This window comes from Myripristis murdjan, chromosome 9 (assembly GCF_902150065.1).
Source record: "Myripristis murdjan chromosome 9, fMyrMur1.1, whole genome shotgun sequence".
Classification (NCBI taxonomy): Eukaryota; Metazoa; Chordata; class Actinopteri; order Holocentriformes; family Holocentridae; genus Myripristis; species Myripristis murdjan.
Genome location: NC_043988.1, coordinates 1,887,035 through 1,959,123, shown reverse-complemented (window position 1 = coordinate 1,959,123; position 72,089 = coordinate 1,887,035). Strand labels below are relative to the sequence as shown.

Below are 72,089 nucleotides of genomic sequence, written 5' to 3'. Positions count from 1 at the left end.
TCGCCACAGTATACATAACAAGTGGAACTTTTGTTCTGAAATAAGATATCAAACATTAGAAAAACATGGCAATTGTAGTAGGATTAATGATACCAATGAAACCACATAATTTATGTCCCTATGATTATCTACTTTGTATTAATATACAAAGTGGATCTTTGATGCCAGTAGTCCTTAGCCTTTCAGCTCACAGCTCCCAAAACAAATAGAGTTTGATATCAATAGAAATTTTAATTTGGTAAGGTTAGAGGAAGGTTAGGTTTAGGCATCCGTCACCCCGCCTGCTATCTAGTGTGGACTTCAGACTAAGGGATTACAAACATTTTTGTGATATGTTATAAACAAACGTAATCCTGTTTAAATTGTTCATATTTCTATTTTTTTTATAATCCTTGTTTATAGTGCTTATATTGCTTACTGCTGTTTATCATCTGTGTATACTGTATATTTCTTCTAAATTTGCACATTGACCTACCTCTATGCACATTTTATACACCCATGCACACGTTTTTTTTTTTTTTTTTTTTTTTTTTTTTTTTGCACATTGCTTTTTGCACACTGGGTTGTACTTAGATCTTATTCTGTTGTACTCAGATCTTATTCTTTATTTTTTATTTTTTATTTATTTAATCTGTAATCTGTGGACACTGCTGAAAAACTGCGAATTTCCTGCGGGATGAATAAAGTATCTATCTATCTATCTATCTATCTATCTATCTATCTATCTATCTATCTACAATATACATTCCACGCAAAATGTAATTGAGAATGAAATGTAGTTGTATGAGAGCGAGAGAAATTTTAGACAGGGCTCCAACTGTTTGTATAACTGAGTAGTTGGCTATAAGCCATCTTACATCAGCGTCATACATATTTAGGTGGTGTTAGTGTTTTTTAGATAGCACTGGCATTAACTATATCTTACTCTTCTCTCCCAAATAGTAGCTAGCTAGCTATTACACTGATGGACTTTAAAGCCATTCCAGTCAAACAAAACAGTCAATGCTTAATTTCTGACACAACAGTCCACTAGGAGTTTCAATCAGATCTTCTGCTTGGAGATGCCTGCTGCAGACTGACTGGGGAGAGTGAATGTATTCTTTCAGATGCTTTTGCCTGAAGCTCAGCATTAGCCAGTGTGGAGCTGACCTCACCCTCATCGACTTGACTTTCTTTATGTTTTGAGTATATATCAAACGTTCTTAAAAAACACACTTTATATAAAAACCTAACAACAAACTATCTTAAGATTGTCACAGTAGCAGTGTATGTTAATAGCCACAGTAGCTGATGTAAACAGACGTGGAGATTTTGGATTGGGAGCGTGTCACACTCCATTGTGCAAGAGGTGAATACATAAGCCCATATATTTGCTTACTGACCACCATCTACAAATAGATACTTCATTATGCTGATGAAAAATCATTTTTGCAAGTTTCAGTGAAAAGTCAAAATATGTAAAAGGGAGATATTGTCCGCTAGATGAACTTTCAGCCTGTGTCTAGAGGCCGCCGCTTTGCTTCTTTGTCAGGATATTGGTTCATGCATGGGTCACAATCAGTTGAAACCCCTTGGCTGAAACAACACAGAACAATGAATTTGAGGTGCTGATTTTCTTTCCAAATGGACATGTAGCCTTTTGAACTCCTGAAGCGTATATATTTTGAATTGCTCTCAAGCCTGCTGAAACCTTGTAATCATCTTATTTTCTCAGAGTTCTTAATGCTTGCTTGTGTGTTTCAGTCGGGCTTGTTGCCACACAGTATCAATCCATGTAGGTACATCATTCTGAATTGGCAGCCTCCCAGACAAATCTAGAACTATTTCAATCTATGACCCAGAGAGGGAATTTTGTGTTACTCCAGTTTAAAAAGGCAAAAAAGGCAAAAAAATAAAAATAAATAAATAAATAAATAACAATAATAATAATAATAATTTTAGCTCCCAAATACCCCAGGTATTTCCCAATCAAGGACTCCAGAGTTCAGAAGTAAATATCGGAAGCTATGTTTTGGAAAGTCACTTTTTAAGTTATGATTAACTATTCTGGGCCTAGTCCTGTTTTAACACAGCAAATCCAAGTCTCACCACCAAGTCTCTGAATTTCTTGCGAACTGCGATCAGCCACAGCTGCTGGTCAGTCCTCTGCTGTACATCTGCATGACCTATTCGCTGCCTTTGACACAGTTAACCAGCAGACCCTCTCTCTGCACTCACTGAGCTTGGCTTCACAGGATCTGCCCTCCGCTGGTTTGACTCCTACCTTTCAGGGAGATCCCTCAGAGTGTCATGGAGAGGGGAAGTGTCTAAATCCTACTGCTTGTCCACAGGGGTTCCTCAAGGCTCTGTGCTTGGTCCTCTTCTCTCTGCAATATACATCTCCTCTTTCGATGCAGTCAGCTGCTCACATGGCTTCTCATACCACTCTTATGCTGATGATACCCAACTGTCCGTATTATTCTGGCCAGACAACCCCACAGTCTCGGCTCAAATATCGGCATGCCTCACTGATATCTCTGCATGGATGAAGGAACGCCACCTTCAGCTCAACCTCTCAGACTGAGCTCCTCATTTTCCCAACTACTCCCTATGTACAACAACAGATCAGGATCCAACTGGATTCTACTCAGCACATTCCCGCAAAAACTGCCAGAAACTTGGGTGTCATGATTGATGACCAACTGAACTTGAAGGAACATGTGGCCTCTGTGGCTTGCTCATGCCAGTTTGCCCTGTACAACTTAAAACGAAAAATCAGACCATACCTGTCTGAACATGCAGCACAACTCCTGGTACAGGCCCTTGTGATTTCACACCTTGATTAGTGCAACTCCTTACTGGCAGGGCTCCCGGCAGACATGGTCAAGCCTCTGCAGATGAACCAGAATGCAGCGGTGTGTCTAGTCTTCAACCAGCCCAAAACAGCTCACGTCACTCCACTGTTTATAGTCTTCCACTGGCTCCCAGCTGCTGTTTGCATCAAATTCAAGTCCTTGACACTGGCCTACAAAGCAGCAACCAAAACTGCTCTTACGTACCTGGACTCCTTCTTTCAGGTTTATGCTCCCACCCAGCTAGACTCTTCTCCTCTGTGGTTCCTTAGTGGTGGAACGAGCTACCAAACTCCATTTGATCCACAGTGTCCCTCTCAGTTTTTAAGAGAAGCATTATTTTCATCCTTTCCACTAAACTGTATTAAAATAATGTATTTTCATTTTAAATGTGGTTGTCTGTGTAACACGTGTAGGAAACAGGTATACCATCAAATCAAACTAGCAGCCCACCTACTCTATGGGCTTCCAGATGAAGTATGGACTTATGGACTGCAGATTTTTAGTGGCCATGCCAAAATCTAAAACAAATATAGCAGTCTAAGCACCGTTCTCTGTCTTGTTACTCTATTCTATCCACAAAACACCCACCAAAGTTTTAATAATGTCAGCCAACTGTTTTGCAAAATGCCACATATAATGTAGTAATAATGTGAAAAATAGTCTTGGTAAGTGGTTATACTACTGACCTTTGAAGTGTGCTCAACAGTAAACAGGCTTTGTACTTAACAAGATCAAATGTTCTTATAAGATTCCATAGGAAATGTATATGGGTCATTATTGACCCTCTTATGGAAACATGGAATAGTACTACAAAACATGTACTTCCTTGAAAAGTACAAAAAGTCAACAAAAAAGTGCGCTTGTATCAAAAACAAGATTTTTGAGGAATACCTAAACCATGAAAAGATGAAATCTATTCATTGCAAAGATATTGCAAAAAAATTAAAAAAAATACATAACAGGACATGACATGTCTCATTTTTGACCCACTCTATCTGCGGGTTAAAATAAGGTGGGATGGTTCTTTTTAGGGAATCATAAACCAATAAACAAATCTGTAATTGATTCATTTGATAAACAGTGAGGATACCTAGTTGAAAAACACTAAAGCTGGGAAGCGTGTCTTTAATATTCACAAATGATCCTTCCAGTTGCTTGGTAGATGCTTAGTAGAGTCAGGCAAATTTCGGTGGCTTTCCCTAAGGCCTCATGCTCGCTGCACCACCTTTGATGAATTTCTGGCGACTTGCAGCCTGTTTTTTGAGGCTGACAACACGGACAGCATGAGAACAAAGCTGTGAATATTTGCCAAGAAAGCCTGCTGCAGAAAGAGCTGCTTCCCCAGGCTGGATAATTACATTCCATGCAGACGATAACGGGGGAATGTGGGCTCTCCACTGCAGCTCAGCGCTCTGCTCGTCTACATTGTTATTAAATCCAAGGCGGAATGGAAGCTGCTGATCGCTGGGATTGCTTGTTTGCAATGCTCTACCCCTTTCAGGTGTGACAGGGTCTTGTCTTGTGTTTGACCCTGTGTTCACCTGTTGAACCTGGAAGATGTGGCTGAAGGGATGTAAAGACACAAAGGACAACACCCTGTTTCTGCTCAATATTCAAGGGCCGTGCACTGTAGATAGGCAATTGAACAATAATAACATGGCCAAGAATGTATTATCATGCCAACAGTTTTATTCTAAAATGAGATCTATAAGAAAAAAGACCTACAACATGATTAATAGTAAATAAAAAAAAATGATCATAATAAGAAAACATGTTATTATCCTTTTAAGGAATAGTTTTCTTTACTATGCTGCTTATATTGTTGTAATACAGATGGTTTTCAAAGGTGGGTCCTCCATATGGTCATATGGTCATATGGCCATATGGTCCTCAGCAAAATGAGGAATAGCATAATTTCTCTTTAATGCTTGTGAAAGAAATCTGACATTGATTCAGCATCAGCATCACTGATCTGACCTTAAAATATGTCACTGTAATCTATAAATCTATAAATGTAGTTCTCCTGTCATTTAAAAAACAAACATTGTTCCTAATTCTCTAATCATTTATGTTTTTTTTAATTTATCTATTTACTTACTTTTTTGTGCTAATTTTTTTTTTTTTTTTACTAATTTCTTGCAAATGTTCAAGTGATTTCTGGCTAATTTGCTCATTGCCTTTTCCCCATGTGTTTGAATGATAATTGAAAGATAAGTTAATTTGCTAGAAATCACTATGACACAGAAATATGTATCAGGGATTATTTTGCCATCAACAAATCAAAATATTTTCTCATATTTGAGGGCAAAATGACTTCAAGTGGGGGTCCAAAGCTTCATGAGAGTCAGCTTGGGTTTCAGAACATGAAAAAGGTTGAAAAGTGCTGTGCTAATGCATTCATTATTGGTTGCTGAAGATAAAGGATGGAGTGTCAGATACATGCTGAAAATGCATACTATTATTAATTACCTTCTCCTCTTACAGGAAATTTGATGACTATAGTTCATTTTCTCACCGATATCTGAAAAAAGCATCCTGTTTCCTCAGAATATAGGTTTTGAAGGCTTATATTTTTGAAGTGAATATTTCAATATCTTCATATTTGATCATTTTCACTCAACAAAATTCCCAAATATTGCAAGAGTTGTTATTAAAATGTGAGTTTTCTTGTCAGGCTAGGAAGCCTCTGATGAAGCATCACAGGACACTAAAACTGTCCACTGGAGCCCAGACTAATGAATTTCTTTTCAGTGGGTTAGCACCACTTTGAACAAAGTGACACAGGTTTCATTTCAGGCTTCTAATAAACTCCTCCCACATGACACTTGGGATGATTTCTCTGGTCTGACATTTGACATAAAACTCAAATTGAAACTCAAAAAGAATCAAATATACTGGCCAGCTGTGACCAGCGAAGAGCTGCCTTCATATCAGAGGTGACTGATACCCGGTTTGAAATGAATAGACCATCAATGCCTTGAACCACCATGACATGAGCAAAATTCACTTGATTTCTTTCAAAAACAATTACGGGAACATTAGTAAAAAATTATCCCAAAAATCAAAAAATTACCAGAAAAACAACAAACAAACAAAAACCAACTAGAAAATTATCCCACCCCTCCAAAAACTGCACAAAAGCAGAAAAGATGATGATATAATGATCAACAAATATACTGAAAATCAACAAGACATTAGTAAAAAGTTTTAAAAAATCTGAAAGTTAGTAAAACATCAGATATTTAGCAAACAAATTTTTTTTTTTTTTTTTTTTACAATAAGAAGTAAAGGTTTTTGTAAAGGTGAAATAAATCCTTTTGCAGAAAAAAACACAGGCACACCAGACTGCTGCACCAGGATTTCCAACACATTTACATTTTTCTGAGTTTTTTTTTTTTTTTTTTTTTCTTGGCTGCCACTGAATGTCCGATTCCTCCTGGATAGGAAGCGCACCAGGTCGCCGAGACCTCTCGCTTCCTCCTCGCCTCCCTCCACCCTCCACCCCCCTAGATGAGTCCGGATGAGTGTGTGGTCTCCAGATTGGGTTCCTCTCCTCTTGGACAGATATATCGTTTCATTCGGTGGGACAATAATTCTGTCAGGCCCGTGTCAGATGAATGTGCGTCCGGGCCTATTAGCACCACCAGGGCCGCAGAATTAACTGACGGCCGTGTCCTTCGCTTTACACACGCACAGTATTATGACAGCGGGGGGAAGGGGCTCAATCTGAAACACACTTACAACCCCCCGCCCCCCTCTACCCAATCCCAATTACAGCAGCCATGCATGGGGGCGTGTGTGTGTGTGTGTGTGTGTGTGTGTGTGTGTGTGTGCGTATGTGTGTCTGGGAGTGGGTGTGGGCAGTTTAGGGAGACGTGAGCAGGTTAGAGAGGTCATCGGTGTCGCTCATAAATACAAGGTGACGAGACACCAGCACCCCGAACACTGGCACATCACACATGACACCAACACACACACACACACACACACACACACACCTTCCTCTGCCTCTCTCTCCCCCTTCTTTACGGTCACTCCATTTTCCTGTCCATCTGCGGGTGTTCTTTGTGGGATGTTACTTTGAGTTTGAGTGGCATTAGATTGATAGCTGCTCCAAAGTGTTGTTTAATTTTTTTTTTCAGCAGTCCAGATTTAACGGCTGAGCAAGTTTGCACATACAAGGAACGCTCACCTATAGCAGGGCTTTTCAAACGTGATCAGGGACACACCGTTTCCCAAGCATTTAAGTAACAGCAAAATTAAACAATTCCTCATTTTATTTATTTTTTTTTTATATATATGCGTTTATTATTTTTTGACAGCAACAAACAAACAAACCAACAAAACCAGACTCAGCACATCCTTGATAATAACAATAACCATGGTCATAATTACATCAAAATTAAATACAGAGCAGTTTTACAAAAGAAAAACACACAAAAAAAAATCAAGTGTGTATACATATTGAAAAAGAAGAGAAAAGAGAACACAGCAAGGTGCTTTGCATTGTACACAGTTAGTCCCTGCAAAAAAGTCAGAACAGGGTCCCAGGTCTTAACGAACCCATCTCCTCCAGCTTTCTTATAAAAGCTCAGTCTCTCCAGATGTACCGGGTTTGCCCGTTCTCTCAGCCACAAATCAGACGTGGGCACAGAGTCCGTTTTTCACAGTCGCCTGATGAGCTTATTCGCAATTGCCATTCCAAACAAACAGCCATCTTTTCATACTTATTGGCAAAAGATAAGGAGCTTGTTGCTCCAATAACGGCTACGAGCGAATCAGGTTCAACAATTCCTCATTTTGCTGAGGACCCCCTTAAAGACCATCAAGGACCGCCGGGAGGGGCCTTAACTCCACTTTGAAAGCAACTGTCCTATAGCTCACTAAACATGAAACAATACACGATTATAGAAAACTGAGCATATCAATTTTGCTGCTGACGTATCATCTCTGACTCTCTCTGTGTTTCTGTGTCTGTCTCTTTGTCTGTCCACCTGCCCGTCCATCCGTCTGCTTTCCTGGAGGTGGGAGACCAAATGAAGCTCCTTCATAACTGCTGGTCTGAGCTGCTGGTCCTGGATCACATTTTCCGACAAGTGCAGCACGGCAAAGAAGACAGCATCCTGCTGGTGACTGGCCAGGAGGTACAGTGGAAACTAGAGATGCGCTGATATCGATTTCTCAGGGCCAGTACTGATTATTAGTAATCAAGGACACTGATATGATATTTGTTTGTGGCAAATTTGAAAAATGCAGTTTCAGAATTTACAGTATTAGAAACGCCAGCACAAATCTTGTTTTGGGTTAAGAAATGTAAAGTGGTTAAAAAAAAAAAAAAAAAAAAAAAAAAAAAAAAAAAAAAAAAAGACCAGATATTAGATTTTAAAAGCAACAATAAAAAAATAAACTTAAAAATCTTACAAGAAAACTATATTACTAGCTATCTGATTGTCAAAATGATATATTTAAAGGTCAGATCAGTGATGCTGGGTAAGATTTCTTGTGTTAGGCTGCGTTCAGACACCTTCAGCAAGTATTAAAATCCAGTAAAATTGAGATGAAATCCAGGAAAATCAGTTAAAATCCAGTAAAACTGAGATGAACCTTCTGTACTTGAATAAAATAAAAAATCCAGTGAAAAGGGAAATGAAAATTGGAGGCATATTCTCTGAAAGTGTCCCCGCTCACTGACATTCCCCCTGCTGTCATTCAAACGGAGAGCTTTGAGGGAGTAGTTTTCATATCAGCCATTATGTAAATCAAAATTATGACATCAGTTACTAGAAAAATCCAAATATCGGCCTTAATTGGTCAGTCCCTAGCAGAAACCCCTTTCCAGAATGGCCCTGTCAACACAGTACAGAGCTGGTCACATTCACTTCACTCCATTAAAATGTGTATTTCCAAAGCTCTTGACTGCATGTCTGTTTCAGAGATCATTCAGGAGAGAATTCACTTGCTTGTTTTTTTGATCATGTGAATTAAATCACATGTGGTTTTGGAGCACATGTGATCTACAACCATGTGTGAGTTAATTATTTCACATATGATTTTCGTGTTGATTTTTCCTCATGTAGAACATGAGGAACATGAGAAAGGAACATGAGAAACACATTTTCCAGAGCCACATGTGGTTTATTTGACATGTAATTTCATGTTGTTTTCACATGTGGAAATTCTAGTCCAGAAGCCAATCATATGTGAAATGCTAATTCACATATGACTTTTCTTTTCACATGTGGAAATTGTCAATCATGTTAAAATAGCAAATTACATGTGAAAATATCTAGTTCACATGTGATGCTTTTTCACATATAAAAATGGAAAATCACATGTGAAAAGTTAAAAGTTTACATGTGATATTATTTTCTTTTCACATGTGAAAATTTTACAGTGAATATTGGCAGTCACATGTGAAAATCGTGAATCAACATTTGAAATTCACATGTTAAAAAACAAACTAAACAAATAAACAAACAAAAAACCCACAAAAAACCTGTAAGTATTATTGCACATATTCTGTTTCCCCCAGAGTTCGGCTCCACCCCAGCCCCCCTAACCCCAGCCCACCCACCCAATCACCACCACAACCTGCTCAGTGTTCAGAAAGCTTCGTCATACCAGAGGTGGTCAACCTTCACTGGTCTGATATCTAAACTGTAATAATTATTTAAAAGCTAATATCAGCTGCTGTAAAAGGAAACTGAGAGGCTTGGCTGTCTTTCTGCTGCTGTTTAAAGTGATTCAGCTAATTTCAACTTAGATTCCTGAGCGCGGTGGCTACATAATGTTTTCATGTACTAACCAAGTGAACACGTCCAGTTTAAAAATGTTACATATATTTACACATTGATGACATTTGAGTTCATTGTGAAATATCGATCAAATGATGGGATAAAGGCAGTTGATCACAAAATGATGCCATTTTAGATGATAATCAATTTCAGGTTGGATGGGTAATGTCATATATATATAAGATTGGGTGATGAGCACAAATTTTTATTTTTTTAGAATACAGTGTAACACTGCAGTGTATACATGGTACATGTTATATATACACGGTATACACGGTATATGTTGGAGTGATTTTTTTCATATACAGCTGTGTTTGAAAGTGACACATATCTTTCGAAAGTGATAAGTAGCACAAAAGATTCTTTCAGAGCTAACAAACAGAGAACCCTCCAGAGGTGCTGTTTCTTTCCACTAAAATTCCTGCCCTTCGGAAGCACCTTGGACTTGTCTAGGGATAATTGAGGCACTTGTGGCATTTTTTTTCTCAAGGATGTATGAAGCTTTGGACATACACTCTGTGTTTCCAGGTTGAGCTGTCGACCATCCTGTCCCAAGCCGAGGCCACTCTGACTGGCCTGGTCCAGAGAGGTCAGGAGCTGGCGGCGAGGCTGCAGGCGTTGCAGGTCGACCGCAGAGAGATCGCCTGCTTTAAATTCCTCCTCCTCTTCAACCCCAGTGAGTGGACCTCCTGTTTGTGCATCATTCTGTCATTAATGTGCATGTCACCAGAGGTGTAGTGGTGAATAAAAAAGTGGAGAAACCATGATCTCCAGTTAGTGTGACCTTCCACAAGCGTTTAACCCATTAAACCCTGAGCCAATTCACTTGATAGCTTTCAAAAACATGGGCGAAAATGTGATGAGCAACTCAACAAGAAATGACAAATTACAAAAAAATGTAACCCCCCCTCCACAAAAAACAGTAACAAAACAAACAAAAAGTAAATAAAAGTTATGACAACATTTGACGATCTGCATATAGATAAAACCTTCTTCTCTCACATTGTCTCACCACCCTCCACCCTAGGTGCAAACTCAGAATCTTAAATGTCCTTCCAAGTGAGAAAACTGTGTGTGTGTGTGTGTGTGTGAGAGAGAAAGAGAAATAAATGTTAATGATTGCCTCTGTGTTTTACTTCAGAGGTGCTTGTGAATAAAAATTTGAAAGGTTATTTCAAATTTGTGAATTTTCTCGGTGTTTTACTTTTAATCCGGATCACGCAATAACAATACTAATCTTAATCGCGGCCAAAGATGATTTCATCATACATGATTGCATCATGGTTTTCTGCACACTTGTGGGACTGCCTGGTGTGCAGTAGGTGCCCTTTTTATTTTTTTTTGCCCCTGCGCTCAAACAGCCTGAGTCCGCCACTGTTTGCTCAATTGTCCCTGAAATTCAAACTCCCCAAAATGCAGTTTTCAGATATTTTTGCCAGGAAAAACATTAAAGATTTTCTGTTGTCTCCTCCTAAAGCTCTTGAGGTAATATAGCTGAGACCAGTGTCAAGAACAAAGGGGTTGTTTCCCATCTATATGCACTTATCACAAACCTGACACCATCTCATCTCATCTATTAGTAATATAGCAGCGTGCAACTGAATGAGATGATGAGTTTCAGGGGGATGAGTGCGGCAAAGTTTTACACAGAATCCGCTCCTCCTCCGTCTCCACCCACCACAGTCTTCAGCTTCAGCTCACTCATCGAACATCCTGGACCAAGGTCAGGCTGTCTAAAATTAAACCCAGCACCGAGCCTCTATGTCACAGATCCTCAAGCAGTTCAGGGTAGGAGCTAGTTATAGAAAATCAAAGGCGGCCAGGGGCCACTGAATAAAATGAGCCATTACTGACGTCTCTCCTTTCAAAATGTATACATCCCAAATAACTGTCCTGCTGTAACTAACAAGCATGGTAAAACATACCATGACATGAGGCACTGGCCACAACAACAGTAACTTCTTTGCCTTTGAACCAGCTGAAACCATTATATATTTAAAATTACATTACAAAATAGATTTTAAAAAAATTGCAAAAAATTTGTAAAAACAAAATGAAACAAAACAAAACAGAAAATGGCCAGAAAAACAGCAAAAAAGAAAATGACCTGAAAAACATATTTGTAATGATTATATTATGGTGTATTTCAGAATACATTTTAAGAATATTGTGAAATAATTCCCCTCAAACATGAAAAATAAAAAGGACTGAAGTGAATTTAGTTCAGATGGTGAAATGTCTTTCACAGCAAAAGCTCTAGAGGGATTCAAAGGGTTAAAGGGAAACCCCCGGGATTGCAGTTACCTCCGCACATATACTTTGGGATTTGATTGGCTTTTGGGAGGGGGAACCATCAATGTCCTGGTGTTGAGTATATATGCTCTATGTGACAGATGCAAACAGGCTCCAGCTACATGGCTGCACATGGTTTGGCTTTGCCCCACATCATTTTCCCTCTGGAAGTCCATGTTTGACTGTGTTTCCTCAAAACAAATCACTGAGCTTTCCCCACTCGTTGCTCTCCTTGGCCTCTCACCCAAAAACATTCCTCAGTCCATTCCCCAGGAAGATGCTCTGGTCTTCTCCAATAGAGTGTGGATACCCATCGGGTCCCGAATGGTCCAGATGGGCTCAGGTATGAGCAGATTTGGACAAAAATTTGGAAATTATGTTTGGGTGTAGGTCAGGTTCGGTCACGTTGGCATTATTTTAGGTACACTCTACTGTAAAATAAACAAAAATGATGGACCTACAGTCTGTTCTGGGCAACTTCCTGTACAGTGGTGGAGTTTACGTTATGACGCTGAAGGCAACACGTAGGCTATTTCAGGCGGTAAATGTAACCTAGGGGTGGAGGACAAGCAAAATCTTGGACTCGGGTCGGGTTCAGACACAAAAAAGGATGCCTGCTGGGTTCGGGTCAGGCTCAATTACTACCCTCCTGTCTCAGTTCGGGTTTGGACAAAAATATGCGTCCCGATTTATATTGTTTGGGTCCCATTTATTTCTCTGTTCTGCTCCGTCAGCGGCGCCCAGCTCACTCCTTCACTATCCCACTATCCCCGTGCACCTCAGCCAGCATCACACCAACATCCACAGAGAGCACTTCTTCTTTTTTCTTCTTCTTTTTGTGTATTTGTTTCTTTTCTTTTGCTTTAGGTGTGTGTGTGTGCATTTTCTGCTGTGATAGTGTCTGATTCAGTTGCTGTCAGGGTAGTGCGAGGCTGGAGGGGAAGTCTTTGTCAGCTGTTGTTCTCTGGTCTTTTCTTTTCAAAGTGAGAAAAGTAAATAAAAGTAATAAAATACAAGAAATGAATACAAAGAAACAAAACAAGTGAGAAAATTATTAGAAAATGATAAAAAAAGAGCAAAAAAAAAAATTTCCCAATAAAACCATGTTTATACTTACTGTAATTATATGCAAACATGAGAAAATGGTTCATTTCTGTTTCTTTATTTTTTCCTTCCCCCCACCCCAAAATTAGCAAGACAGAAAAAGAAAAAATCTGGAAAACTGTATTTAGAATTATAATTGTTGTTTAAAAACAGTTCATTTCTGTTTCTTTCTTTTTCCTTTTTAATGAGCATGTATTTACATGACTTCCATCAGGTTTATCCTGCTTATTATGAATTAAGACAGTCATGATCTTCATTATAAAATGCTGGGTTATAACTAAGCACGCAATATCAGAGAGGCCTATGTCCTATATAAGTAAAAAATACACTGTAAAGGAAAATATTCTGCTCCATATTTCTGAAAAACATTTCACACCAACTACCCCGCCAGGTTTCTCTTTTTTGAGACCCGTGTATTTAATTAAAATTGATTGATCATCGATTGACATTTTCACGAAAAAAGGGGTATTTTCAAAGGCTTGATCTTAACATGAGGAGCCAGCAGCTTGGATGTTTTCAAAAGAATGGAATGGGATTCAGGTTTTGATGGGAAAAAATCAATCACGTTTATTGGGCTGCAGGGGCCAACACTGATGCTGTCTTCTGGCAGAATTTGAATAGCAATACTGACATTTTAATGGAAAAATGTCACAATCACAGATTATCTGCAGCACCTATTTATCTGGAAGGTTACAAGTGTCTTCCAAACTGGTCTATTCTTCCCTCAAATAAACACACTTAATTAAATTTCTAGGGTTGACAAAAGCCAATATTAACAAAGACATCCTGTCCCATTGTCCACTAATGGCATTCAAAAGAAGCGTAATGGATGGGTCTATCATTCGATGGCTGGACCGACATTCATGTAGCGGCTTGTGCATATGGAGAGAGCATAGATGTAGCTTGCCCGGATTCCCAGAAGTGATTGCTATTTAGTGCCGGCGAAGCAGGGAACAAAGAGCTTTTGAATAGGGAGAGCACTTGTCACAGGCAGAAAATATTTGCCGTCTTTGCTGTCGGTTTCTTTGCTCTCGCTCTCGCTCTCCCTCATCTTCAGAGTCAGGTTTGTCGGGGGTAATTTAATTGCCCTTAAGCAGTTTGAAAAGATGATTCAGAACATTGATTCAAAACATTTAATTACTGTGTGAATGGATTCTCCAGGATGGGGCTCAGCTGATGCTGAATACAAGTCCACTGGAGGGCCTGGCTATTGTCTCACATGCATACACGCGCGCGCACACACACACACACACAGAGAATCACATATACACACATATGAACATACACACTTAACGCACGCTCTCTTTATTTTATAGATAAAAACATGTTTTATAACCAAATGCAGATTATTTATACCTAAAATTAATAAAAGTTTTGTGGTTCATTTTCTGATTCATCTTTCCTTTCTGATTTTGCAACGTTGCTATGGAGAACATCAGAGTTTTGTATTCTCTGATTCCAATGGTTGGAATCAGAGGATAGATAGACTCAGTAAACGTTTGCAGTTGCTTAGTCCAAGCAAGGCACCTGCAAAACAAGGAGCTCCAACTTGATTTTACTAAGAATTTACTGGGTTCAGTATGTGCTTGTTCTGTTATGGATTCCTTGGACACAAGCATTCTATGACTTAGAACCTTGAATTTTTGGTTGAAACACTCAACTTATAATGTTCTGCCTCTGTGTGAACAAAGTCATCAGTGAATGCAGCAAATGTTTCCCAGGACTATTTTCTGACAGAGAGACCGTTTCACTCCAATGTCACGTCATCAAAACACAGCAGTGCTGCTGCTTTTAGGAAAACTAATGTGGACGACTTCATTATGGTGATGGAATACTGGTGTTAGGAAAGTTTGAAATCTGTGAAAGTTCATTTTTATATCATGGCTGGAAAAAAAAGAAGGAAAATGATATCAGAGTTCTATGATATGACTGCTTGCTTTGGAAAAAGATTTGCAGAAACATTTATAGTTTATACTTTTTGTAGATATTATGCTAATATGGATATTATGCCCTGGTATGGTTGGATATTTTTTTTCAACATCAACCTGGATCAGCATCAGATTTCTTTATTTGTTTAAATTTATTTAAATACAAGAAAGACATCAGAGCGCAGCTATTGAAACCTGAGCAAATCCACTTGATTTCTTTCAGAAATTTGGGGGAAAATGGCAATGAGCAACTTAGCCAGAAATTACCTGAAAATTGCCAAAAAAAAAAAAAAAAAAAAAAGTGGGAAAAAAAGAAAGAAAATTGTCTGAAAATTAGCCCCAAAAGTACAGAAGAAACAACAAGAAAATGACCTGAAATTTGAAAAATAAATAAATAAAATTAGAAAATCATATATATTTAAAAAAAAAAAAAATAAAGTACAGGCTCCTGGGGTGCAAAGGGTGCAACACAAGGTGATGTTCTGTCCCCACTGACGCAAAGACACATGAACGTCCAGAACAGAAGACAGCAGTGGTCTGGCCTGGTGTCATGGGAAAACACAGGGGCTCCCTGAATGATGTGTCACCCTCAGGCCCCCAAATATCTAGGGATGGTGGTGAACACTCCTTTTTTTTTTTTTAACCACATGCACATTTTCCCTCACTCATCCATACACCTAATCTGTGTGAGCAGATGTGAAGCTGCTGGAGAACCAGGCTTTCGTGGAGGGCGTCCAGGAGCAGGTGAACGGGGCTCTGCTGGAGTACACCCTGTCCACTTACCCCCAGTTCCAGGAGAAGTTTGGCCAGCTGGTGGTGCGGCTGCCGGAGCTGCGGTCCCTCAGCACCCAGGCCGAGGACTACCTGTGCTACATGCACCTGAGCGGCGAGGTGCCCTGCAACAACCTGCTGATCGAGATGCTGCACGCCAAGCGGGCGTTAGTGTGAGGACGCTTCACTGTCAATGTGGCTGTTTGATGTAAGTGTGTACGTGTGCATGTGAGTGAGAAAGTGGGTGCGAGTGTGTGAGATGAAAAAAAAAAAAAACACTAAAAAACAAAAATAGTCAGCAGCTGTGGGGATGGCAGGTTCAGATTTGGTCGTTTTGCAAGGGTTTATACAGGGGTTGGATGAAGGACCATGCGAATGATTTTGAATGTTTGGTCCGTTTGCTACAATTTCCCCACATTTTGCACCGCAACAAACCATTCTGCTAATCACGCAGGGCCACTAAACAACATACAATCAAAATATTTCGATTTTCAAATTTGAATTTATGCATGCAACACCCACCTTTATAATGTTCTGCCTCTGTCATTACTATTCCTAAACCAAAACTGATAATTCACTGTGTAAAGCAAATTCCTAGGAGTGTTTTTCTCTCCGTCTAATTTCAAGTCATCAAAACACAACAGTGCTGCTGCTTTTAGGAAAGCTAATGTGGACGACTTTATTACGGTGATGGAATACTGGTGTGAGGAAAGTTTGAAATCTCTTAAGTGGAATGAATGGAAAACAATGGCTGGATAAATGGTAGGAAAAATGATATTAGAGTTCTAAAATACAAATTTTTGCTTTTGGAAAAGACAAGCAGAAACATGAAGTATATGGATTTTGTAGATACTTTGCTAAACATGCAAAATCACTGGTATGGTTCATTGTCATCAGCCTGGGTCAACATCAGATTCCGTGTGTTGCTTGTGAAAGGCAGATGAAAGCAGCCGTTGAAACCCACTTTGGAAAAATGATATCGGACTTCTAAATTACGACTGCTTGCTTTGGGAAAAGATTAGCAGAAACACGAAGCCTATCCATTAGTGTAGATATTACGCTGAACGCGCAAAATCACTGGTCTGGTCCTTTAATCTGGCTTTGTGAGTTTGGAATTACAAATGTTCATCTGCGTTTTGAGATTCTGAACTGTAATATTTTTTCATATCCTGCAGAGCTAAGCTTATGGCGAGTTTTTAGATGGATTTTGTACCCCCCATTTTCAAAAGTCAAACTTTAGCTAACTGTAGAATTGCATTATGTGAATGACTTGTTTCTGAAACACCAGATGCTACTTTATAACAGCGGGGTCAACAGCCCAAATCCAGGGTTTTCTAGGACACATCCCAGAGCTGCCCTTCTGATGACGTGCACAGAAGCTGAAGATGTGTGCAATATGGCGCCAAATTTAAAACGAGTCAGTATTTGCAGTCATTTGCAGCTGCATTTTTGTTGAGATCAGAGCCTAAAAGTCTTTCTGATCTCAATTCAAAAGTTTCCAAAACTGACATTTTGAGATCTCTGAGTTGACGTCAAACCTGCACATCGTGTTAACCAGTAAAGGCTCACGCCAGGCCATCTGCTGTGCACGGTCAGCAGTCTTGTCGGGTAAGCTGATGGGACCTTTTAAAGCTGGGTTTTGTACCCTGTTTTCAAAAATCAAACTTTAGACTGAACCGTCAGATCGCTTGATATAATCAACTTGTTTTTGACCAAAATGCCAGATGCAACTTCATGATTCCAAGGTCAGCGACATTATTCCTGATTTTCTAGATGAAGAAAGGCTTCAAAACAACAAGGTCTTGTCAAACTAGACTAGCACTACTCCTATCTCTTCACTTCTTTTTGTCACCAATATTACAAAAAAAACTAAATATGAAAGCTATATGGGGTTCAATATAATTTTGTTTCTATCTATTTAGATGTTAATATATTTATATACAATATCAAAGCCACACATGTTAATGAGGGCACATTCTTATCTGGTTAATCATCCGACTCTTTGGTTTTGCCAAGGAAATAGAAGGAGGAGGAAGGGAGAGAGAGAGAGAGAGATGAGAAAGTGAGCAAGTGTGAGAGAAAGAGGGAGATTGACAAACGGGATGAGAGAGAAAAAGAAGGACGGAGAGAGGAAAAACTGTACGCCGTAGTGCTGTGTGGGAGAGAGTGAAAGGAAGCCATCGCCGGCCACAGTGCTGAGGATGAGGAGGAGGAGGAGGAGGAGAGCGCAATGGGAAAGAAAAGGGAGACACATCAACGTTCAAACGGAGAGGGAGAAATGAACAACAAAGACGGCATTTCTCTTTATTAAGTCGACATGTGAAAAGAGTCATTGTGAAGTGTTTTGTCCTTCAGTTTTCACCAAGGAGCCGTCCCAGGCCGGAGATGTGCCGTGGACTGACTCCACACGGCCTTTTTCCAGCCACAGACTGAGGGAAAATATGCATCTGGCAATGTATGGCACACGCTGGGGTAGAAAATGGAAGCTTTGTAAAATCCTGTCTGTGGGTTCATGTCTCTGAGGGGAAAGAAAGTGGACCCTTAAAAGGGATCTGTTGTGTTCCACGCTCCCATTTGTGTTGCTTTTCAACACAGTGTATGCTGATTCAAGTTTGACTGTTATGTGTTTTTTTTTGACAGATGATATTATTTTGAATTCAGGCAATATTTGGTGCCGATATTCAACATTAGGTTTGGCCATTTCATAGCCCAGAAAATTTTCCAAAATGTTGTTTTCCATGTTTTCCTCCAGAACTATATTCTTATCAGTGGAAGGAGGAAAAGCCCCCAAAGCGGCATTTAGACCATTAAAAAAAATTCTATTCAAACCAAAATAATGTTTACAGTTAACATAGAACATTCATGTTTATTTGTGGCGAATTTGACCAAAATGGGTTTTTGGAAGTGTCTCGTTTTTAATAAAAGGCTAATATCGCCCCAGTGTTTCAGCAAATATCTGTAACCCTATTAAAAATTTCTATTCAAACCAAGGTAAATAATGATTGCAATTAACATACACTATTCATGCATATTTATTGGAGAATTTGACCAGAATGTATCACTGACGTCAGCTTATGCTAACACATGCATGACTGTCATAATCCCATTTTTTAATAAAACACCCAGCAAACTGAAATATTACTCTAATCCTGTTGTTAATAATGGCATAAATTGTTTCAATAGGAGTGACTTTGGCACTTGTGCTGCAAAGTAACACTAATCTATTTTGTCCCAATCTGGACACAGGGAGATGTGTTGGGGGAAAAAAAGCCAGTTTCTTCTTAAAAGCGCATCCGTCTCAGTGATTACAGCGTCGTCAGTGATACAATCACTGAGGATGAATTGGAAACATGGTGATACAATTAAAGCATTATGAACACCTGTATGATTGTGTGGCGGAAGCATTTCACTGTGGACATTGCAAATCATTCCTCTTTGCTCCATTGATGTGGCAGGATCAGGCCTTTCCAGTTATTGTAGACAATCACTCAACCTGCCTTAACTTAATGTCCGCCTGAAGACACACACACACACACACACACACACACACACACACACACACACACACACTTTGGTTCTGTAGTTCAGACTGCAGTGTCTGCGATCACTCTGTACAGTATATTTATATTGTGAAGTGAATATCTACTGCAAGATGAAGATACATTTCAACACCGGAAAAGTTCTCCGCTTTATGTTGAGGTCAAAATGCTACTATTGTGGAACTGATTCTCTTGATATTGCCTTTGTTTTTTGCTCTTTGTTGGGTTTGTTTCCTGTGAGTTGACAGTCCGTCCCCTGTCTTAAACTGAAGTGCTTTTCTCACAAAAGAGAAAGTGACCAAAACAGTTTGTTTTTCTTTTAAATATATTTTATTGTAATAGCATCAGACCAATAAAATTCAGTGAAGCTCCACTTCCGTGTTGCTTATTATTGCAGAACCATTCATCCTATCATCTTTCACACACATAAAGATGTCATATATACAGTACAATTCAATGTAATATTATGTGTGACTATAGTATAGGCATGTGCTATAGCAAAATATTAAACATATATTTTGGAAAGAAATCATTAGCTGAAATCATCATTCAGTATTCTAAAATAATGAGGACCCTGCATGTAAAAGTGTTATCCTTTTACCAAACAATGACTTCCTCCTAACATTTAACATTTAAGTACCATGATTTATATTGTTAGTATTGTTTTTCCAAATCAAACATTTAGATAAATTTTTTCAAATGGACATTTTATTTAGGAAGAAAAGACTTGGCACAAAAATGAAAAAAAAAGGCTCAAAAGGCCAATGACATTTGAACAATTCACAAATATATTTGTGAATATGAACTGATTTAGTGAACAAAACTCGACAGGTCGTTATCACAACCTAGCAACACAATTTAAGAACACATTTAGCAGGACTTTGGGGTGGCTAACATTTTTTTTTCTTTTTTTTTCTTTCTTTCTTTCTTTTTTTTTTTTTTTACATACATACATACATACATACATACATACAATGCATATGCATCAGAGAGTATGTTATATATCCTGGCAAAGGCATGACGTCTACAAAACCAGTTGAGGCACTACACCAACCTACAAACTGAATTTACAGATGTAAATGTAATATGTAGTAACAATGTTCAATATGTAGTAACAGTTTGAGACACTGTAAATAATGGCTCTTTGTTTACAATGCATTTTGCTGTAAGAAAGCTAGGGAGGAGTTAAAATGGCTGCTGCTTTTTTTAATCCAGGAGAGTGGGAGGAAAGCGGCTGCAAAAGAAGCAGGTGATAGGATATGTACATGTTCTTTCTGTACATACAGCAAGTCACAGCAACATTGTGGGATGTTAATACAAACGTGTTTTCACGCCGACAGCCCAGTCTCACTGTCTGGTCATATTTTACAGCCGCATGTTTGTTCAGCCACATGCTAATGTGGCTATTCTAATGGCAAGACTCGCCTGTCAAACATGTTAAGCCTATTACAGGCCATATCTACAGTAACAGTCTGAAAAGTGGCATCCGTACTTACAGTCTATGCACCCATGGGTACTGGGAAGCAGGGTGGCTGTATTATTTTTTGTTGTATTAGTCTTTGATTTTTGTATGTGAGGAGATACAGTAATAGTGGCCTTCCATCCCAGGAATACAGTAGTCATTCTTGCATTAGGCTACTATTACCTTCCCTAACTGAGATCAATTCAAGTGAATTTATGGCGCTTTCCTGTCCACGCTTGGCACAGCTAGTTATCTTCACTGCTAGTGCTAGGTCCCTTCATCAGATTAGAAGAATACACTGTTATAAATCTATACCATGGTAAACTGAAGACGGAGACCGCTAGATTGAAGTTGAATGTGTTTTCAAATGAAGATCCAGTCAGAGCAAATGTTTGTTGATCGTTTGTTGTCTGCCATTTCGTCATAACATCATATATGGGGATTGGGCAAAATCCATGCTTTCAGCTCTCCTCAGTATTTCCAACTTAACTGGCATTCCTTTTCAGCTCTCCATGTAGAAGCTAGGATTTATCCTTGTTCTGAGTTCATTGGAAAGCTCCATTAGTTACAGTGAAATTAAAGCCCCCAAAGATGTCATGACTTGTCCTTTTCAAAGGTCTTCTTGAGACAGCTCCAGTGATGTATGATTCTCTCCACCAGTCTTAATCAGAATGAGTCTCACCTATGCAGCAGGGGTAACCACACTACTTGCCAGCAGACCACTAACAAAACAGCTGACGTTAATGCAAACACAAGCCACTGCAAACACTCGCTGCTACTAGATATGTTAACTTAGTGTGAGGGCTAAATCAGGCAGTTAGCTAACCAGATACTATAGTGAGCTAGTGAACAATCGGACATTATTTAACACAAAACTGATCAGATGTATCAGTGGTCAAAAGATCAGCTCCCCACAAATTACGCATCTATTCAATTCTATTGACATGGGTGAGTTTTTTTTTTTTTTTTTTTTTTTTTTTTTTTTAAATGGAGTTACTGTTCTCAGTTGTTGTTTCCAGCAGTTGAGTACCTCCAACATGGCTGCCACAGCTGAGTACTAGCCATTGGTCTGACATAATAGGCATTTGTCCATTATTCCAAAACCCCAGTGGTCCGGAAAATGTCTACTCCATTAATTTGGTTCAGCTAAGGCAGGGGGTTAGGACATTACCCTAACCTTAACCTGAGGAGGTTAGGTTAGGTTTCAGGGATGCAAAACTCAGCATAACTGGCAGTCACTGAAGTCCAGCAACTCCAGAGTGGGTATCTTCAGAGCAATGGGCTTTTGGAGCAACGGTTGTTTGTCTTTGGGATAAAGAGGCGTGGGACTAATGGCCTTTTGGTCTGATGGGACATTTTTTGGACTTTGGGGGTCTAATGGCATCAGACTAATGGCATGGCACCGCCAGAGCCTGGGTGACATCAAAGATACTGAAGTAAGGGAAGACGATTATATATACTTCCTGTCTCATAAGTGGGGGCATGGTCAGCTTTTCTCTGCTTAGCAACATCTCTGCAGCAGTGAATGCACACAGACAGCTTGCTGAAACGAGGTAAAGCTCAAACAAACTCAACTTTCTGATCTGTTCACCTGAAAAATATGCATTGTGTCAGAATATTGGGAAGATCTGGTGAAAAACAAATATGTACATTTAAAATATCTACTTAAGTGACTATAGAGCAAACAGACTCAGAACTTGCCATGTCTCCTAAGGTGGCGTTGACCCATGTGGCGCAATACAGGCTATGGAGCAGCTTGTTTTTGAATCGTCCCTCCTTATGCTGCTGCCTGTAACACCTGAATTTCCCCTATGGGCATAAATAAAGTGTCTTATCTTATCTTGCTTCTAGACTATTGCCAGTGGCATCACCCGAAAGGCTTCGGTTTTGCAGGGAGAGGGGGTGGGAAGGTTGGGGTGGTGCTGGCTGTCACACGCTGATGGGTGCATTGATCTGATCTGATCTGATCGGGGAACAGTAGGAAGGGGAAAGAGATGGACAGCTCACTTCTTCATCCTCCAGTCATCCTCATCTTCTTCTTCCAGTCACTCCACCCCAGCAGCATTGGTGTATAGTGCCTGTGCACTTCAGGTGGGATGTGTGTGCATTCATGACTAGCTTTGCTATTTGACTTTGTTGTTTGTATTTGTGAAAAGTTATTCAATGTCCAGTTCTGCTTTCTTTCAGTGCGTTGCATGTTTATAGTGACGGAGTATCAGGATCCACTCCATATGCACTTCAACAACCTGCAGTGAAATAAAGTGAAAGGCATTAGGTACCACTCATAGTGCTAACCTCTATAGTGAAGTCTTTGCGTTTTTGCATCACACGAGTGCAAGTGCATCTGTACAAAAGGGAGAATGAGAGAGAAAGAGAATGAAAGAGAGAGTGAGAGAGAGCAGGTGTTTGAGTGGTTAATGGCCAATAGCTTGAATAGCAAGCCCTGTCCTTTCCTGATTAAGGGAATGAACTTCTCCTTTGTTTTGGTGGTCAACAATGAACAACAAGTGCCACTCAAACACCATCAGACACTCCTCACAGAGGGGAAAACATTTAGTGAATCTATTACAAACTTCTTTCTTGCGCCTGCTAGGCAATTTGGAGCCATGGAGAGTGACTCTGGAAATATGGGGACCATCTGTTCCTTCCTCCAGGGGCTTAAAAAAAGCCAATGGGGTAATTATCACAAAATGATGAACACCACACACAGAAAAACAATGGTTCTAAAATGGTTCTATAAACGACTGTGGTTTCTATGAAGAATTACTACACATGGGCTCGAATAACAAACAAACATGGAGGAGCGTGACACAGGACAAAAATCCCACAAAACTCAGATACAGAACAGGGCTCAGCCTCACCAAGACAAGATGAGGAACTACTTCTGTTGTTTGGACGTGTTTTGATTATAAAAAATCTGACATCGACCAGAAAACGTTACTTTGCAGAGTATGCCGCAGAATGGCTCCCACGTCAGACTCCAACACAACAAATCTCCTCTACCACTTACAGAAGAACCATAAAATGCTGAACAGAGAGAGTCAAAAGATGCAAGCTACATGGAAAGCAAGTGATGAAAGCAAAAGCAAACCTGAGTTCTGTTCAATGCCATTTCCAAATAAAAGGAGACAAGAGAAAGTGCCTTTCATTTGTATTTAGTTCACAGAATTATCAAAAAGTAGCCATGGTGTGTGTGCTTTATTTGTATCAGCCTTTTTTCCATCAAATTTACATACTGTATTGTTGTATCTATCATTATCAAGAGATGAAATGATCCATATCTTGATAATGATTCTGTCCATATTGTACAGACCTACCAAGGACATTCTGGAAAAAAGGTTATTCAAAAAACTTTTTTCGTTGTTAAAATTCTTTGAAGAACCTTCTCCTCAAAGAACTTTTCGGTTGGGTCTGTGAAGCACCTTCTAGGTTTCTTTGAAGGACCATTTCAAGAAACAGTTGTTTAAAGAACTGTGGACGCAAAGGTTTTTTAGAAATGGTTTTTCTTACAACACCTCGTGGAAGAACAATTTTTGGTTTCAAATGACACCTTTATTTTTCCTTTAAGAATGAAGAATTAGCTACTATTTCCATGAACCTTTCCCTATCTGTCTCCTTTGAAGAAGCCATTGCTGGTTTGTTTTTATGACTCTTGAAGGCACCATTCAACCATTTTGAAAAAAAAAACCAAACAGTTCTTTAGAGAAAAAGAAAAGCTTCTCCTTTGGTATCAGTCTGAAGAACTGTTTTGGGTTTCAGTTGGCACCTGTATTTTTACATGTTCACGTAACTAAACTAAACATTTGAGAAATAAAATCCTGCTCTTTCTCAGGAACATTTATTACATAAATCTATCAGGGGTTTTGGGTATGGCCCATGCAGTCCTCACTAGGTTTGACTTCTTACATGGCGATTTGAAAGGATTATATGGCTGTTTTTGAATTAAAGCTGCCGACACAATATTTTATGCAGATATTCAGTGTCATAAAATTGCACTATTTTGTGTTATTTTCATGAAGTTTGTGTTACAGTTGCAATACCTGATGGCTTGAATCCAGTGAGCTGAACCACCTGGCAAAATACAGAAGACACACATACACAAAACATTTATATCAAGACTGAGTGGGCAGATTTTTGACTCTGTACACAAGCATAAAGCTGTAACCAAACAAATTGGTACATACATTGCATTTTGGAGTGGTGTACTACACTAAGATATTTTGAGAATGCTGTACTTACTTGGTTTCCTGATGCTGGTTTCAAGGAGAAACTCACAAAGCTCTCCTTTCTGAAACTCTCTGAAATACAAAAAAGACACCTATTCACAAACAAAGACAGTGCAGGCAGTGCAGACGCACTGAGGCCTGTGGGTTGGGAGGGTCCATGGAGGGAGCGGGCCTTCTAACAATATGTTGGATGGAGAAAGGGCCCTTGCAAGTGATTCAGACTGCCATGTCAGAAATATGCCTGTTTTCAAAGAAAAACTCATTTTAAATTAAAAATGGTGCCATTTGCTATATATGCCCTCGAAAAGGCAAACTCATCTCATCATGGTCTTAATTACTATTATTATTATTATTGTTGTTGTTATTATTATCATTATTATCATTATTCTCATCTTCTTCTTTTTTTGGTAACATTGTCTTTAGCAGTCTATAACAAAATGGTATGCTTATTCTACATATACTATAAAAACTATGAATAAACTACTCAATTAAATGAATAATGTCTTATTTTCTTTGGAATTTTTGCCATATACAGGCATGCAGTAATGATTGCTAGCTAATGTGAATGTTGTCCAGTGTCGAGTCTCTATTTGATCATGTGACAGGACAATACAATACAGCTAGTTTAGGTTCAAAATCTGAATGTCAAGACTGACAAGCTGAGCAAGCAGTCATGGCTTTCAATCATAAAGCAGTAATAAAAAATACACGAGATAAAAGAACAGGTAAAGAAGGTCTATCTCACACATATACACACACACACACACACACACACACACACACTTTTTGATTGACACTCCATTTTCTCTCCACCAATTACTGCATGATCAGGAAAGCAACCTTGAATTAATTACTTCATTGCTATATTTGAAATACTGTACAAACAATTGACACCATGGTATGACACATGTCCAACAGAAGATTTCTGAATTGCACTAATGACAGATCAGTGCATGATCTGATCGTTACTTCTTTGACAGCTACAGTTACGTAAACACTCCAGCCAAAGTTGTTTGATTAGTTGACTTGTTGATCTGATTGACTGTCTGCTTCCTGTGTCAGAGCTCTGTCCATGGTGCTGATAGCTATCTCTTTGACCTCTCTACTTTTCTAAAACAATAACCTAAGTAACTCATTTGACTGTAAAATCCAACACATTGTTTGTAAAATATATATATGCCTAATGGTGTGTGTGTGTGTGTGTGTGTAACCAGTTGTTACCATGCACTAAGGCCTCATATTAGCATGCACTGTTACTTCATCATAACTATCTTACGCCATTGCCTATTCATGCTGTAGCTCTTGTTTTAATTTCTCACTTTTTCAAAAGCCAAAAAATTGAATACAACACAGAACAATGCAATACAAACAATACAAAGCTCAATACAAATAATACAATGCTCAATACAAACAATCCTTTATAATACACAGAGAATCAAGAACACTTAATGCTGCCAAGTTCTGAAAGCTGAAAGCTGAAATGCTGTAATATCCAGCCACCATAATTCATTGCTCATGGTTTTGGTCAGTCATGGGCAAAGATTAAGACACAGCATAGTGATCACCCTGACCCTGCATGTTGAGAAATATATCTACTTGTAATTAGCTGAATGTTACATTTACTGCACAAAATTAATGATAATCAGATTAATGTTAAACTAAAGATGAAGCACCTAGTTAGCAAAGGTTAGCTTGAAAGCTAGCCTTATACAAAGCTCATATCTAAATGTGCTATTTGTATTATGTTTAAAGGACCATGCCAATGATTTTGAATGTTTAACCTATTTAGTACAATGTACCACATTTTACATTACAAAAAAAAAAAAAAAAAACAGTTTGTAAATCATGCTAGGGGCAACATAGAATCAAAATCCCTAAATTTTTAAATTAAAAATTTTGAGTGAAACAAGCACCTTAAAATATTCTGCTTCTTTGGCAAAGAAAATCATCACCATTCATAAACCATGGAACTACTAATTGGCTGTGGAAAGCAAACATTTCCCTGGGGACTGTTTTCTGTAAGGCTATCAGATCTGTTCAGATCACTCTGCAAAATTTCAAGCCATCAAAACACAACAGTGCTGCTGCTTTTAGGAAAAGCCATGTGGGCAACTTTATTATGGTGATGGAATATTGGTATGAAGAAAGTTTGAAGTCTCTGAAAGTTCATTTTCATATCGTAGTAGAATGAATGGAAACCAATGGCTGGATAAAAAGTAAGAAAAATGATATCCAAGTTCTAAAATAACACTTTGCTTTGGGAGAAGATTAGCAGAAACATGAGGTATACAATTTATAGATACTGGACTAAACTGTACAGTCCATTCAGCAATGATATATCATTGTCAGATTAATTGTGATAATTACTGTGATGCCAGTTACTGTGTTTGTGCTTGACAACACTTCCCATAAACCCTGCTGTTTTTTGTTCCCCCTTATCCTCCCCGAGGAGGATAAGCATGTCGAAAATCACTGTTCCATCAGCCTTTTCATTCCTTCCATTACTTGCCATTGCCAGAAGCTCTGAAAGCTTTAGCTCTGATTGTTCCGAAAGAACAGTGCCCTCTTTCTGTATTGTGCTGTAAAGCAATCCAGCAGATTTCCTACCCAAGTCCCAACCACTGAGAAGCATCAAGCTGCAGACTTGGAAAACCCAAACCCCTAATGAACCAAACATGCCAGAAATGTTCATGGTGTGCCAGATGTAGTGAAAAAGCCAATAAAACCATGGTGAAAGCTAAGAAACAAGTTGCATTTAGAATTTATAATGACATCACATAGTATTCAAATATACATCAATAAAAAAAATAAATAAATAAAAACAGGATGGCACCAGCAGATTCTGGTATTCAACTTTCTCAAATATAATGCAACTAAGGGCATTTCCAACAGCATTTGTAGGGAAGAGAAAAGATAACAGAAGATATAGATGAATGACTGACTATATAAACATTTAGGTATGACAACACATTATAGTTCTTTCATATAAAATGTAGAATGGTATGATCAACTTGAGGCACAACGTTGTGGACATTTGGGATTTGCCATTTAGTGCAAGTATCTACCTACTTATAATGGCTTGACTAGCTCGGTATTGGTGTTACTGTTACTCCAATGGTAATTGCTGGGAAATAATTGCAAAAGTTTTGAGGTAATCAGAATTTTAAAAAACAGGGTAGGGGGAATGGCTGAGGGAGTTTGCTTAATATGCACAGCTAGTTAGTGCAGCCACTCAATTGCTGTTATAGTTAGCTACAATAAAGTTTATATCATGAGCACTGACATGGAACAGTAGATTCAACTGTTGTGGTGTTTTAATGGACACCCTCCAGCCAATCAGATTCTAGTATTAACAGCGACCAGAGTATAAAATTACTATTATTTATTGCTAGTTATGTTGTCCTGTTAACCTTGTTTAAAAAATCTGCTGTCACAGTAACTTTTCTGGTTTCTGTAAACAATATATTGTATGTCAGGGTCTTCTAAGAGTCTGCAGCTGGAGGCTCAAGGCTGACAGTCCTCTCAGTGGTGGTCTTGTTTGTTATTTTAATTACAGCAATATATTAAAATCAATGTGGTAACAAATTACTCTCATGTAATATGCTTCACATAGCAACTTTAAGTGTGACAGCTTGCTAAGCATGTTTCAAAGACACTGACCTTGCTGAATGAAATGTTAATGAAAATGCAGTCAAAATATAATCCACTGAAAACATCATTATTTGAATAGACTGAATAGGGGAATGACAAGCATTTCACACACGGCACACACACCCATCAACCTCAGGTCCTGGCCCAGCCTTACCATTCTTGATGACCAGGGAGGTGGAGGTGGAGCTGGGGGGTCCAGAGGTCTCACTGGTCTCCGGACTGGAGGGTGTTGGTAGACTGTGGCCCCAGGAGGTGGCTGGGGCCCTCTGGGATGGCAGGAAGCTGGTTGGCTGGGAACAGTTCTGGAAATACATTTACGATCCAATCACAACTGCAGCAAAGACTGAAGTCATAGGATTTCAAGTACACTATGAATGGAAAACATAAACCAGGCATACAAAAAAATTATGAGCAAACATAGGTTTCATCTGCACTAATGATGAAACTGAGTTTATGTCTTGCAGCAATCAATGTGATCTATGTCTTTACTCACTGTGAACGATAAGGCTTTCCTCTTTTCTTTGATCCTCTTTATGGCATTCCTCACCTAAGAGACAAGCAGGTTTTACACCCACTGATTTCTCAAAGCCACTCCAAATGGCTTGCAGCTCCACATACCACGGAAAGACACATTATGACATTCCATAAGAGTGGCAAAGACAATAGTCTGAATGTCCTCTTACCTCACTGTTGTAAACGGCATATACTAGGAATATATACAGGCCCTGTTAGGAGGACGAGAGGAGGACATGAGTTAGGAAACAAAAGCAAATGCAGAAAGCAAATGCAGAAAGAGGAGAAGAATAAAACCCATTCATGCACAATATCGTCAATAAAACATGGATCTGTTTTGTGTATCGTCTCAACAACAACAAAAATAAAAATAAAAACATAAAAATAAAATGTGGATCTTTGTCACGTCAGATACTATTTTGTTCTTGTACTCCCAAATAACAACTACAAGGTGAGGTCACTTTTCAGTTAGACTTCTCTTATTCAATAAACACACACAAATATTGTTCTCAATGCTCTGAATTCATGTGGATATCTCCCTGTTTTTGACACTTTGCCAAATTGTAGCCCCAGTGAATCCACTATTGATCGAACCTGTGTTAACTATGACTAAAAGTATTTCTCAACAACACTTTTTCCAGGACGAAAATGAAACTATAACTATACAAAATTAATTTTTTATTGACAAAAACTATGATGAAATGTAATTTTTTTGTCAACAAATAAACAAAAACAAACCAAAAATGCCAGGACTAGAAAAATGAAAATGAAAATGCATTTAGCCAAAAGGGTAACACTAAAACCAAATCAAAAATAATAAAAATCACATTACATTAATAACAGAGAGCAAAATTTACCACAAATCTAATTTGGAAGCCAAATCTAAAATACAAAGTGTCGTCAGAGAAGCATTGGGAATTAATATTCCTTCTAGTCTTCTGTCTGGTATTTCATTATTTATCACACTGACCAAACAACAGCATCTTGCTAGTCATCTGTCAGATATTGAGTGAATAAAGCTGGGTTTGGAATGTTTGTTGACAGATTATTTCATTTGCAGGGACCTTACTACTTGGAAGCAAATTGGCAATTGGGCGATTTTTTGCCATTCTTCCCTTCCATTTTCCTTTATACATTCTTTTTTATTTGTCCTGTCTCACAGTCTCTGCTTTTCTCAGCCTTGCAGTTTCTTGTGCAGCCCAGCGAAAAGCAGTTTCCTGGGTAAGAAGCTCCTCTGTGAGGAAGAACTCCTACTGTAGTGTTATCTGCCCTCAGCTGGACACACACAGTAAATCTAAATTAACTAGCAGCTCTCTGGGGGTCACCCAGGGGCTAGCTCATTTTGATTAATTAAAGACAAGGGAAATGGAAGGTGGGAGGGAAGCAGTAGAAGAAGAGAAGGAGAGATACAGATATAGTGGGTGAATGGAATGTATAAGGAAAGAGGAGAGAATATAGTATAGAAAAAGTGGGAGAAGAAAGTAAAATACAAGAGAGGAAGTGGCAGCTATGTTATCAAGGGAGGAGAGCTGGAGGTAGATCTGGCATGACCTGTCTTCCAAAGGCCTGGCCGACCTCTCTCAAACACACACACACACACTCACACACACACACACACACACACACACACACACACACACACAAATGCACAAATGCACAAATACGGACAAATACGGATAAATACAATAAAGTACATGCAGACAAACATATGGACACCACACATATAGAAAAAAAAAATCTCATCAACATAAAAACTAGACAGATGAACCGGCTTTTTTCATTTCTATAATTTGTTATGTTTTTCTTTTTTTTTTTTTTCCTTTTTCGGTGTCTAATATCTTACCTGTCTAAAATTATGCCATTGACTTTATCAGTTAGAGCAAAGGCTGAGATAAGACTGCAGGATTTGCTATGTGTTTTTGTCCTTGAAATTTCAGGGAAGTTTTGCACTGTCTGAGTAGATGGCTACATTTTCATTTTGGGGTAAACTGTTCCTTAAAGAGAGACTCAAATCACTGCTAGCAAGTTAGCTGTATCCCAGAATGGAATACAATTTTTTTTGGCAGGTTAACCCATTGGTCAGTTTAGAGACACCAAAAGCATACATTATGTTGAGTTATAGTAGGCTTTATATTAAGACTTTATTTAATTAAACTGTTCTATGCTAATCTGATGTTGTGTTCAAGCTATATGGTAGTTATGGTTCTGTAAGTACCAATTTCTGACTTGCAAATAGCATTCACATCAACGTCCATTTCCTACTTGGGCCTACAGGTAGGATTCTTGTATTTTTCTGAGAGCTTTAATATAGCCGACAAGGATGTAAATAATGCAGACGTATCAAGAAAACTGTGACCAATTGTTAACCAAATACTAGACTTTAAAGTCCACTTCCACTCAAAAAAGTTATGATTTTGCCCTTTAAAATGTTTGATCCTCACTATACTGACTTGTATCTGTGCAAAGTTTGTCACTACACAGGTGTTTTCACAAATTAAAATTTAGATTAAAATACACCCTGAGCCAGGTAGATCTGGTAAATCACAAATCCAACAGCCAATCTTGTAAACTGAGGGGATGGTGCTTTCCATATATTCATATGATATTAATGAGTGCAAGGTGTAGAGATATATCTAAGCTGTTTCAAGGCATGAAGGGATGGCTTTTTTCATAGAAAAGTACCTATAAATATGTAACATTGATGAACAGAGATTTTTTTTTAGGGGCTTCATTAATCACTGGAGAGAGAGTTAGATGTTAGGACATGTTAGGACTCTATCCTAACATGTCAGCATACGCTATGCTGAGTTATGACTCCATGCTAACACTAGAAAATCATTTATGTTCACTTCAGCTGAAACTTCGGTAGAAAGTATTTCTGTTAGCGGAGCCAAAAATGGAGTAAATTAATATCTCATAATAGGGCAGGGACGATATACTTATCTCCGAATTTGATACTATCATGATACATGGGTGCTGTTTCAATATGCATTTAAGTACTGCATTTATTAGTATTTCTAAGTATTATGATTTGATATTACTATTTATTGTGATTTTGTTTTTTGAATTCTCCTCTAGTTTGTGGTTGTAAAGTTTGATGAGGCTGTGATTCTCCTAGAGGTCACACTGGGTCATTTTATACAGTGACATCTCGAGTAATGGTGTGACTGCAGTGAAATGGCTGCTATGGGGGCCAACATCATCACACAGGAATCAAATGTGGCTCATTGAATCCACAAGAGTCTCAGCTTTCCAGTCAAAGCCAACTGATGCAGCTCCAAGACTGTTTAGGCCCCAGTCTGCACACACACACCATTTTACAACAGGCCACAAGAACACATGACACCAATATCTTTACTTTAAATTGATTCAGTAATAAAAAAATGATTTAAAATTTGTAAACAAAAAACAAAGATTCGCCATACATAAGTGAATCGATTTTTCCCTGCCCCCTCTCATGATCTGTTGTTGCTATTACTGTTAACTGATAAATGCTGCCATTTGTAAAACTGTTGTATAAAACAAAGATCATACAAGAGGGAGTGCTGTTACACTGAATATCAGCATGATTGGGATTATCTTCAGCATCAGGATGCACAGAATCATGGCCGTGCTGATGTTCAGTGTAACCCCCTCTCGTGTGATACTGCTGAGGCATATACCTAACAGTAGCAACACAGCACAACACTGGGTTGATTTATAGTAGGCTCCATGCTAACACTTTAATATACACTATGCTGAGTAACAACAGGCCTCTAGCATTATCTCAAGATTGAGAAAATGAGCCCTAAAGCTAAAGGGGTAAATCTCTGTTGTTGTCATGTATTGTTAGTTAGGTGTATGCTATATTATAAAGAATTACGTAAGAAAGTAATACATTTATGTAAGTACCAGGATGACCTGTGTGTATGTATTTATGCACCTGGAAGGCGTTGAGAGCGATGAAGACGTAGGCGACCACTATGGACAGATGGACCAGCACTCCACACAGCCAGGTCAGGCCCAGCACCGGCAGCAGAATGAGAACTGGCCGCGTTACAGCCCTGCAAACTCACAAAAAACTCGAATCATACAGTAATTCAGTAATACACACACAGACATGCATCATACACAGGTAGCCACTACATGCACACGTTACACACACATGTATGCACAGTGGATCACAAACTCAAAAACACTTGAGCAGGTGTTTAAGGATTACACATGCATGCACGCTGAAGAGTCGCACATACCGAATCAAATGTGGTTACAAAGACTCACAGGCATGCATAGATCAGACGCACAGTATAGTTAATCCTGCACTTGCAGACATACTGCAGGCATGTGCAGATACACACACACACACACACACACACACACACACACACACACACACACACACACACTCAGAGACAGAGCTGATAACTGCATCCTAACATGATAGCTGACAGAATTTTGACAGATTTTTTTTTTTTTTTCGCGTCAACTCCACATATTTTTCTCATTTTAATCTTTTCTGAGTTTTGATGAGATTTTTCCCTCTTGAACATTTACTTTCTGAGTCCTCATCAAACTCTCCAGCACCACGCAACCATGGATTTTACCGCCTACCACAGTCATGCACCTATTCCTCTGCAATCATCCTTTCAATGATCTTGGTGCTTATGCGGCCAATAACCATTTCATGGGGCAAGGCAGAAAAGGTTGCCTTTGTTCAAACCACTATTGTTGTCACACTGCTGCACCTGGGTAGAGAGATTGAGTTTTCAGTCTGCACTATGTCTGCAAGGACAAAGCCAGCACTTCCTTCTATTCCCCTTTTTATTTTTCAAAGTCCTTTTCCCTCTAATCTTCTGCAATCACATAACACTCTAGAGCTGGCACAGATGACTACTTTCAATCTGTTTGTGAGGGAATGAAGAAACTTTGTGGTGTTTCCATTAGGCCAAGACAAATGTGGGAACAGTAAATCAAGGTATGAGTAGTGCTATTGTGTTCACCACATCAAAATAAAAACAGAGCTATCGGGTTTGAAATTCAAAAATACCATCACAGTCTTTTCCTGTGTATTAACCTCTGCAAAAGCATTATATACACAAACATAACAGTGATACCTTGAAGTGCTCATTTTGACAGCCAGTTCTGATTTAGTTTTAGTTAGTCTTTTGACAAAGCTGTATTTTAGTTTTAGTCACATTTTATTCATTTGAATTTTGTTTGCTTTATTATAGGCCTTTATGCACAGATTGGTCTACATTCTTCATTACAGCTTCATGTATTTTAAAACTTAATGTAAAAAGTTAAGTATGCCCATATTTCTATTCTCTTCCAAACTGAGGTCAGCAGTTATGTTTTCACTCAGCTATTTCTGGCATTTTCTTCTTTTTTTTATTTGTTGATGAAAATGTCATAATATTTTGTCCTAGTTTTTGTCAGCAAAAATTCATTTTTGTTTAGGTTAAATCTAATTTTTGTCCTGAAAAAAGTGTTGTTGATGAATAATTTTTAGTTATAGTTTTAGTTAACAAAATTAACACTGGTACTACGTGGTAGGGTGGTTATTAGCACAAAATAACAGCACAGACGGCAAAATCCTGATGTTCTATGATTTTATCATAAGCTAAAAAAATGTATAAAGAAAAAAGTTCAGCAGACCTGTAATCAAAGAAATGTGAACAGCTAGCATCCATGGCTACGTTGGAGCAGAACTGTGAGCACAGAAATGGTACAGGCAGTAATGCTGTAACACAGGATCCCATAGTGATTAAAAATGGAAACTGTCATTTCATTACTGTCACATCATCACTTCTCTTTAGATATAATAGAATGATCTGACTGATGTGCTGCTCAGTACAATGCAAGTCATTGCTGAAACAGACGTATCCCTTGTAACAACCCAGAAGAGGCCTGTCCTGGGATTGGGATCCTGCAGTTCCCCTAGGAGCCAATGCAAAGCAGGGGGTTGATCCATGATGATCCGTGCATCGCTACAACAGGCTAATGTCCTGCAGTCATGTTAGCTGGTATTCCCCCATATAAACCCTGTGGTCCGGTACTGGGACAGCTGTTCATTCCCGAGACAGAGAGCAGACATGAGTAAGGTAACGTAACATCTGCATAATGTTTACTGTTCTTCCTAACCCTTTAGACAGAGAAAACATAAACCTATGCATACAATGAGGGCTCAGTGAAGTACGTCCCCATCTTGTGGTGGGAGATGGTACTGACATCACGCACCCTGCCTACTTTTGTCTTTGTATTTCCTGTTGCTGGACTTCATAGCAAAGATGCTAACCAGCACAAATGAATCCCAAACCAAATAAACAGTGAATATATGGACACAAGTGTGAGCATATCTCAGTGTCACTTATAATAAAATCAAACAATAAAAAGAAAAAAAACAACTAGCAAGTTACATTTATTCATTCCAGATAGTGTTGGAGGGCTCACAGATCCATTGCCAGACATTACGCTGGAAGTGGAAATACAAAAGTAGCAAGACAGTGGTGAGCATGTTGCCTAGAAACATCCCATGACTATAGCAGTGAACAAACAAATTCAGCATTTCAGGTCATCAAATCCCTTCCAACATTTTTTTTAAAACCTCTTCAGTAATCTCGCATGCAGCAGTAATATTTTAGCAAGTTTTAATTGTAAAAGAATATGGAAACCATCCAACCCTAGCTTGCATCTGTGCATCTACATTGTAGCAAAGCTATAATCACAGAAACATCTGTACAGCTATATCAGAATAAGAATCAGAAACGGTTTATTGATCCTGGAAGGGATATTGGGTATAGCATCCATGGCTACACTGTAGCAGAGCTGCCAAGATTTAAAAAAACAAACAAAAAAACAAAAACAAAAACAAAAACAAAAACAAAATTAATCAAATCCAATAAGATTGCCATTTACTCTCAAGTAATCAAGAGTATTGTGCTCTATGTATAAATTAAAAAGTAATGTGAAAATTGTCTGTGATTCTGAACTCATTTAGTCAAGCAGTAGTGGAATGTTTTTATCACAAGGTGTCACTTTTTAATTAACTAAACAACTTTCCATGGTTTTGGCTCACAAGGTGTAAAAATAATAATTGTTTGTCCTTGCCAGTGTTGTAAAGTGTATGGTGGAACTGAATAATGTTACACATAGTTATGCCACTATAACACACTGTTATAAGATAGTGGGATTTATAGCAGAATTTAGTTTTGAGAGTAGAGAGACATGGAAACACAGTGGTTCTATTGTAACCAAACAAGTGCTCACACCTACCAAAACATACACATACTAATATGGATGTACACGCGCGCACACGCGCACGCGTGCGCACACACACACACACACACACACACACACACACACACACACACACACAGTTGTACTGAGACCAGGTGTTAGGCTGATAAGCCCATACAACTCCCACAGCCAAGACTCCCTCTCTCTCACACTGCCTCTATTGACTGTCGCTGACTTGACCCAAATTAAAAAGGAAATGGAGAAAAACAAGGAGAGAGAGAGAAACAGAAAAACAGAACATGGGTGCACAAGAGAAAAGGATTCATGAGCATACGCAAAAAAGCAGGAAGAGAATGAAAGAAGAGAAAGCAATCAGAGTAAGTGAGAGAGAAACAATAAGAGAAATGGAAAGAGTTTGAAAGGCCATTGTTTCTCACCAAGTCAGGTCAAAGGTCTGCATCTTTGATGCTGAGCTTGGACTGAGCATCTTAGCACGGCGACGAGCACTGGATACGGTCACCATGACAACCCGACACAGAACTACTGCATTGACCTGTAGGAAGACGACGACACGATCAACGTGGCTTCCAACAAACATAATACATGCCACCGCAAATCCACTTGGCCTCAAGCACAGCTGTGGAGGATAAAGCACTTCAGCAAACCTTCCATTTCATCCTGACTTAAGTCTTTATGTGGTATTATTATTATTGCTATTAAACAGATGTACATCAGTGATGTAAATCACTTAGAAAATAAACAACATAATGCAGTCATACAGTCAGCAGCATACAAGGAGAATTGTTATAAAAAGCAAATGTCATAGGAAATCTAACACTGGTTTAAAATCAGTGAGGTGGACAAAAAGACTAGTTTAAAAAAACATGCTTTGTAATTTGATGCATTAAAAGATGAATTGTAGCAGAAACCATTTCACACACACACACACACACACACACAAAGTGAGATTATAATACATACCGCTAAGACAAATATAACAGGTCCCACGAATGCCCAAATCATATCAGTCTTCACATTGAGCCAGCAGTGATCGTCTGCTTTGTACTTGTCCACTGATATTGTCAATGTTATGCCGACAATCAGAACAGGTAGTCCTGCAAAAGAATTCAACCACAGACAAAAAGAAGGAGACAACATTTAACAGCGGGTGTGCCACAAAAGAAGGTGTATGTATTAAGAGTTGACATATTTATGGAACAGTGGCTGCTGTAGTGACTTCTGTGCACTGTTCACAGAATGCCTGTTTAGTCTGCAAGGGAACATTCAGGACATCTGCAAGGTATGGTGGCCACCTGAATACTGGGTGTTTGTTTAAGCGTGCAAATGAACTGTTACCAACTTATTATGCAACATAACCCGCATACAGATGGATTTGGGACTGTGAACAGCTGCAATGTCAGGATGATTGTTATACTGGGAGTGTGGTAACAAAGCCTATAGAGAGAGAACGCCGAACCACGGTCACTGACTGCTGTGAGAAAGAAAAACAAAACAAAATAAAACAAACAAACAAATAAACAAACAAACAAAAAAATGTAGTATAGGCTTTGGCCTTTGGGGGCACTGCTGAGCACTTTCTAAACAGAGAATATACGACAGTTAATGGGACTAAATGCTATAAAATCATCACTACATTTGATTCCAAATAATTACCAGAAACTGGACTACTACTGTCATTGTTACACTGCCTAATAAATATATAGTCCGATTGACTGCTGTTCATTTGACTGTGTTTAGCCCGGTTTTAGCGTTTTATGTCACCCTCTGGAGGTGGAATCACATATCCGTGCAGGCGGAATATCTCCCTATACAGACTATCTCTGGTGGTAATATTGCAATAAAATTTAAAAAATGTGAACTAAATTAAAGGAACTGTGTATAGCATTGTAACTTTTAGTTCTAATAGACTACTTTTTACATTGTGAGCCATCCCTTCAAGAACAGTGTGCTGTTTGGTTTATGGAGCAAAAAGTCTGGTGGAAAAAACCTGCTGATCCTCCTCAGGGATGGGGACTGGAAGAAAAACGGTCTATGGGAAAAACGGCCTTTATTTTGAGAAACACTAGCACTAACAACACCACTAGTATGAGACAGAGGCTACAGATTGTTCCTGCTATGGTTTACAAAATGGGTGTTTTATGGGTGGTATTTTGGACGGCTGAATAGCTGTGCTGTAATTATGCTCTAATTATGCTGAAATAGTATTGTACTGTTAGCCACATTCAGATGTGGCCAGTGCCCCTTACTTGTGAATACTGTGATATTGTCATGTAAATAAATGCCAGTTTGCAGAAATACTCTGTGATATTTTTATATAAATAAATGTCAGTGTACAGAAAGTAAATGAACGCTTTTCCATTTGCAGTTCTAAACACTCGTGGGCTGATGTATCAAGTGTTTGCAGGGCTTTTTAATGGGCAAATAGTGACAAATAGCATAGCTATCATTTGAATTATAAATGGAAGTGCAGGATGAAAGAATGACAGAACAGCAGACCGTTTAAATTACAACACCAAAGCACATGAAAAGTATATATGGAAGCATTTTGGATTTTATAGTAGAGATCACAAAAACTATCACCAACTTTGTGAATAAAAAACAACCATTAACTACCATGACACCACCAAAAAATTGCATAATTGCAAATTTCAGCCTGTATAATGGAACTGAATGGTCATTCAGTCTAAATGTCAGGCTAACTTCAAGCCAGAGGTCAGACCTCAAGGTGTAGCTTATCACTTGGTTTACTTTTGCTTGCACGTACGGATTGATAATTAAAATGGGGCCAAGGTTGGCTTTTTATTCAAATTGGACATCAGCTTGTCAGTATTTGATTTCATTTGATTTGATTTATTTATTTGCAGAGGGACAACGCAAGTTAATGAACAAACACCATATATGATTACAAGAGTACAGAAATAGTGTTTTAAACAAGCCAGGCTAATTTCCTCCTGTAGTCCCTGGTAAGATGTTCCCTGAAGGTAAAAAAGTACAAATCTAAAAACATAGTCCATATATCTAAGTAAGGTAACATGACACATCTCACAAGTTACAATAGGGCCTAGGCTAATACAGTACAAAAGAGTAAAATACGAAAGAATACAGCAGTACTAGACAAATATGGCATTTAACCTATAGATCAGATCCCTGTTTTTATTATTTTAGATGAGTATTTACCCCAACCAATAATGTAGTAGACTTTCATCCTGCGGTCCTCGCTGATGTTGACAGACACCACCTTGCTCCAGAGTAGCAGGCCTTCCACCAGCATCCAAGAGAAGGAGGCCATGAAGAAGAGATGGAGCAGTGCTGTCACCACAAGGCATGCCTCCTGGGGGATAAAAGCAACAACAGGATCTGGTTCACACTTGATTCAAACATCCATTCCATGTGATCTGATCATGTCATGAACAGCGCTAAGTACAAAATGCAACAAAATGCACTGTGATCCAATCCCTCCAACGACCTTTGGAAGTGATCAAAGGCGAACTGGGCCACACAGCATTTGTCATTTGAATATTAATGTGTCCACACGTGTTCCTGAAAACATCAGAGGACCATCTCATCACTTTGTGGAATGAAAGAACGTTTGATAGAATTAATATCAAATTTGAACAAAGTTTTGATGAATGTTTTTGCAGTGAGATGACAATCAACATCGCATAATCAAAAATGAAGAGAAGCTGGACAGTCGAATGGATCTGAGGCCGATACAATTCGAATCAGAAGTTGTCTCTAGAGAAGCCTTTGAGATGCATGATAATTCTAGGTATGAACGGCAATGTGTCTCAGCTGTTCACTTACAATCGTATCACTTGAAATGGATGTCAAAGTCTAAACAGGCCCTGAATAGGGTAGATATGCTTATGTTGAGAAAATCCAAAATATATAAAATATATTTTAGAACTCCCATGTCATTTTTCCTCCCTTTTATCCAGCCATTGGTTTCCATTCATTCCATTGCAATATGAAAATGAACTTTCAGAGAAAACTTTCTTCACACCAGTATTCCATCGCTGTAATAAAGTCGTCCACATTAGTTTTCCAACAGGCAGCAGCACTGTTGTGTTTAGATGACTTGAAATTGGGTGTGGCTGTGGATTATGAACGGCAAGGACTGTGTTACCTGCAGCAGAACATTACAAGGTGTCTATTTCAAGCAAAAATTCATCTTTGGACATCAAGGGATTATGATGTTGTGAAATCTTTAGCACTCACAAATGATTTGCAAGATGGTATGTTGCAGTGTAAAATGAGGGTAGATTGTTGTAAAAGACTCAAACATTCAGAATCACAAGTCATTCCAAAAGGAGATTAGGGATAGGTAACAGTATGAGGCAGCATGCAGCCATGTTACTCTTTTTGATTAGGGATAGGTTATTAAAAATCAGATCTCGTCCAGTAAGCTTTGTCTCCTTCTGATATGATGGATTAAACTTGGGTAAGATTTTCACTTTGATGCATTACCTACTTTATCTCAAGCAAATTGATTTCTGTACCATACTGACATGATTGGAAACAAATAGCTGCCTGGTGTCAAAAAAGGTGTGCAAAACAAACTTAAACATCTAAAAAAAAAAAAAAGATGTTTCAACTGTGCAACCATCAATTTATTTACAGCATTTATACATCTGTTCTATGTTATATGTTTTTTTTTTTTTTTTTTTTTTTTTTTTTAACATGCCTACCACATTAATTTGTGTTTGTCTGTACGTGCTTGTCTGATAGTAATCTAAAGTGTATGTGCATTACATAAATGGTATAGTACCGGTATAGTTCTTTAGCAGTGTTGCAGTGTTTTAGTGTTGGTTTTGTCCATAGTTGATAAAATAATTCCACTTTCACAGACTGGGACCTTAGGCTTAGAATGCCAGATGCTATCCATCCATTTTGGAAATGAACTCTTGGGATGGTTCTTTGTAGGAGCATTGATTTTGTGGGCCTGACATTTCTATCTTTTGCAACAGATAGAAACCACCTTTCTTTTTATTTATTGAACCTCCTACTTCATACTGTGTGCATCTTCTTCCTCAGTGTCATGTGTGGAGTCTCACCTCATTGGCGGAGGCCCAGTCACTGCACACCAGCAACAGCTCAGCAACCCCCAGTGCCACTATCAGATTCTTATGGACAGTGGTACGGTCGGATTTAGGGACCCTGCACGTGTGCATACCCACATGTTTAGTCATGCATGCCCCAAAGTACACACACCCACACTAGCATGCATGCAGACACTCACACAGAATAAAATACATGAGAAAAAGGATCCAAACTAACTTGTTTTCCCATTTTTCCCATTGTGTTAACACTTCACTGTGGTGCTATTCACCTACTGTATCTGCAGAATACAATGTTCCTTTTTTTTTCTTTCACTTATTGAGCGTCTATCCAGCAGGGTTTTATTAAAGGCTTTTCACCCTAGATGCTTTATAGAGTGCACTCCCTGATGTCTGTGACTCACCCCACAGCGATGAAGAGGATGAAGGTGAAGAGGAGGCCACACAGAGACACTCCACAGCCAATGAACGTCAGCACCTGCAGAGGTTTTTCATTCTCTGGGCTCCTCTGACATGCACACACACACACACACACACACACACACACACACACACACACACACACACACACACACACACACACACACACACACACACTTAGCTGTAAATAGCAACACATACTGATGGTGAAAGCATACAAAATACACAAAGGGATAATTAGAGTGGTAAGAGAGGAATGCTACCTGGACTTCGTAAACCTGCAGCAGCAATGCAAAATTGGTGGTGTGGTTGCAGTAGCAGACCGTGGAGCCATATTGTTTGGACACTACCTCACAACCCTTGGTATTCCACCACCCACCAGCCTCTGGACTAAAGTCAGAAAAATACAGCACGTACTTACATATCTGCATACACACGGTCCACGGGGAATGCCAAGAATGAAAATGTTCCCTGCTCTAAAAGTTATGCAGCATTTATCAATTATTTTGATGAGAGTGGTGAGATAACCTTGGTCCTATTAAGATATTTTAGTTATCCAAAATGCTTGCACTCTTTCATAAGATTCATTTGTACTTACGTGAGATCAAAATCCCAGAAGGCGCATACAGGATCATGCACAGTGCCAAGGGGATTCTATGGTCAACATAACATGAATATGATATTTTATGAAAAGAGGAATCGCTGAGCTTTCAATAGAATTTCAGCTTTTCAAGTACAATTCAGCTTAGGAGACAGAGAGCTTTGCTAACCTGGGCTCTGTGTTGGAGCTGGAAGCGAACTGCCATGCTGATTGGCTGGTCATCTCCTAGGACCGTGGTGGAGATCACTGAGGAGCCCAGGATGGTGCCCAAATACCTGGTTTTATAGATAAATGCTTACACTACAGCACTGGACACAAAATGCAGTAGGCTACAGAATGAAGCCAGAAACAAAACCCAGTTGAATGTCTTTAGGATGAAATGAAAAAATAAATAAATGTACAAATACACAAAATTATGTATGTATGTATTGTGTGTGTGTGTGTGTGTGTGTGTGTGTGTGTGTGTGTGTGTGTGTGTGCCTATATCTATCTATCTATCTATTGAGAGAGAGAGATAGGTAGATGGACACACACACACACACACACACACACACACACACACACACACACAATACATACATACATAATTTTGTGTATATATGTATATATCTATATCTATCTATAGATCACATCAGTGAAATATCAGTGAAAAATGTTATTATTTGTACTGACTATCATTATATAATTTCTGTTAAAACTGCCAAAAATTTAATTAGATCTCTAGCTGCACCTATACTGGACATATCAGAGATATAGTACAAGATATGATTGAAAACCATGGCATATTTAATAGATAGATATAGATAAATAGATAGATAGAGGACTTTACTGAAATCATATTGTTGCAGCAGGTACATCCAATAAATAGAAGAACAACCTGTAATGTATGGAATATAAAGCAAAAAAATATTTAAAATAACAATAGCCTCTATTTTTCCAGATGCATTTGCACTTGGATGTTACCTCTGGCTGCCATCAGTGACAGTAGGAACCACGGTGATGTTCTCCGGATTGAAAAGAGGCCGCAGAGAACCATACCACGTGTTGACCAACGTGAGTCTATGGAAGCCTGCATTTGGCACAACAAGAAGACAAGCGATTCTTCGACCAGCACCAGACAGCCAAATAAAAGCGCTAAGTGAGAAATAGTTCAATTTAGGATATTAGCCATCCTTTATTATTGAACATGAATAGTTGTCTGGAGTACGCAAAACCAAACAAAGCACCTCCCTCTGCACTTCAATGTAAGACCTTGGGAGTGTAAGTGGGTGAACGCATGCCTTGCATTCACAAGATTGTCGTTAGAGCATTGTCCATTGCATTCACCTGTAAAGCTGAGGTTAGTAAATGCCTCTTCTCTCTCCACAAAACACTCAGTGCTGCGATTGATAAGTCTGAATAAGTGATTGCTGTAAGTAGAATGCCCAGAGGGGGAGGAAGGTGATTGGTGCTTGCAGCATTTTCCTACCGTTGTTATGGAGATCCTGTATCTTCTGATGTGGGACTGAAATACAGTCTAGGTTGCTATCTTTCTCTGTCTCAGGCCCACAGAATTGTGATGCACTGGAGCCTTCGTTCAAGTTTTGCTGCTGCACCTCCAGCTCTAAAAAGTACACACAAAAAAAGAGAAAGAAAAAGCAGAGCTAGGATGGTTAGATTTAAATGACTGATTTACATGACTGATCACTGTCTCAACCCTAATAATTTCATTTAAAAAATCATCATGTCATAACACATCTCAAAATTACTCAGAAAATTACTTTAAAAAATATTGTATATACAATGTGATGGCACTAATACTTTGCTGATTTTGTGAATTAGCAATTTTGAGTGTTGTTCCTTATTACTGTTGGATATACAGTATTGACATAACAGACTGAAAACAGGTTGATAGACTGATTTATTGTGCCTCATCTAGATACTTAGATATTCTAACTTTAGCCTACTGGTAGAACTAATATAGCACTAACATATGTAGCACTAATATAATAATAATAATGTAGTACTAATATAATATATACCCAGTGCTATGATTGATAAGTCTGAATATGTGATTGTTGTAATAAAGTATAAAGTGTATAGTGTATACACTTTATTAGGTGCACCTAATAAAGTGTATACACTACATACATTCCACCTGTACAATCTAACAGCTCTGCCAAAAACTCTACCTTTTAAGAAATTTTATAATGTTCAGTTTTTGTTGACATTGTGGAGAATGTGTCACTTTAATTCTGTGTTTATTACTGAGGCTGTAGTTTGCAGAGGTCTTGTACTGGACTACATCATATTGAGAAGTGTTTTCATTTTTTGTCCTCCCTATTTATATACATGAGAGGGGCAGAATAGTGGAAACAGCTGTCAGTAAAATGCAGTCCAGTCCGACAGCAGCACTAACTATGAGCTCAATGCCAAACACAGAAGTGAATGACCACCTCTATTACTGTGACAAAAAGAAAAGCTGAGCATTACAGGCAGCAGGAAAGGAAACTTTTCAACAGTCCAACAGTCCAACTGCACACCAGTTGGACTGGATTGTACTACATTGTGCAGGTGCACCTAATAAAGAAGCCACTGAGTGTATGTTTCATAGACGTCTAACTGGCTGCTGGATCATACGTCAGTGTTGCCGCTATGTTGGGCCAGGCAACTTGCCATAACTCTCAGAAGATTGGACTGCAAAATGGTGCCTGACTCGTGCAGCTTGGTGCTGTACAAACCATCGCACAATCCAAAGCAGATCACGGGGAATTAGATTTCACAGGTAAGACTGAACATTTTTTTGGTTGTATATGGCAATTATAACATTATGTTGACAGCTAACGAGTTGGCCATGATAGTCTATTAATAGCTAACATTAATGATAATGCTAGCTATGAAAGCTATTATATTTTGGCTCAACTTTAATCTGTGGCAACTGGGACAGCACAAGTCTCAAGAAAGGCTGAAAAGAGCCTGCCAGTAGACTGTTTGCATTTTCAAAAGAAGAGACTGCACCTCTGCTTAATGTTGAGAATTTGTACAAGTAATGCCCCTGTGAGTATCACAGCCATCGTCATATTCAAACCTCTCTCTCACTTGCTTTCCCTTTCTCTCTCTCTCACTCGCTCTCTGCCACTCTTTTCAGACACACATGCAAACACATGCACACACTGAAACATGCTGGAGTTGAATGCACATCCCTGACACACACACACACACACACACACACACTCAAACGCATGGTGCTGGCGGTGGGATTGAGGGTTGATGCGATTAAGAATGCGGGCCAGTTTATAGTACATTGTGCTATGCACCAAAAAGCTGTGACTGTGAATGATGTGATATAAACATCCTTTTTTCTATAAGGTCCACCCCTATGGATTGCCTACATGTCCTAGTGGTCTAAAAACCCAGTGAGGTATTCGCTACGGTGGAGAGTCTGGAGCGAGAGACGAGGAACCAAGAACAGAAGGCAAAGAACATGGTGCATGGTCTTCTTGAGGATCTGACGGGGAAGAACCTCATAATTGAAGAGCTGAAATAACATGAAACTAAAACTTTGTGGACGAGTTCTGTGGGTGTCCAGCATGGCTTCAACGTGATGATGCTTGACATGTTGAAAAGAAGACAAGAAGAACTTGTTTTGCACACTGGTGGGATGGTGGTTGTGATGATGGATGCTTGCCATATGTTGAAGCTGGCACAGAATATGTTGTAGGCTTACAGTGCAACAAGCAGCACCACTGGCCAGATAAACTGGATATACATTGTTCATTTCACTGATATCCAAGCAAAAGATGGACTGCATGCTACAAGGTAACAAACAAGCAAGTGTATTTTGATTCCCAGAAGATGAAATGTCCCTGGCTGTGCAGACAATGAGTCATTCAGTGACAGTAGCTCTGCGTGCACTGAGGGACCTTGGCTAGTCACAGTTTAAACACTGTGAAGCAACGGCTGAAATCATTGAAGTAATACTACATGCAAACATCGTTTCTTATCAAGGTTTACCGGCCATGCAGCAAATAGTGAATCCTTTATATTTTAGAAATTAGACTGGTGATTCATGGAAACATGAAAAAGGATTATTGTTTATGTTTTCAGTTAATGCAAACATTTGCTTTAAGATGACTGACAGGCTCTTTGGCATAATAAGCAGCCTAAATATCTGAGAGGCAGGGAATACTTGATCAGTTTGGTGATGAGAGATGAGATGAGACACCTCTTCAACGATCGAAGAGGTCTTCCTGTAAGAGCTTCTGTTCGAATGAGTTCATAAGTTGATGACGTCATAGGTTCATATGATCTGTTTTTTTTTTCTGTTCCGATCTTTTTGCTGTCTACTGTTCTGTTTCTGTTGGAGTTCTTCTATGTTCATTGTTTTTCAGTTCATAGAGGTATCAAAATGGCATGTATGGCACTGTGTTCATATTTTTGAGCTGAGTGAAAGGACATACAGCCAGACATCCTTTATCTTTCTCTCCAGCCTTACTGCTGCAGCTTTGGAGCCATCCTGTCAAAGACGAGCTGCCTCTGGCTGCATTTCCCTTTTGAATCTGTTTTAGTTTTCTCTCTCTCCTTGGCATTCTGTAACCACAAGGGAGCTCAATACTAAATAATGAATACTAAAGAATACTAAAGAATTAAGTAAAAAACTTTAAGTAAAAACCTTTAAGTCCTATAGGCTTTTGTTCAAATTTCTCCACATTTAATTTAATTACTTTACATTTTTACTTGATTTCCAAATTGAGGTTAGCATAAAATCAGCTAAGCAAGGTACCTGTTAAGTTAAATAGCTGCTTAGCTAAGCATCTAGGCTAAAAATGTGATAGAGCTTTCTATAAAAGCCTGCAGTGTACATATATTTGTCTTTGATAATTGGTAATCGGTAAAACTTAACAACTGACAAGACAGTGTGCTGTGTGGCTTCCTCCCAGGTCCCACACTGTCACAGGACGCAGGCCTACAGCTCACACTGTGTGACATGTGAACACTGGAAAGGGGCTGAAACTGAAAACCTATATCCATGGAATGGATGGATGGAAGTTTTAACAACTATCCTAAAAGCTACTTTGAAAAATTAAAACATCGGGGACAGTGCAGATTACAGCAGAGAATACGTCAAAATGCTGGTATGGTATTAGTCTAATTTATTGGCCCTTTGCAAAAATATAACACTTTACAGTGTATCTGGTGGCAGCCCTCGCCTGCTGTCCCAGGCTCACTTTGGGAAAGCCGCTCTACACCACACCTGGAATGGGAGACTAGAGAGCGCTGCATCTCTTTTTTCCACTGGAATGTTTTTCCTTTCCATTGTAAGGGCACTTCATGGTGTTTCTCACTAGGAGGGGCATCTTCTGAGTTTGCTTCATCAGAAAGACACCTAGGGAATGTCCTGTTTCTCCCGTTGTCAGTCCTCCTGTCCTCCAGCAATACATAACATTTTGTCCACTGGAGGCTCATCCATGAAGAAACTCCCACAGTCTCATGCATGTAGGGGCAGTCTTTACACTGCAGCACATTTAATCCACTGGAGGGCCACTTCTCCATTAGAGGAGCACCTCATTTACTATAAATCATTATTATTATTTATTTATTGCATGAAGGGGCAACGTAGAGGGCTTTCGGTCTTTTTTCCCATGTGAAGGCAGACAGTGGGGAACTTCCTCTCATTTTTGGCGCTCTAGATGTAATTTTGAGCTATTTGTCAATTTTGTTGTTCATTTTGAAACATTTTAAAATGACTCTCTGTGAGCAACAGCTAACATGTACAGGAGTCATTGAATATATCCTTGAAAAATCCTGGAAAATGATTTCCTTAAACGAGTGGCAGCCCTGGTTTTGAATGAGGTTCTTTCCCTCTCTTACTCAGACAACGGGTCTTTTCTTTTCTTATAATTGTCTTTGTTTGTAATTGTCTGTCTTGGAGTATATCTGTATTCTTTCACCGCTACATAAATCAGACTGAAAGCAGACTGACTGCCAGTGTCTCACTATTTCATTTGTATTTGCTGATTTTGTTCCAGATTTCTCAATTATGGTCAATTATTAGTGCTTAAAGATGCATTATTTGGATGAGCTGTGTTCTGACATGTAGCACAGGAAAAGCTTAATTGATGGGGAGGTAGACAGAAAAGGCCATCAACAATGTAAAAAACCTCCTGCACATTTCATGTACATTAAATTATATATATATATATATATATATATATATATATATATATATATATATATATATATATATATAGTACAGGCCAAAAGTTTGGACACACCTTCTCATTCAATGCGTTTTCTTTATTTTCATGACTATTTACATTGTAGATTCTCACTGAAGGAATTAAAACTATGAATGAACACATGTGGAGTTATGTACTTAACAAAAAAAGGTGAAATAACTGAAAACATGTTTTATATTCTAGTTTCTTCAAAATAGCCACCCTTTGCTCTGATTACTGCTTTGCACACTCTTGGCATTCTCTCCATGAGCTTCAAGAGGTAGTCACCTGAAATGGTTTTCACTTCACAGGTGTGCCTTATCAGGGTTAATTAGTGGAATTTCTTGCTTTATCAATGGGGTTGGGACCATCAGTTGTGTTGTGCAGAAGTCAGGTTACTACACAGCTGACAGCCCTATTGGACAACTGTTAAAATTCATATTATGGCAAGAACCAATCAGCTAACTAAAGAAAAACGAGTGGCCATCATTACTTTAAGAAATGAAGGTCAGTCAGTCCAGAAAATTGCAAAAACTTTAAATGTGTCCCCAAGTGGAGTCGCAAAAACCATCAAGTGCTACAACGAAACTGGCACACATGAGGACCGACCCAGGAAAGGAAGACCAAGAGTCACCTCTGCTTCTGAGGACAAGTTCATCCGAGTCACCAGCCTCAGAAATCACAAGTTAACAGCGGCTCAGATCAGAGAGCAGATAAATGCCACACAGAGTTCTAGCAGCAGACCCATCTCTAGAACAACTGTTAAGAGGAGACTGCGCCAATCAGGCCTTCATGGTCAAATAGCTGCTAGGAAACCACTGCTAAGGAGAGGCAACAAGCACAAGAGATTTGTTTGGGCCAAGAAACACAAGGAATGGACATTAGACCAGTGGAAATCTGTGCTTTGGTCTGATGAATCCAAATTTGAGATCTTTGGTTCCAACCGCCGTGTCTTTGTGAGACGCAGAAAAGGTGAACGGATGGATTCCACATGCCTGGTTCCCACTGTGAAGCATGGAGGAGGAGGTGTGATGGTGTGGGGGTGTTTTGCTGGTGACACTGTTGGGAATTTATTCAAAATTGAAGGCACACTGAACCAGCATGGCTACCACAGCATCCTGCAGCGACATGCCATCCCATCCGGTTTGCGTTTAGTTGGACGATCATTTATTTTTCAACAGGACAATGAGCCCAAACACACTTCCAGGCTGTGTAAGGGCTATTTGACCAAGAAGGAGAGTGATGGAGTGCTGCGGCAGATGACCTGGCCTCCACAGTCACCGGACCTGAACCCAATCCAGATGGTTTGGGGTGAGCTGGACCGCAGAGTGAAGGCAAAGGGGCCAACAAGTGCTAAACACCTCTGGGAACTCCTTCAAGACTGTTGGAAAACCATTTCAGGTGACTACCTCTTGAAGCTCATGGAGAGAATGCCAAGAGTGTGCAAAGCAGTAATCAGAGCAAAGGGTGGCTATTTTGAAGAAACTAGAATATAAAACATGTTTTCAGTTATTTCACCTTTTTTTGTTAAGTACATAACTCCACATGTGTTCATTCATAGTTTTGATTCCTTCAGTTAGAATCTACAATGTAAATAGTCATGAAAATAAAGAAAACGCATTGAATGAGAAGGTGTGTCCAAACTTTTGGCCTGTACTGTACATATATATATAAAATGACATGTCCATAAGTATTAACCAAGGAAAATAAGCCAAATCTATGCTATGTAACAAACATCAGTTTTTACAGTTTCTTATGACAATGACTTATTTTCCACAGCAGTTCAGTTCATGAAGGCGCAATGTTGATACACACTCCTCTCTTGTGTGTCTAAAAGCGATTATCGCCTTTATATCAAGATTCTAAGTAACTACAGACAAAAGATTTTTTTTTTTGTAGATCATAAAACAAAAACGACTCATTGAAATTGGTTGAGAAATGTAAACTCTGTAGTGCTTTTTATTCAGAAGAATTGTGGCTACTTAGAAAGCAGATTTTGTGACTTATTAAGACTTGTTCCTTATGGTATACTTTAATTATGAAAAAAATCATCATTCAGTATCTCCTCATTCAATAAAAATGCTCTTGATATACAATATGATATACAACGATACAATCTCAGATATTCATATAAGTATATGGATACTAGCACAAATACTAATTTAATGCATTAATTAACGCTCATTTTGTGAATTTGTCAACTAGCTAATTTTGAGTGTTGCTCCTTACTCTATTACTGTTGAATATATTGCTGCAACACACTGACAATAGGTTGATAGATTGAGAGATTTATAGTGTGTCATATCAATATTTAGATATTGTATATCTAGTTAAATACTAGCACTAGTAGCAGGCTACATAGCTAGTGAATTTTGTGACTTATCTAAGTGCAGTGCCATATGCAACCCAGTCCCCAGCATAAAATGTTGCAATTTTACATTTCTGCAAACCAACAAATATGTTGAAATGTCAACGTTCCTGAATCAAAACTACACTGCATATCAACATTTAGACTTACCGCCGATGTTGTGGAGCCTGTGTCAGCGTCAAGTGACTGACATCTAGTTAACTTTATCTTGATAGCTACTTAGCCTCCCTAGTTTGCTTATTTAGCCACCAAAACTACAAGGTTTCAGTTAGGAAAAGGTCATGGTTACAAAATGTTAGCTATCATATGCTTATATTAGCTAGCTAACTAAGGAAGGAATGCAACTCTTACTTGACATGAGACTTGAACCCCAATCTGCAACACCACCTGTCTCCTAACACAGTGTTGGTCACCTAGTATACGCCATGAAACTTGAAAATGGGACATTTAAACATAGGCAATCCTTTTGGAGAAACATTGCAGAAACAACTTTCCAACTGAGATGCCTTATGGCATCCCAGTTGCTGGATTTTGCCCAGTTGCTCTTTCACAGTTAGATATTGTACTGACTGATGGATTGAGAAATGGAATAAATAAATACATGAATAAGTAAATTAAATTAATAAATAGATTGGTCACTAAATTCAGTCGCTAATTCTGGTGTCTGCCTATATTGTTTTAAAAACATTACTGCCACCTTTTTTCAGCAGAAATTAAAAAAAAAAAAAAAATGAACATGACTGAATAAAACAATTTTAAAAAGGGTCATTGTTACTGTTACTCTTGAAGTTGCAAGATGCAAAAATTAATTAATTAATTAATACACAGCATAATGTTCCCTCATCCTTTGTGGTGGTGTTTACAGGTGAGAATATAACAACTATACAGTTACAGGAAGAGACACCCAGAAAACACACAAAAGGAGGGCTAAGATATTTAAACTCATAACTCATTTTTTTTTTTTTGGTTACGCCGCATTCACGTTGGAAGACTGTGAGCAAAGAAAAGCAACTTGGAGTAAATAGCTGAGATGTTGTGAGCTAAGTGTAAGTTTGAGTATAATTCCATCGTAATGTATGAGTACAGATCTATTCAGTATTGTGAGTGTATGTCTGGGTCAGTCTGATTCAGTATAACAGCTGTGATGACCCTGATGACACACCTACACTCACTCTCCAACACTTTTTCTCTGAAATCCAACTCAGCATTCTACTGTATAGACACTAAACAGCACAGTTAACATTTATCCATATACATGATATGATGTTACTATCCCTTGTGCCCTCTGTAATAGTAAATGTTTTCGGGGTAACCATGCACCAATATTGCCCACACTCCACTGAATTCATTCATTCATTCATTCATTCATTCTCTCTGCTCGTGTAATCCTTTTCAGATTGGTGGTGGTGGGGAGGGGCTGTGGCCTATATCCCAACATGCATTGAGAGATAGTGATTCTATTGAACAGCTATAGAGGGCCTTCAGGTCATGTAACACAGTGGTTCTACACCTATGTGGTGTTCAGTCTCTTAAAAAAATGAAACCTTTCCTAATCACAACTGTCACAAGCTGCATTATGTAGAGTGGTGAGCAGCTCAACCAAAAGAATGATTTTCCCTTTTCAGTTCTTTAATTTGATGGTTGAAAACTACAATGCTAATGCATAATGCTGCTACATGCATTGCTTTGCAAAAACATATAGATTTTTTTCCATAATAGACCTTTTTCACAGAGCTAGGACCCTGGCATTGTACATGTTGGCTCACTGGAATGGCACTGTTATACTGTACCTAAATGCAATGTAACCTTAATTGATAACATCAGTAACACCCGCTTTTACACTGCTAATTCATGTCAAAATGGCAGCTGTGAAAAAGGTCATATATTCTTGAAAGTTTGGGGCTTGTCTAGGTTACACTGAACTTGCCCCCCTCCTGTACCTCACATCTGTTTGTAGGCTAGTTTGCTAGTTGTTGTTCAGTTTATCTGGCTTCTCCCTCTATTGAAATGACCTAGATGACCACGACACCAGCCTTTTTGTCACATTTTCTAGGTTGTTCTATGTTGAGACAATAGTTGCATGAAGGCTGATTTTAAATTACAACTGTAAAACCTCTGTAAAATTCCTTTGCTACATGACGTAAATATCTCATGTGGATTCTTTTCATTTGCAGGCTGCATGTGTGTGTATGTGTATGTCCTCCTGACTCACTGATGTTGGGACTGTGAATGGTCAGGTGGTCAGTCTCTGCCATCAGCTGAGGGCTCAAGCTTGTCACCATACGGTCAATGCTCTTGACCACGTCCATGGGACCGCTCACCACCTGAAACACAGGGAGCACCCGCATCTCAGCAGCAGCAGTGAACCCCTCTGCCCTTCTCGGCTACTGCCGCAAAAGGTAGAGAGGTCCATTTCAAAATGACCATTCAAATACAACACAGTCGTGACCACTTTCAATACTGTTAACTGTTTGTCAGACTCGACATGCGGTTTGGCTGAAGAGGGCGCACACACATTTCAATAGATAGGCCTATAATGCAGGGTACAATCATGGACTTTGCCCTTGTCTGTTTTGAAACCCCCTGTTCTGAATTCAATACGGCCATCTAAGAGCTGAGCCCTGGAGATGGAGCTTGGCGGAGAGCGAGGGAGGTTTGTGGATGACTATAGGCACAGTGTTTCTGAGTGCTGCTCATCCATTCAGTCTGGGCTGAGGTGGCCTTGGAGCACTGAGAGGCCTGGGGGAAGGGAGGTGAGCACTGAGAGAAACACAACATTTGTTACAAGGCAACCTCTATACAGATCCATATGTTCCACACATCGATAGCAGAAATGCAGAACTGGAAAAAAGAGAGACTTGGGAATACAATTTTGAGAGAGCGCAACATACCAACTGCGAACTGGTTAGGTCATGCCCTCCTCAAAAATATTGTTTGCACTGCATCATCATTGAATGTCAAAATGCATGTTTAAATCCATAGTTTAACTGTATTTTTATTAAGATTTTTGGAAGCTAATGAAGTATGTCTCAAATCAGGCAACACTCCTACCATTACAGTGATAATGATTATTTTAAATATCTATAGAGGGCTACTGCCCTCTAGTGTTTTTGGAGCTGCAATAACAGCAATCCAGTATAGATAATATTCAGACACCCCGTGCAAGAGGGAACCACATATTAATTTCATTATACAACCTGTTGTATAATGACCAATAAACTTCCTTCTATCCTTGTATCCTTAAGAAACAAATAAGTAAGTAAGTAAGTAAGTAAGTAATATAGGATAATGTGGGGAAACTGGTTGCATTGTAGCAGCAAAATAGCAACTGGAAACAACAAAATCACAATATAAATTGGATTATAGTAAATGAGGAGGTGTTTAAATATAAATTATATAAAAACACAATCAGCAATTTTAATGTGTCAAAGTATAAAGTATAAAATATGACAGCCTTACAATGGAATGCAAAATAACAACAGTAGAACATACTGACACAAAAAAAAAAAAAAAAAAAAAACAAATTAAAAAATGTAAGACAAGGACTGTCAAGAGGGTAGATATGTGGGTTTAGAGCACACATGATGTACAAAATGTGTGCTGTATCTGCATTACCATGAAGAGGTGAAGTCGTTCCATGAGCTGAAAATGTTCTTCCTCCCTGTTTTGTTAATGTTGCTTTTCAGTTTTGCACACTGTACAATTCTATGAGTGTGTTGGAAGTTGGGAAATACAGCACACTCTGCTCACCCATTTGGAAAATCCTCTGATATCCCAAAACTGTCACAGAGAATTTATCCTATTCCTTGACTTTCCCTATATTCAAAACGTTGCAAAACCAGTGGGACATTTGTTGTCTATATTTACAGATATGGACACTGTTGTGTATGTGGTACCTCTTTGATGGCCTGCCATGTGAGAATGTTGTCCTGGCTGATGACGCTGTCTGCCACACTGATAAAGTGCTGGCTGAGCTCCTGGGCGCTGGTTTGGCTGCTGTTGGCGTCAGGGGGTGGCTTGGCAGGGACATCTGCAGCCAGTGACAGCAGCTGGATGAGGGACAGCATGTCTGCTGGCTGCAGAACCTCCTGCTGGGTTTCCTCCAGTGCCTGGACGGACACGTCCAGCAGGGTGGATGCCTGAGCCCAGCTCACTGGACCTGATGGCTGCTGCCCCAGTACCACCTGGGACTGGAGTCATAGTAACTGGATTAGATCCTTGTACTATACCAGTTGTTTTCAAAGTGAGATCTAAGGACCCAAGGGGTCCTTAAGGGTGTTCTAGGGAGTTGTCAGTATAATGAGGAATAATACAGTCGCCTTTCTCAAGTATTTAAACAAACAAAAACAAATTCAGCATCACTGATCTGACCTAAATATAGGCCATGATTTTAATTATTAGAATTCACTAATTCACTAGATACACACACACAAAACTCACAGAGGTGAACTGTAGCAGAGTGCCAAAGAATGAGTTTTCGTTTGGATTTAAAGGTATCTACTGTGGTAGATTGCCTTTCAATTTCAATTGGAAGCCTGTTCCACAGAGAGGGAGTCTGGTATGAGAAAGGCCTGTAAACTGCTGATTTCTTAATAACTCTTGGAATGTATAGGTATCCAGCATCTTGTAAGTGAAGACTCTGTGCGGGCGAGATCATATATGGTGACAGAAGCACTTTAAGGACAGAGCAAGCCTGAACTGGGACCCAGTGTAGGGATGACAGAATAGGAGTTATACGATCAAATTACGATCAAATCAATCTGGATTTGGTCAGGATTCTTGAAGCTCCATTGAAGCTGAAGCTGAAGACTTTGAATACTAGACTTCGGTAGACCTGAAAACACATGATAGAGTGCTAAAGCAGCAACAGCTACAGGAACAACATGGTGCAAAATTCAGGTTGAATACCATTTCTTGGTAAATCTGGCCCAAAACGTGCTGGACATCATTGCTGTACTTTTCAAATCAACAGTGTGAGGACTGGCGAAGAGAAGAACTTACAAGTAAATCTCTTTGTATAAATAAGGGTAGGAAAGGAGGAGAACAAGGGGTGTTGAGGGCCCAATGCCTGTGTTTGCCTTAGGCCCAAAAATCGCTAAGTCTTCCCTTGGCAGCACAATAGCCTCTTCTGGGCGTTAGCCTTTGGGCAGTGGGTGTGTAGGAATGTTTTACATTTTGGATCTCATTTCATTCTGTCGCCATCCTAGGAAATGGAAACTCGCTGCCAGCAGTTACTTAACGAGGTAGGTGGCTCCAGCTTTGAATGCTGTGTTGACAAACTGCAACCAACAAATCCTACTCATTCTGCGTTTACAGATGTTTCCATGTTGTCAGCTAGCTTAGACGCTGTGATCGCCCTCCAGCCACTGTCACTTTCATTCAAATCATGGTCGGTGGAGTTTTTAGTGGGGTTTGATGGCTGTGGACATTGCTCCACCTATCATTATAGGAATGTATTGCTTGATTTAGACATATCTATCACCCTTGGGGGGCCCTAGTGGCTCACCTGGTAGAGCGTGTGCCATATACTAAGGTCCTTACCACAACAGATCAGGTTCTTTCCTGTCTGTCTCTACTATCACTATCGAATAAAGCAAAAATGCCCAAAAAAGAAAAAAAAAAAGGAAAAAAAGAAGAAAAAAAGAAGACAGTCATTTCTCTTACCCATTATTGAGAAAAGAATGTATCTATGAAGCCTTCCTATGACACAGCTGTCTCTGTGCTGGGACCCACAGATTGAAAACCACTAATTTAAAGGAGTATAAAGAAGCAAAGAACCATTGAAACTGAACGGGTAGAACCGGTGTTAGCATTTGTGGGCCTTCGGTTCACAGCAGATTTTCTGGGTGTTTCATCTTGGCATGACTCTTCTGCCAATGCCGTGATATCAGTTGAACACTACAACTGCTGCCATGGAAAGGTGAATCAACTGGAAATATTTGAGAACGAAAGGCCCATGCAGGTTCTACACATTCAATTTTTATGGAAAGAACAATGACAATGACAATGAAAGTATTTGGTCAAGATGTGTGGCTTGTTCACCTGGGTTTTATTGGAGAGCTTCTTCACCTGGTCCATAAAAGCAGTAGGACGAGAGCTCTGAGAATCACTCAGCTCCTTCATCTTCAGGTAACGTTCTGTGCCAAAGACAGTGGGACATCAGTCCACAGTACTACTTGTGTGTAGAAACGCGTGAATCTATACGCACATACACACACACACACACACACACACACACACACAAGGGCACAGGCACAAAAGTACCTGTTCTATATGTCAGAGTTGGCAGTTCTCCTAGAGGGGTTGTACAAATGCAACTAGATAGGGAACAGCTATTATATATAACAAATAACAAATTCAATGTGTCAAATAATTATTAAAAGCAGTCAACTGACAATATTTTGTGCAGATATTTGATCTCTTTAAATGTGATAAGTTTTTGGTTTATTATAGCCTATACTGTATTTATTATATGAATAACATTAGGGAGATTAGCTGATTGCCATGGCATCAGCTAATGGGTATCCTTTAAATAAACAGATAAACATACATATGACAAACAAAAATAATAAAAATATGAATTATCAATTTTACAAATAATAGTTTGAATCTTTACTATTGGGTGTGTAATGTCTGATTTGTTGGCAGATGACCATGGTAAAAAACAAATGGTCAATCAAAGTTATTCATCATACTTGTGTAGTTTGACAGCTGATGTAGTTTTTTTTTTTATTATTTTTTTTTATGAGTTTTCATAGCACTTACATTCCTGTTCAGCATCTAGAAATAGTTACAGTGATTTGTTTGTTTGTTTATTTGGTGCTCAAAACGGAGCAGATCAGAAAGAGCTGTGCTCTGTGTATTGGTCAGTGCTGGATGAGTCTACCTGTATTAGACTATGGTGATGTGATTTACACGCATGCTTCATTCCTTTAGAAAACATCGGACAACTTTATCATACAATGCTGCAATGTGCTTTGTACAGTAATAAGTGCTGGCTCACATGCACATGCACACATACACATCATGCTTTGTAGGGCCAGGAGAAAAATGCTCATGTTGGTATTTGTTTTGAAGACATCATCTGGCAAATTCCCCTCTTATATTTCCAACCTTTAATCTTATTCTTATTTAAGTAACTGTAACACTAGATCCTCCAGTGGGATTCTTCTAAATCATCTGAAAGTGAAATCAGAGCTTGGTAAAACTTCCTTTTCTGTCCATGTACCTTGGTTGCAGAACGAACTGCAAAATAATTTAAATCTGGTGAGATTTACCCCCTTTAAATACATTCAAAAATATAGTATTAGTGTATTCATATTTTAAAATAGTATATTCATATTTTAAAGGAAATTTATTTTGCATCAGATAGCCCTGACCCTGGCCCACCTAGATGGTCAACTTTAATGTTGCATTATTGTGTAAGTGAATGATTTTAATGTGTAACTTTTAGCTTTTGCTGCCTTTGTGAAAAGAACTCACAGCACCTTTCTAGTTACATAAAGGATTAATAGAAATATATATTTAGTGTTGCTCTAGCCACCCCAATAATTCAACCCCCTCGAGCATCTACTGCACAAAGCACTAGCTCACTTTGAGATGCAAAGAGCTGTGCCGCAGAGTATGAGGGACGAAAAATGACAAAACAATAAATAAATGAATAAATAAATAAATACGCATATAAATATATAAATGCATAAATAATTAAATTAATAAATATTTCTACATTTATTTATTTATTTATTTCTGTTTTTATTCATGCATTTATTTATTTATTTGTGTATTTATACATTTATGCATGTATTTATTTATTTATTTTTACATTTATTTATTTATTTATTTATTCATTTCTACATTTATTTATTCATTTATTTATTTATATATTTATTTTTACATTTATTTATTTATACTTTTATTTATTTCTACATTTATTCATTTATTTATTCCTTCTTTTATTTCTACATTTATTTATATATTTCTACATTTATTTATTTATTTCTACATTTATTTATTTATTTCTACATTTATTTATTTATTCCTACATTTATTTCTGTATTTCTACATTTCCACATTTATTTATTTCTGTATTTCTGTGTCGTATGTTAATAAGGTGGGCGGTTCTTACATTAGTCTTAAGCACGATTGGTTTGTGGGTGTGATCCTATCCACTGCTACTGCCTGGGCTGGCAGTAGCAGTGGATAGCAGTGGACTAGCTAGCTACTAGGGCATTAACAACGCCAGACTTTTCCATGTCGTCGACGTTACGTCGACCCGTCAACACCGGGAGATTTTTGGGGGGCTAGCGGGGCTCTAACCGGAGGGAGGGAGGGGTTGTGGTGGAGCGCCGACCGGGCGACCGGGGGGTGAGGAGGCTGTAGTGGAGCGCCGACCGTGTGTGTGGGGGTGTGTGTGTGTGGGTGTTTCTTCGACTTTCGACGGGTCGATGTTTACATTAATGCCCTACTAGCTACTGTGTAAAACGCAATGGAAAGCGTTTTGAGAGCCATCGTCAGTGATTTAAGGTCACTGGCGAATGATGTGGTAAATCATGCACCCACCGACTACTTCCAGTGGTCCGACTACACACACGGTCGGCGCTCCACTGCAGCCTCCTCACCCCCCGGTCGCCCGGTCGGTGCTCCACTACAACCCCTCCCTCCCTCCGGTTAGAGCCCGGCTAGCCCCCCAAAAATCTCCCGGTGTTGACGGGTCGACGTAACGTCGACGACATGGAAAAGTCTGGCGTTGTTAATGCCCTAGCAGCTAGCTAGTCCACTGCTATCCACTGCTACTGCCAGCCCAGGCAGTAGCAGTGGATAGGATCACACCCACAAACCAATCGTGCTTAAGACTAATGTAAAAACCGCCCACCTTATTAACATACGACACAGAAATACAGAAATAAATAAATGTGGAAATGTAGAAATACAGAAATAAATGTAGGAATAAATAAATAAATGTAGAAATAAATAAATAAATGTAGAAATAAATAAATAAATGTAGAAATATATAAATAAATGTAGAAATAAAAGAAGGAATAAATAAATGAATAAATGTAGAAATAAATAAAAGTATAAATAAATAAATGTAAAAATAAATATATAAATAAATAAATGAATAAATAAATGTAGAAATGAATAAATAAATAAATAAATAAATGTAAAAATAAATAAATAAATACATGCATAAATGTATAAATACACAAATAAATAAATAAATGCATGAATAAAAACAGAAATAAATAAATAAATAAATGTAGAAATATTTATTAATTTAATTATTTATGCATTTATATATTTATATGCGTATTTATTTATTTATTCATTTATTTATTGTTTTGTCATTTTTCGTCCCTCATAGCAGAGCAGCTGCTGTTGCAGTGTGACATATTACATACCGTGTATTGCCAATAGATATAAGGACCCATTTTAACAAGTCATTGAATCTGGCATTGAGTTTCACAATCTTATTAAGTCAAGTGAAACATCTGTGGTGGGCTGAGATCACTTGACTAAATGGTTATCAACTTGAATTTTTTTTTTTTGTAATGTTTTTAATTAAAACAGGTGACATTTCAATCCTTAAGTTTAAAGAACAGATTTGAAACAAAGCTGATATTCCTTGGCACCAAGTGAAAAGGGTGTCAACTCATTGCAAGTTTTACAGTTGTGATGACAACATTTCATAGAGGTAATACATGAGTTCTTTGTGTTTTTGGACTACCTAGAGACCACCTGTCAAGCAGTATGTCCAGCACTGTGACATCTTTTTCTGAGGTATCCCTCTTTCAATGTAGGTGGTGCTCTTTTCTTTTGTCTGCTGAGCCATGGTAGCTATTGTTGCTCATGCTAACTACCCAGATCTTCCATTTATTCCAACCAAACTGGACATGTAAAACACATTGCTTCATATGCAAGATCTAACGGACATCACAGATTTAGACATGCGAATGGCTCTCATGAACTGGCTTTGGATGGAATCACTATTATTTCACTTAAGACTCAATACATAATCAAATCACCTGATGATATGGAGATTTTCTGTAAACCTCACCTCTGCTGCTCTTGCAGATGAATGGCAGTGGATCAGAACAGCCAGTCAGACCATACAGCGGGAGGAGTTGCTTGGACCAGCCCTGCAGCATCTTGCAGCCCTGCAGCTCCCTCTGTTGGTGGACTGCTGCTCATGCATTCCCATTATCACACAGAGCACATATACAGTGCCAGAGAAAAAGACTAAGTCAGCATCAGCACATAGGGACTTGGTGTTTTTAATGGCAAGATATAATATGAATAATAGATGTATGAACAAGATAAACATTGGTTGCCGGCATAAGGAGTACCTTTTAAAATTAACAACTTAAAATCTTTGAAGTGCTAATTGGTTTCCTCAGCCTAAAACTGATCAAATAGGGGTGCAGGGCCTAAGGTAGACCTCTTTATGGGCTATTGGGACAAAACAAAATTAAGAGCCTCAGATTCTCATTCAATTTCAAGAGACAAACAATTGTTGACATTTTTTTCATTGAAACAATGACAATCCTCTGAAAACTCTTTAATCTCAATTTAAAATTATAAAAACAAAAATCACACCTGAAAGCGGGGGAGAGTTTTATTACTGTTCACCATTGCATGGAGCCCTGTTCTTCCACCCTCTGCCAAAAAAGCCCCAATGCTTGTGGAGTTGTGGGAATCCCCTCCATCCATTCCTCCCTCCCTCCTCCCTTACCATTCTAATGTGTTTCTGTAAGTGTCTCTGTTTCAGGCTGGATACGTTCACTCTCACACTGTCTGCGTTCTTTTGGAAGGAAATCATCCAGAATGACTCCACAGCTCCACAGCTGGGAACAACCACTGGTTTAGTGATACTGGTCTGATTGGTCTGGTACCATACTTGGGGATGCAATAAGGAACATAAGGAAATACCAGTTTCCCCTGTGACAATGACAATTTCTGTGCTCTATGAAATATATGTGGTGAAATAAGGCAAACAAAATAAAAAAATAAAATCAAGTTAAGTATGTAAAACTCCTGTCAAAAAGATGTCTTTTGGTATTTTAGGTTTACACTGCCTAATTGCAACTGAACTATGGCTTGAAAACAAAAATCACACTGACTCTCGAGTAGCAGAGGTTTGGTAAACTGTCATCCGGTGGGATTTTAGTCAAGGCAAATGGGATTCCAGTCCCTGCGCCTTCATCTAAATATGATGGACTATCATAGGTCAAGATCTGTCTCCTTTTACGTACAAACCTTTGCGTTTTGGGGTCACTTCCTGTAGCTGGTACATGAGGAAACAGAACACGCCCAATGAACCCACTGACTAATTTGGGAGAGTAGAAAGCAGTGGAGCTATGATTCAGTCACCAGTGCATGAAAAACAAAATGTCGGTACCATTCTTTCAAAAGATCATGAATTGTTTTGCCGCGGCTTCAGACTCACTGAGTGCCAACCTTACCTGGACAAAAAATCATGGCTTGCAGTTGTTTGACCACTGGATGGCTGCTGATACTGTCAGTGCTCCAGCTGAAGAGAACCTCCTGGGTCAGAGGAGAACAGGCGTTGAGGGCACGGAACTGCCTCGCCTCCAAAGAGATATTCCAAACATTCAGGTCGGTGATATTTCCAACAAAGGGCTCTGTGAAATTCCCTCCAAAGGAATCTTGGTCCTGACCCAGGATGAGTATCCCGTCCCTGTGGATATCCCTGGGAGTGTCCAACCCCAACCCCATGTCTTTCCTCTCCCCGTCCACATAGATAGCCCAGTGGCCATTGCTCCTGCGCCAGGTAACACATAGGTGATGCCACGCTCCGTCATTGGGAAAGGAAGCCTTATATGGCTGGTGTTGCCCGTGGATGATGAGCGCCAAGAGAATACGCCCCTGCATGTCCACTTGGCCACGGAGCTGGAATTCGTTAGTGAACACGGGTGCAGCGTAGGAGAAGATGGTGGACACCTCGTCCCACTCTGGGTCCCACTGAACACGAATACACACACTCACGGCCGACAGGGCAGGGAAGGACATGTTGACACGAGCAAAGCCCTCACGGGATTCCCTTGGGAAGTTCAGAGCTGAGAAGGGTAAATCTAAGCAAAAGTAGAGGGAGAAAATTTGACTTTTAATTCAATATTTATACAGCAAAAGGGCTTCAAACCTTGATTATCCCCTTGAGATTCAAACTGTTGACTATCTACTCAGTAGCTCACTTCTCTAATCTTTAAAGGGATAGTTCACCGACTTTGAAAATTTGATATTATTTCTTTTACCTGTCATGTGTGGAGCCTGAGAAGGGCTCATTCCCTCAATTTAATTAACTCATTCTCATGTTTTATTTAATTCATGGCCACAAGACAAGACTCTTCCTTTCTCCCAGGAGCAAAATAGTTCTACTGTTGATAACTGTGTGTTTTTTAAAATGGTTGTCCACAAGGATCTTCAGGTGCAAAGCAGGCATGGATCTGTTTCCTTACCGGGTAGCAGGTCCAGGCACAGACCAGACATTTGTCCCCTAGAGGAAGCAAGTTTGTACCCGGGGATCCTCGGGGACAAAAACATTAAAGAAAACAAACAAAACTACACTGAACTAAACAAAAAAAAAAAAAAAAAAAAAAAAAAAAAAAAAAAAAAAATAAGGGGGAGCTGAGGAAAAGAAGGAGCTAGCAATGCTACTTGCCAGCTATCTTTTAGTACTCTGGAGAAAGTTGCCATTTTTGTCACCCAATAGGTGAACGTGTGTTCAATGAAGAAAACAAACAATAGTAAACTCAAGCAATCTACCTCTGTTTCTGGCAAGGAGAGATGCAGGAAATGCAGAAGTTACCGGACCTTTGCAGATCTTGGTAGCAGGAAACACTGTTATAAACAGTAATTTAAGCAAAGCGGTCGTCCTTGTTAAGTGATATTAAACCTTCTTTGGGTGGACTAAAGCGGTATTTTTTATTAAGTAATGTTAGACGGGGGGAAGTCCACTTCAGTGGCAGGCGGCTAACAGTTTGGAGAATCCAATCAGTATCCAGCTTTTAGTAATGATGAGAGGAAGATTGCACCACTACCGTCCTACATAACAGCTAAGGGTGGAAGTGAAATAATATAAAAAATTTTTGTTTCATTGAGAACTTTTTATTAACTGATAAAATGTAGGGCTTCCACTTGCATTGCTTTGCGAAGGCTAGGGGCTTGGAGACTGCTCTGCTGGGATCCCTGACCCAGATGGGTGAGTGGACACCAGCCTGCCGGAGCAGCTCCAAGGCTCCCTCCTGGTCCTCTGGCTGGTCCAGGGTGATGAGGGAGCTGAACATGCCTCTGCAGAAGCTGTCAGCCCTGGGAAAGTCCAGTGAGTCATCGACCAGCTGGAAGGCCCAGTCCGATGTGAGGTGGACCAGTCTGGCCTCTGCTGCAGAGAAAGACACAGAAAATTAACGAAATACAGTATTACATTGGTGAGCTAATTAAATATTGATGGGTTGAATGGATGGGTAAAAGCCCACCAGAACTGTGCACTGAAACTGCAGGCCATTAAAAAGTGATTAACAGTCTCACCATGTAAGCCCCTCTCTCTGTCTGGACTAGCATGTGTTGGCTCAGTCTCACACACCACCTACAAGAGGAAACATTTGTTTTACTTTTACATTTTAAAAACTACATACACATAATATACATGTTGCATTCCAAAATGACAATTTATCCAACATTAGGGGAAAAAATGTGGCTGCTAGCATTAAATTAAAATACAGTACTCTATGGCAGTAGTTAGTTATCAACCTTTTGGCTTGTGACCCCTGAAAAAAAGCAATGCCTACGCATGACCCTTTGTCACAGGCTGCATATGCAGAGTGGTGATCTGTCCACCTAAGGTTCATGCATTTGATCAATTGTCAGAGGAGGTCTCAGTTTTTCGCCAGAAAACAGCAAAAGTAAAATCTGAAAAAATAATCATCATAATTTTACATTCTAAAAATGTTGCAACTCAACCCCCCAGGTTGAGAACCACTACTCTATAGTTTTCTGAATATGATGTGTTTAAGACTTTTGCTTACAGAGTAGTTTTGTTTTTCATAACAGAATTATCTGTGTTTTTGAACTCTTAACTGAGGAATTCCAGCAAAACGAACACCATCTAAGATAAAAAGTAGCTAAACAGCAACTATTAAAATTGCCCTAGTGTTGTACACAGTAGCACAGAATGCACAGATGTATTACCACAGTAGAGAAGAGCATCAGTCCAGTAAGCAGGGCTCCAGTCATCTCTGAGTCAGTGTGCTTTCCAGCTGGAATAAAACACGCGTTTATCCTCTTATTTGTGTGGAAAATAATATTTTCCGCGGATCAAATGGCCAGCTGTATTTCACAATAGAAACAATCCCTGAATTTCCATCAAATAAAATATATACAACAGGGAACTTTTTATGGCAATCTATCTTTCACATTTCATGCTAATGCCATCTCAAGTGAGACTGTTACTAGACTATTACATGGCAAGGCAGTATCATTAACACTCCAGCCCATCAGATTACAAAAGATAGCTCTCAAAAACTTTGCACAGTCTAAGTCCAGATTCATTGTAGCTCTGTGGTCAGTCGCAGAATCCCAGTTTTACTCCACAACAGCAGAGGCTCTCTTTTTTGTGCCCTCTGGGAACAATTCCACATGCAAATAATGATCCAAAACCACTCCAGTCCCAATTCCTCATCCACTACCTTGGCCCCAACATCCAGCATGTCCAGGTCTTCTGACTGGGAAAGAACCAGAGATCCCAGTGTGTCTGTATAGTTCCAGTCTGTTGACTGCCTCCTGCCTCCCTTCAGACCCCCTACCCCCCACGCCCACCCTGGTCAGTACCCTGAAGTCAGCGTCCTTTGTCATGCAAATTAAGTCATTTTTTAAAAGAACTCTACTTACGCAAGCAGTGTCAGGCATTTGGCACAGAGAGTTCATCGAGAGCAGCAGGGTGGCAGACATTTTTACCACATGCCCCTTATTTATGCCTTCTATAGGGCACTCTAAAGTTAATTGAAACATCTGTTTTATTGGTGTACTTCATAGACAATAAAAGATTAGTACTCCTCATGTAATCAGAGTACAGTGAGCCAAAAGGTTGTTTGGATGGATTTCATCTGGTATTTGTGTGCATCATGTTCACATACCTATTATATGCCTCTTCCATGCATAATCTATGCATTTCTACTTTTAAAAGTGATATTTTCTCTGTTACACTCGTCATTAAGATGGCTGGATATTTCAAAAACTCTGTCTAGCGTAGCTGTAAACACACACACACACACACACACACACACACGCACTTCAGAGTAAGCGTACTGAACTAAAGCCAGGACATCAACAATGCCCACAAATACTGATCAAGACGCAGTCTGATCAAGACAAAGCCAACCATTAGTATTCCACCTAGGCATCAGCTCACTGTGAAAGTCTGGCCAAAGCCTGACAAAGCCTCCAAGACGCCTCCCCGTTGGCATCCGTGTCCCTCGTGCCCTCCTCTCCTGTCACCCATTCATCTAACTGAACAAAAAAGTACTCTCTCAGTCACGCCATGGTTCAAACTTCAAACTCTGAAAATGCATTCTGGAATTTGCGTCCACTTACTGGACCAGGTCTGATTTTTAAGTAAAAGTGAAAGGATACTTGCTATATTTTAAATTAATGACATAAATAGTAATAAGTTACACTGACATTTTCAATTATCTATACAAACAGACAATCATACTGTAGCTGACTGCAAATAATAGAAGACCAAAGCACATACCATGCTGCTGTGTCACCTCAGTAAAACCCATTAGAGGTTAATATATAAAACTTTACTGCCACATTAAACTCTGCCACCTGGTCTTTACACACTGACTAGACAAAATATAGCTGTAATAGGCAGGCTCTGAATAGGATGCCAACATGGTATACACAAGAATCTGTATTCTTGTGTATACCATGTTGGCATACACATCTAGCAAGCCAAATGCCATGCAGCACATGGTAGCTACTCTGTACACCTAGGCCGAATCCCTTGCTGGCTGAAAACATATAGTGATGGATAGATAATGCTAAATGTATTAATTTAGAGGTACAGTATGTGTACAGGGAAGGAAAACTGTCACATTGTAGCTTGTCAGACCGTGGTTTTGTATGATGATTTCAATGGGAAAACATGTTTGGCTATATTAGGTTTCAGATGTGATCTTCCTGTTGCTCCTGTTGTCACTGCAGTAGTCTAAAAAAGCATGAGTGTGAAATGGTCCATCCTCAGCAGTGGGGCTTCACAGTTAACCTTCCCATGCAGGGTTTTGATGGAAAAAGTCCCACCAAAGCACACACAGCCTATTGATCTATTTTAATACTGTTTCCAGCTGACCATTCATCTTCAGTGATCTGATTGTCTGTATCAGTCTTGATAAAAATCAGATCCAGTGCATTTAAACCTTAATTTGTTGTGTTAATGGTTAATGAATCTCAAATAGATGGATAGAAGATAATGGATATTACCATTTAAAGCTCAACACTTGGTGAGTGGTCATTCAGTTCTCCCAAATGTATGCTTCTAATTTGTCATGTTCACTTTGAATATTTTGAATGTTTGAACCACCAGGTTGAATGACTAGACTGAATCCCAGCTGGGAAAACTGTACAGAAGCTAAAAATGACCAGTATCTCTCTAAAATTTTTGTTGTAGTGTCATGAAGCAAGGCACTCACCCTCATGCTCTTCAAAGACAACGGCAGTAATACATTTACCTGGCAGACAAGCCTGACTCAGCTTGAGAAAGAAATGTCTGAGTGACTGCTAGCATGTACACCCAGTCTAGCTTGCTAGGTAGCAACTGACGACTGATGATGATGAGGCATTTATATAGATAGATAGATAGATAGATAGATAGATAGATAGATAAATAGATAGATAGATAGATAGATAGATACTTTATTCATCCCGAAGGAAATTCACAACCTTCCTCAAACTTTGACAAATTGCTTAGCTATGGTTTATTTAATATTTTCACTAGCCCTTCAGTAGCTAAGCTACCTTTAAAACAATGTAACAATGTAATTTTTTTCTGTAGTGAACTACTTTTTCCAAGTAGGGGAGAGTGGGGTCATTTGTGCCAAGGGGCAAGTAGTGCCACCCCTGTTATCTAGAAAACCATAGAAGAAGTTGGTCATGTGACCACATATTTTTGAAGAGACATCCATTTCACTCATCCTGCAAAGAAGGGAGACACATGGCTTGAGAGGTAAGCACATTTAAGTTTAAAGTAAAATTTCTATGATCAAGGTTTTTTGATTGCTGTGTTTGAACAATTATAGAAAACTTTGAAAACAGTTCACACAGGTTTTAGTACTTTAGTAAGCTACACCATGAGTCTATACAGTTAGCATGATGTTAGCTCAAAACAGCTGGGGGATGCATTTTTTTTCAAAATGGTGGGCTTGGGGTAATTTGTGCCAAAGGGCCTGGGGTAAGTTGTGCCAATGGCACAACTTGTGATTATATACTATATATTACTTTATTGTATTTTATTGTTATTGTACATTGTCTTCTTACCTTTGATCACTAAAACTATTCAGATTCAGATGAAGATGATTTGCAGGTGCTCATTTTGGAATTTTTATTTTGTTCTGGGTATGTGTTCATGTGGCGCTAGGCCTTGTTATAGAAAAGTGGCCTGTGATCTTGTTAAAATAATAAATAAATGTTAAATAAATAATTTTGTATTCAGTTTGTTTTGCTTTTGTATAGCATTATCATTTGTGAGATTAAAATGATCTGTTTTACTTCAATTATCAATGGCACAATTTACCCCAGTGTATTCTCTCTAATGGCACAATTTACCCCGCACTGGGGGCAAGTTGTGCCAAAAAAACATTTTTTTTTCGAAAGCTGTATTTCTCAAACAGTTTATATAAGATCCAAAGTGATTGTTCCCAGGGATGCACAACATCCTAAACTATATGTGCATATTTTAGTTGGAGGCATTACTGTAATCCCCTCGCTTTAAAGGCACTTTAAGAAAAAATTGCCACTATTTACCCCACTCTCCCCTAAGCCCCCAAAGTTACCACCGACTTTGGCCCTGGGGAAGAACACCAAGTCTCTCCTGTGCTTCTTTACTTTGGTCTTGATACAGGAAAAAGGTTAACAACACTCATTCATCTGTGTGTGTGTTCTGGAGTTCTAGAGAGAATCTATTTTGTCCTTTTTGACTGTATAATAAGGACTTGCAGCGTGGTGGGCAAATGGTGACTATAGATGAGGTAATGAGAAATATGCAACTATGAAATAAAGTGTGGCATGTGTACAGCAAGTTATCAAACTCCTTTTCAGCAGGATAGCTACCAGAGTATGGGATGTTGGTGACAGCACACTGTGAGGGTAGCTCAACTACATTCCAATAAACCGGGTCATAAAAACAGTGGCAGTCAACAGAAATGTAGAACAAGCGATACTAGGGCATTCTCCTGCGGATCACAATAACATGGCAAAAAGTCATGATGAAGACCCTTCAAATCTGCAGAGAGGCCTTGACCCACTTCAACAGATATATCTATTGTGGTAACACACTGATTTGAAAATGTACAGACCTAAAATTCCCCAGTATCCCAGTCTGTGTACACACCCAGAGTGATACTTTCTTGCTTACATACACATAAACTCAAACGTACTGAATTTATCATTTGCACAGACATAACAGCAACACAGCTGGTAACAGAGTAAAAGTAAGGCTGTTTTGTTTGTGTATGTATGTTGGTGTTAAAGGCAGAATGTTCCTTGAGGTATGTAAGCTCTTGGTTTTGGGTTCATCTGCAAACAGTTGCATGTTCAGGACTGGCCTTGTTTCACTCAAAGTCAATACGACACTCTTCAGGACACAGACTGAGCAACCAGGGGAAGACTGGGAAACCATTCAAGTTTTTTTGGTGGGTGGGTAGGTGGGGGTTTAACACAGTCAGAAATGCCTGAACTACACATAAATCTCCCATCATTTACCCGTGTCTCTGGACCACATTCAAGAGTTGCAGTCCTTTACGAGACTCCTACGCAATAAATAACAACAATAGTCCTCTGGTTTGTCCCGGTTATTTGGGTAATCTCCCCTGCTTTTGCCTGGAGTCAACAAATGCCATTGGTCAAAAGCTTCTCTTAATCAACAGATTTGGCTGTGGTGAGCAGGAGCTCACAAAAGAGGCCGGGCTAATTGACCTCCTCCCTCTGCTTGCTCTTCCCTCCACTGTAACTTTGCTGCCACTGCCACACAGTGTATTTCCATGACAACCTGGGGATTGTAAGAACGGTATGGAAACGTCAAACACTCAGTGCACTCACATCGTTGCACACAAAAGGCCCGTGACCTACATGTGGAGGCAGGATGAAGGCTTTTCCCAGAAGAGCCTGCCCAGTAGAGGCTTGCAGCATGGGACAGGACCACATAGACAGCAACCTCCAGCCCCCACCCCCCACCACCACCACCATAGTTTTTTTTTTTTGTCTCACCCAACTGCTCAGCTGGAAAACAGCCATGAAATGAAGCTGATTGCTGTAGAATGTTAAAGGAACATCCCAGTGATTGTGAACATTTGGCCCATTTATTACCCACATTTTACAATGCAACACACCATCCTGCAAATCATGCAGGGGTAGCCTACTACAGATGTGATCAAAATCCCCCGGTTTTCAAATTTGAATTTTTGGTTGAAACAGCCACCTCATAGTGTTCTGTTTGTGGGGCTAGTAAAGTTGTTGCCATTCATACACCACAGAGCTGATAATTGGCTGTGTAAAGCCAGTGTTTCCTCAGGAACTATTTCCAGCAGGGAGGACCATTTCACTCAATTCAATTCAAGATGATTCAATTCAACAATTTTATTAATCCCTCTAAGGGCAATTGTATGGAGCAGCATGCACATGAAACATAAAACACATAAATAAAACAATGACATACAGACATCAATAAATTATGTTTAAAAGGTAAAGTCTAAAATAAAGTCTAAAATAAAGCTTAGGGTTGAGCAGACTGATTAAAATAGACTTATTAAAAACAAATAAAATAGCAGTCTATTAAAAGGATAATAAGGATCAGTCTGGTAAAAAAGACAAAAGAGATATAAAAGAACTTAAAAGAACCTAAGCAGCATTTAGCAATCTGACTGCAGAGGAGATGAGTGGTTTTGAGTAAATTAGTTTTACAGGCAGGTAAAACATACTGACGTCATGATGGCAACTGAGAAAATTCACTTAAAAGAACATGAGCAGAAGAAGCTAAAATGCTTTGAATATGGAGGATCTGCTGGTTACAAAAAGAAGTCAGATCTCTCTGTTTGACATCAGTGATTTTAGAACAGACTTTGACCATACTGTTCAGACTGTGCCTGTCTCTAACCAAGAGGCTGGGAAACCAGCAGATCAAAGAAAACACAGAACACTGTCAATAAAATATTGATTAAAAACAAAGAGGATTAAAAGGTGAATTCCCTGTTGCCCCCTTTTCTCAATTGTCTCAGTGTTTGCAGCAAATTTAAGTTGGTCATCCAAACACACCCATAAGTATTTGAATGATTTTTCAATGTCCACTTTTTCATTGTGAATGATGCATTCCTATGCTGCCTCTCTCTCTTGGCTCTAAAATAAAAAATCAATTTCTTGGTTTTGCATACATTAAAGTATAAAAAGTTGTCATCGCACCAAGAAATAAAATCTGGTAAACCATTTCCATGGTCTGATGCTGGACCCTGGAGGAGGGTCAGCAGAGTGGAGTCATCTGAGAATTTTATGAGGTAGCTGCCCTCCTGAGTGCTTCTGCAAGCATTTGTATAAAGAATGAAAAGGAGGGGCGAAAGGACACACACTTGTGGCAAGCCTGTGCATGTGGTTATGGAGTCTGATAGGTGCCATTTACAGACACACTCTGCTTCCTGTCAGTCAGGAAGTCCATTATACATAGCACAACATCTTATACATAAATACTTATGGGCAGATTAAAATCACTAATCAATCTATCAATTAAAATATGTGGCTGCATGGTGTTAAAAGGCAATGAAAAGTCTGCAAACAAGAGCCTTGCATGAGCATGTGGCTTTTCTAAATCTCTAAGGAGGG

General features: G+C 39.1%; 2 protein-coding genes across 2 annotated transcripts in view; one reads left to right on the top strand and one right to left on the bottom strand.

Annotated features, from left to right (window-relative positions):
• The window catches only part of nr5a1a (nuclear receptor subfamily 5, group A, member 1a), a 30,077-nt gene extending 14,058 nt beyond the window's left edge, over positions 1 to 16,019 (top strand). The window contains exons 5-7 of the mRNA XM_030059790.1: positions 7,859 to 7,978; positions 10,157 to 10,304; positions 15,647 to 16,019. Coding sequence (XP_029915650.1) covers positions 7,859 to 7,978; positions 10,157 to 10,304; positions 15,647 to 15,900 — 522 coding nt within the window. The 3' untranslated portion in view covers positions 15,901 to 16,019. The remainder of the gene's footprint in view (positions 1 to 7,858; positions 7,979 to 10,156; positions 10,305 to 15,646) is intronic.
• Positions 16,020 to 22,745: 6,726 nt separating this feature from the next.
• Positions 22,746 to 65,954, bottom strand: adgrd2 (adhesion G protein-coupled receptor D2). The gene is made up of 26 exons (XM_030061112.1): positions 65,895 to 65,954; positions 65,693 to 65,728; positions 64,536 to 64,593; positions 64,150 to 64,389; positions 62,453 to 63,082; positions 61,048 to 61,173; positions 57,036 to 57,130; positions 54,890 to 55,183; positions 53,206 to 53,317; positions 43,897 to 44,031; positions 43,392 to 43,497; positions 42,598 to 42,703; positions 42,426 to 42,481; positions 42,091 to 42,217; positions 41,812 to 41,915; positions 41,405 to 41,507; positions 39,528 to 39,681; positions 37,311 to 37,444; positions 36,767 to 36,882; positions 33,037 to 33,157; positions 29,285 to 29,326; positions 29,095 to 29,148; positions 28,756 to 28,903; positions 24,964 to 25,022; positions 24,765 to 24,795; positions 22,746 to 22,970 (listed from the first exon to the last, which is right to left on the bottom strand). Exons 1-26 carry the CDS (start codon positions 65,952 to 65,954, stop codon positions 22,963 to 22,965), a joined length of 3,255 nt encoding a protein of 1,084 aa, XP_029916972.1. The 3' UTR covers positions 22,746 to 22,962.
• Between the last annotated feature and the right edge of the window lie 6,135 nt (positions 65,955 to 72,089).

What these genes read in the sequence shown, in the direction of transcription:
- adgrd2 (XM_030061112.1), bottom strand. Translation starts at nt 65,954, where the DNA reads ATGTCTGCCACCCTGCTGCTCTCGATGAACTCTCTGTGCCAAATGCCT. An exon ending in CATTCACAGTCCCAACATCA is followed by an intron (nt 44,032 to 53,205) that starts GTGAGTCAGGAG and finishes TGTACTTTTTAG; the next exon opens with AGCTGGAGGTGCAGCAGCAA. An exon ending in CTACTACATTATTGGTTGGG is followed by an intron (nt 37,445 to 39,527) that starts GTAAATACTCAT and finishes ATTCTTTTGCAG; the next exon opens with GACTACCTGTTCTGATTGTC.